Raw genomic sequence first — 72,089 nt, 5'->3', positions numbered from 1 at the left:
CTGCTGCAGAAATCCAGGACGGTTACCTGAGCCTGAAAAAAAGCCTCAAAGGATTGTCTTATCTCCTCATCATCCAGCAGAGCCGAATTCATCCTCCAAATACCCTTTCCTTTAGGTGGCATATCTGAAGCATTGAGAATAACAGACAGCAAAAGATGATCAGAGAACTCCACCATACGACACTCAGGAGCCGAAAAGGCAGAGTCCCCCTTAAAAAAAAACCTATCTATCCTGCTCTCACAACTGCCTCGCTTAAACGTGTACCCCGTGCTGTCTGGGCAACGCTTAATATGCGCATCTTCCAAACCTGCTTCCCTGGCTATCGTATTGAGAAAGACGCTATCATATCTCAGACTGTCAGTGGAGCCTTTCCTGTCTTTGGGCCTAGTAACGGTGTTAAAATCACCTCCAAAGACAACTTGCCGAGATGTAAAAAGGAAAGGCTTAATCTTTGTAAAGAGGCATTTCCTCTCCCATCTAGTTTGTGGTCCATAAATATTTATTAAACACAGATCATGCCCCTTCACAGAGACGTCCAGGACCATACACCTTCCAATCTCTACCTCGATAACCCGCCGACACGTTACCATGCCAGTAAAAAGTACTGCAACTCCGCTGTAAGGCTCAGCCGCAAGAGACCAGAAGGAGGGCCCACGCCTCCACTCCCTCTTTGCCAGGTGGACATCGGCAAGGCTGTTTAGCCGGGTCTCTTGCAAAAATAAAATATCAGCATCCATCTCGCTGAGCAAAAATAAGGCCATATCACGAGCCCTTACAGATTTTATGCTGGCAACATTAATCGTTGCCACCTTTATCGGAGTGGGAACTGCCATCAGGATGATTGAGGTAGGCGTTTCTTAGCCTGAGCTCCCTCCCCCCTTACTGGAGACCTTAATCTCTTTAAGGAACACTCTACCTCATCCTCCTCCATCTGAGACACGGAAGACTCCTCCTCCCCCTCAGATAAGGACCCAAACTTGTTTCCCAGAGGTAGGTCATCTACCTCTAAAGAGGAAACCGAGGAGGCAGAGGTCAGGACTACCTTATTCCTCCTTCTCCCCACCTTAGTCCACTCTCCCTCCTCCCCTGAAACATTACCCTGAAAGACCTCATCTACATCATTAGCAGTGACAACTCCCCCCTTCTTCATCTTAGAACCCCCACTAGAGGTCTTACGCTGCCTTAGGGAAGGCCCAGATGAAGCTGTCACCTCAGATCTGCATTAATCTGCCCCTTTGGCAGCCTCAGCCAATCTGGGTGACTTAGTTACATTTGGAACACTGGGCACCTGAAACACTGGGGAAGAACACACAACAGATGTAGACACCGATACAGTAGGGATCACAGACTGGGGAACAGACACAAGAGGGGTCACACCTTCAGGTTGGAAAACTGACTCCTGGGGGGGGTCCTCAGGACTAGCTGAAACAGTTCCACCAACCTCTTGCTGCTCCCCACGTTCCTCCTCCTCCATCCTCAGCAGTTCTTCCACAACCTCCGGCTGATTATGGAGGGCTTCAGGGCAAAGGCTATAGGGGTGACCTAACTTGTTACAAAGATTACAACGTATACTATTGCAGTCCTTTGCAACATGCCCTAAGCCCTGACAGAGGGAACATTTCTGCACAGAACATGAACTGGAAAAATGCCCCTTTTCCCCACAGCAATGGCACAGCTTTGGTTGGCCTGCATAAAAGGTAATAATCCTGTCACGACCTATAAAGGCAGACGAAGGGATGTGCTTAACAACATTACCCGTGACATGCAGTTTTACCAACACTGTCCATCCTCCTGTCCATATCCCCCTATCATCTACAACTTTCCTCAAGGGGGCTTGGACATCCGCATATCTCCCCAACCACACCACCAGATCCGCAGCAGGAATAGACTCATTACGTACTAGAATGGTGACGTTCTTATATAATGGCTGGCGAGAAATTACTTTGGGTGACAAACCTGCCCATCTTGGGGACTCCTTCCAACTCTGCTCATACCGCTCCCAAAAGATATCTAACCCTTCCGCCTTGACAAAGGAGAGATCATACTCATATGACCCAACCGGGCTGATAAGTGCAAAAATCTCCTCCGCTTTGAACCCCATCCCCAGAATACGGTCCACCACATCTCTCCTATTTGGGGGGGGGCCTTCTCCAGTCCACCTCAATTGGACCACATTGCGGCGTTTAAAGGAGCTACCAGATGGTGTTAGATTAGCTGGACCTTCACTCACATCACCCCTAGCAACTGCAGAATAACTGGCCCTACTTACCCTTGGGACAGGTGCAGCCAGCGCTGCAGCATAGGAAATAATCGCACTCCTTGCAACATCCCCTACATCACTTTTAGTTACAGACCCCATTTTAGATAAAGCAGTAACAACGTTATTGTCAGGAACAGATGGAGTAGAGACTTCTGACAAAGAAATATTCACATTACCCTTGGTAATTCTTACTTCATTACCAATAACTAAAGGGTTACCAACAGTGGAGATGTCCTTATCAGCACTCTTCACAGCAGAGTCTGCACACCCTTCACTGACTGGCTGTACACAGGTGGAAGTCTCAGCCAGGAGATGCGCTTGCTCTCCGCTGCCCTCTACTGCACCATCCATAGGAACTACACCTCCATTATGTTGTACAGGCAAGTCATGAACAAAACCAGATTTTTCTGTCATCTGATGTTTCAAAGGTTTTGGGGGGACATCATTATCCTCTTCTTCATCCTCAGATGATTCAGACATGGCACACTTGCAACCATGCAAAGGCGATTCCATTTCTGAAATTATCTTTAACATACCTATTCCCTTCACAGGCTCAGATGGATCATCTTGCTCCATAGCCTCCTGCTGCGGTGAGAAGGGCACAGAACTTCCTTGGCCTGATGACAGATTACCAGTCAAAACATTTGAATGCTGATCACCTGCAGCTTGTGCACCAGAGCTTTCCCCATTTTCTGCCGGCATATTGATACTTGGCACAGGAAGCAAAGAATTTCCAGCATGCTGGCCAGAAACACAGTCCAAGCCCACAGAAACGTTTTTGCTTTGCACTGACCTTGGTTCTTCACACTCTGGTGATTCCTGCCCTCCACTGGCCTCTATGGCCCCTCTGCGCATTGTACGGAAGCGATCATCATTGCCATACTTCTCCTTGAAAGCACCGCTGGTTTCTTTTAATGTGGCCACCAGCCGACTCCCGTGCAGCCCCAGTGTGAAAACCCGAGTGCTTTCACACTGGGGCGGTGCGCTTGCAGGATGGGAAAAAAAGTCCTGCAAGCAGCATCTTTGGGGTGTTGCGGGAGTGGTGAATACATCGCTCCCAAAGTTCCCTTGCCAATGAAATCAATGGCCAGCCCTGCCAAAGCACCTACAAAACATTTCAGCAGAAAAATCTGTAAGGTGAACTTACACAGGACCCCCTCCCCAGTCCCACTGACCTGGAGCGCAGTGATCTCCCGTTCTAAGCCCTGCTATAGCCGCGTCACGGGTCCAGGGCTTAGAAATCCCCTTGGCTTTCACTCTTCTTCTTCCCCACTGACAGGGCGGGCTATGTGGGTTCTGATTGGTTGGCGCCGCCCATGTGACTTCGCCGACCAATTAGAATGTTCCTAAACATACCTCCTGATGGGGTACGTTTTGGAAATTAAGCTCCAGGGATTTCTAAGCCCTGGACCCGTGACGCGGCTATAGCAGGGCTCAGAATGGAAGATTGCCATGCTTCAGGTTAGCAGGACCAGGGGAGATGAGGAGGGGGTCCTGTGTAAGTTCACATTACAGATATTTTTCTGTAAGGGTGAACTAACCCTTTAATTGGGAAACTCACACTATTTTTAAGTCGGAAGAAAACCCCTGGACGGCGGCGGCGGCGACGACGAAAGCCGGGCTCCTCCGCTAGTAAAAGAGCTAGCAGAAGATAGCAGAGGAGTCCGGCGAGAAAGACCCCTCGAGACAGAATATCACCGGAGCTGTGCAATAAATTATGTTGTGTTTTTTTCTTTACACTTTTTTTCACCAGGTGAATGGGTAGGGGTACATGGTACCCCAATACTCATTAACATAGGGTGGGGGGCCGGAATCTGGGGGCCCCCGTATTAAAGGGGGCTCCCGGATTCCGATAAGCCCCCTGCCTGCAGACCCCGACAACCAACGGCCAGGGTTGTCGGGAAGAGGCCCTTGTCCTCATCAACATGGGGACAAGGTGCTTTGGAGTGGGGGGGCGCAGGGCCCCCCTTCCCCAAAGCACCCCCCCATGTTGAGGGCATGCGACCTGGTACGGCTCAGGAGGGGGGGCGCTCGCTCATCCCCACCCCCTTTCCTGACTGGCTGGGCTGTGTGCTCGGGGGTCTGATATGGACTTTGGGGGGACCCCCACGCCATTTTTTCGGCATAGGGCTTCCCCTTTAAGTCCATACCAGGTAACGGGGCTAGCGAGATGTCAATCTCGCCGCTCTAGTCGAATTTCTCTGGGCACAGAAGCCACCTCGATTGGCGCAATCCATTCTCCGACTCCCCAAACTCAGGGGTGGTATGGCATTTCCGGACATCAGCCTGTATCACATGGCATGCCACCTAACCAGGGTCCTGGACTGGTGTCGTCATAGGACACTAAAGCAGTGTGTGGAGGTGGAACAAGTTCTGGCGGGGACACCGCTTGTCTCCCTCCCCTGGTGTCAGGGGAAAACTGCTCAGCGGATTGTGGACCATCCTACAGTGGAGGAAACAAGTAGAATGGCCCTGAAGGCCTTTCGGGACTTCTCGTTAGCACCAGCACCGTCGCCACTCCTACCCATTGCGGGGAACCCAGCAGTCACGCCCGGTCTGCATGACCCCAGATTTTATGACCTGAGAACAACGGGAAAGACGCAGGCGCGTGACTTCATCTCGGGAGGAAGTTGGCTGACAAGGCAACAAATTATGAACGATACAGGCCTGGCGGGACTATTGTTCTGGCAGAGAGTCCAACTGTCACATTTTCTATGATCCTTACCCCCACCATCGTTGTTTCAGAGACCGCTCACTGATTTTGAGCGGCTGTGTCTGGACAAGTCTACTCTATCCCATGCAGTCTCTTTGACATACCAAATGCTGATAACACCCCCAGATGACAGCAGACCCCCATACATTGCAAGGTGGGAAGAGGAGCTGGGGACGAAGATGACCGAGGAACAGGTGGCCAGAATCTTCCTGTTCACCTACAAAACCTCGATATGCGCCAAACACCAGGATACGGGGTTCAAGGTGCTCACTCGGTGGTATCACACCCCGGTGGAGATCCACAAAATGTTCCCCCAATGCTCAAATCTGTGCTGGAGATGTGGGGAGAAGATCGGCCTTCTCCTCCACGTCTTCTGGTCTTGTTGCCTTATACAACCCTACTGGTCTGAGGTTCATAGAATCATTCAAAAGTTTACCGATAGAGCGATACCGAAGGACCCAGCCTTTTTCCTCCTCCACCATCACAATATTCCCAGTAGGACGTACAGGAAATCCGTCCTCCCTCTTTTGGTTACAGCTGCCAGGGGATGCATCCCACTCTACTGGAAACAGGAACAGCCACCCCCAATTGTCGCGTGGCTCAAAGGGGTGGTGGACATTAGTGCGTTGGAAGATTTGGTAACTACCGATAAAGACCTGCATGAGAAATACACCAAAAAATTGTTCTACTGGCACAAATTCAGATATTCTGAGGAATATAACAGGCTAGTTCACGACACCTCGTAAGAGGGCTTATCTCGGGCAACCACCTGCGCTCACATGCCTTGTGTGACGACTGATTTTTTTCTTTTTCCCGCCTCCCCCCCTTTTTTTGTTCTTGTCCCTTCTTACTCATTCTTCCTTTCACTTTCTTCTCCATTTGCTGTTCCCGCTTTCCTCTCTCTTTTTCTGCCCCTTCTGGGCCTTCCTGGAGCGTAACAACCAAAATAAAAATGCGGCCTATCCACAATAATAAAAACGAAGGGGGGGAAATGTGACGCACGGGGGGAGAGACTCCAAGACCCACTTGTTGGATTTCTCAAAACGCAAGCAAGGTGAACTCTGTTAGGCTGACTAGAGACACTGTTCTGAAATTGTCCTGCTCCCAGTATATGGAACTTTTTATTTGCTTTCTATATTTGTAATACCGTGTGTCTGTTTCCTTCTGCAATATAAAGAATTGGAAAAAATAAAAAATCGTGTAGTAAGGGCTGCTAAGAGTCAGGCCAAACCCATAGGGTCCTAGCAGAAAAAGAAAAGAGGGAAGAACCAAGGAGAGGAAAAAGAAGAGAGGGGGAGAGAAAAAAAAAAGGGGGGGGGGTAAGGTAGGTATCAGGGTTAAGTTCCATCCACCCGAACCTCTTCCAGGCCAGAAGTTCCCGGTGTTCAGAGAGGGTACATTAGATTATTACTAATCTCGCGTAAAGTGAGTATACAAATTCGTGTCAATAAAACCATCGTCTAGAAAATTTCTCACTGAGGCCCTTTTCTGTGGCTACCAAATCTTCCATCTCATGAATGTCAGCGACCTTTTTCAGCCAGACGGCAATCGATGGAGGCTGTGTCTGCTTACAGTACAGCGGAATGCATCCCTTCGCGGCTGTGATCAAGAGGGGCAGAATGGACTTCCTATATGCTTTACTTGGTATATCGTGGTGGTGCAAGAGGAAGAACATGGGATCTTTCGGTAAGGTTCTATCCGTGAATTTTTGGACGATACGATGGACTTCATTCCAATAGGGTTCCAGGAGTCGGCATGACCAAAAGATGTGGAGCAGTGACCCAACCTCCTCCCCACATCTCCAGCATAGGTTTGAGCACTGGGAAAACATTCTATGGATCTTTGCCAGGGTATGATACCACCAGGTCAGTACCTTGAACCCCGTATCCTGTTGTTTGGCACAGATTGAAGTCTTGTATGAGAACAAAAAAAAGTCTATCCACCTGTTTCTCCGTAAACTCTAGCCCAAGTTCTTTCCCAACTGGCGATATAAGGAAGCTTGTGGCCCTCTGAGGGTGTAACCAGCAACTGATATGTCAGAGAAACTGCATTGGAAAGTGGGGACTGGTCTAGGCAAAGCCGTTCGAAAGTGGTGAGTTGTCTCTGGAACGGATCCGGAGGGGGAAGTGATCTGAGGAAATGCGCCAGCTGTACTTTTTGCCAAAATTACAGTCCTGCCAGATTTTCGTCAGCCATCATTTGTTGTCTAGTCATCCATTGGCCATTGACCACAAAGTGTCGGGCCTCTGCACAATCCATTGTTTTCAGGTCTTGGAATTTTGGGTCTCAGAGTCCACGGGTAAAAGCTATGGGAGTGAGCGGCGATGGTAAGGGTGCTAACGAAAAGTCCCGGAATGCTTTATGGCTGATCTTCCTCGTTACTCCTACTGTGGGATGGTCCAGCACCCGCTGGGGAAGATCTGCCCAGCACCAAGGTAGGGATTCAAGTGGCATTCCTGACAAGATCTGCTCCACCTTAACCCACTGTTTGAGCTCACCATGGTGACACCAATCAAGAACCCGTGTCAGGTGGCATGCCGCATTGTAGAGATTTGCATCTGGCAAAGCCCTGCCTCCCCGAGCTTCGTAATCTTTGGGTAGAATGTGCCAGCCGGGGAGGTTTTTGTGACCATAGGAAGGAGACCAGAATTCGGTTCACCATCCTAAGGAAAGAACTCGGGATCCCGATGAGGAGTGCTTGAAAGTGATACAGCAGGCGGGGCATCACGATAATTTTTAAAATGTTGCAGCGGCCGAACCAAGAGAACATACCTCTCTGCCATGAAAGTAGGTATTTTTCAATTGCCGCCAGAAGAGGGGAAAAGTTCAGCGAGAAAGCCGCTTCTATCCGTCTGGGAAGGCGGATACCCAAATATTTAATATGCTCCGAGGCCCACTTGAATGGGAAATCCACCCTCAACAGTCTCGATGTGGAGACAGGCATCGACACATTCAGCACCTCTGACTTCTGATAGTTGACCCGAAAGAAAGACAATGCTTCATAAGTCTTCAGCTCTGAAAGCAAGTTTAGGATCAAAATTAGAGGATTAGACAGAAAGAAGAGGAGGTCATCTGCAAATGCTGCAATCTTTGGAGAGAACATATTATTCAGATGTAGACCAGAAATGGCTGGATTGTTTCGTACGGTTCTCAGAAATGGCTCTAGGGTCAAGATGAAAATCAGGGGGGAAAGAGGGCAGTCCTGACGTGTGCCGTTGGTTATCTCAAATGATTGTGAGAGGTGCCCATTCACCTTCACTCTTGCCGGAGGGGCATGAGTAAATGGCTCGAATCCAGTGCATCATTCTCTGCCCCAGGCCGATCAAGCTTAGGATTTCAATCAAAAAGGTCCAATCCACCCTGTCAAATGCCTTTTCGGCATTGGTTGAGAGAAGCAACAGGGGTATTTTACGCTTCTGTGCGGTATATATCAGATTGAGAGCTTTGGTTGTGTTGTCCCTTGCTTCTCTGGTAGGGACAAACCCAACTTGATCTGAGTGGATCAATTAGGGAATATGACCAATCAAACGCATGGAGAGTATTTTGGTGAATTTCTTCAGATCCACATTTAGTAAAGATATTGGGCGATAATTTTGGCATTGAAGGGGGTCTTTGCCCTCTTTCGGAATCACAGTTATATGCGCTCGGAGGGTGTCCATCAGTGGGATGGCTCCCTCCCCCACTGCATTGTATGCGGAAAGAAAGTGCGGATTAAGCAGGTCCCCAGAGGTCCTATAATATAGGAGAGAGTAGCCATCTGGGCCTGGGGCCTTCCCCGGCTTGATTTGAGCTATGGCCAAGGTCACTTCCTCAGCTGTGAGGGGCTCTCTCAGGTCAGTGAGGTCACCATCTGAGATTCGGGGAACCCCCGATCGCTATAGGTATTCCTGGATATCTCCCTGGTGGATTGGGGAAGGTTGTAAAGCGAGGTATAGTATTGCCGAAAGATGTCTGCTATCTTTTCTGTGGTATGTGCCTTAGCATTGCCTTCGTCCAGTAACTTAGGAACAATGGTGCGCGCCTGTTGGGCTCACAGGGCTCGAGCTAGAAGTTTCCCACATTTGTCACTATGCTCGCGTCTGCACTTAGCTATCGTCGCTTTAGCTTTGTCTAACGCCAGAGTTCGCAGCTGGGATCTGAGGACTGTAAGTTCTGCTAGAGACTTATCTGCTAAGGATTTCTTATGGGAGCATTCCACAGCTCTAATCTGTTCCAGGATTTCTACAATTTGTTTGGCCCTGGCCTTTCTTATCCGTGAGCCGATCTTGATCATGAGACCCCTGATATAGCTTTTATGTACCTCCCATACCATCATGGGGGGGCTGTCCCCGCTGGCATTGGAAGAAAAGAAGGATCTCAGCTCCCTGGTCAGTTCCTCCAAGACCTCCAGGTCCTGGAGCAAGGAGTTTATTCATCTTCCACATCCATTGCCTGGGAGAAGGGGCCAACAGATCAATGTCTACGAAGACCAGAGCATGGTCCGACATTGTGATGGAAACAATGGAAGCAGAAATTACCCTGGACAAAAGAGACTGCGGCAACAAGAAGAAATCAATCCTAGTATAAGAACTATGGGGATGTGAATAAAATGTATAATCTTGTTGATTTGGGTTAAGAATCCGCCACACATCTACAAGGTGGAACGCGTAAAAGTTCCTCCTCAAGCATTTGTGTGATCATATGTTAACCCAGGTAGCTGTCTAATGTACCTTTTGGGAGGAGGAACATTTTATAATCCAAATGATCAACTTTTGTTTTACTATGTGAAAAATTCAAAGTAAAGCTGATGGAGAGATATGATAGACAGTAATATAATAACTTTCTTTTACACAGCAATCTATATAATCTTGGGTCTTACTGTTGTGGCAGTAAAAGTGCATCTTGAAATAAAAGTACACCCTGAAAATATACAGTATGTGCCGATACAATGAACGTTCTACTGTTTCCTATTCTCCAAATGAGTACAAGGTGCTGTACAGATAGAAACGTGTTACTGCTGACACAAACATTTTTATGTAATGTGGACAGGTTTTCTCTTCTTATTTATTCTACATATCATTTCCAGAAGGCTATCTAACCAGTTGCCTTCAGACACACATTGTTCAGCCGCAAGCAGTCAGATAGCCCCGAGTGTCAGCTCACTTTTTATAAAATTGAGCCCCACATGCGATAAGCATGGGGCTATGTGTGCTAATTTTCAAGTATTTTGCAAGTGAGGATGGAGAGTTTTGAATTCCCTGAGCAGCTGTAATTGGATGGAATTGGTGGGCTGCAGAGTATTGTGCAGCTTCTAGCCTATTAAAGGCCATGCCAGAACACCTATGATTGCAGCACCAACAGGAATGACAGAGAGGCACAAGGTTAATTAAAATGTGGTTATTACACTAACAGTTAGCCGGACCCTTTAAAGTCTGAAGATTTTTTTTTATCTTAATGCATTCTATGCATGAAGGTAAAAAAACCTTGTGTGTGCTACTCCCTCCAACAGCCCCACCTGAACCCCATCTCGAGCCAGAGATTTGCACAGGAGTCTCGGCTGTACCGAGTGTCTCTTTTCTCATTGGCTGAGACAGAGCAGCTGGAGTCATTGGCTCCCACTGCTATCAATCACAGCCAGTGAGCCAATGAGGAGAAAGCGGGGGATGGAGCTGAGAATTGGTGGCTCAATGCGTCTTATGACTACTTAGTACAGGGCTCGGAGGAGAGCATGCACCGGTGCCCCCATAGCAAGTGACTTGCTATGGGGGCACTGGTCAAGGGGGAGGAGTCAGAAGAGCCGGAGGAGGACCAGAGAAGAAGAGGATCGGGGCTGCTCTGTGCAAAACCATTGGACAGAACAGGTAAGAATGACATGTTTGTTATTTAAAAAAAATAATAAAACTTATGCCCAGGTTCACACTGTGCACGACTTTGAAGTAAGACCCCAGTGTGACTTCGGCACGACTTGCATGTAACTTCTTTAATAGAAGTCATTGCAAGTCATACCAAAGTCAAACCGAAAGTAGTGCAGGAATCTTTTTCGAAGTCAGGTTGACTCAAGCCGCACCGATTAGAACAGTTCCATTGCACAGAATGGGGTCACATCAGTGTGAACTAGGTCTTAATATCACTTTAAAGGAGTTGTAAAGGCTGAAGGTTTTTTTTATCTTAATGCATTCTATGTGTAGCAGCCCCCCCAGCACCCCCCAATTACTTACCTGAGCACCATCTCTCTCCAGCGATGTCCACGAGTGTCTAAGCCGTCCGGGACACTTCTCCTGATTGGCTGAGACACAGCAGCAGCGCCATTTGCTCCTGCGTCTGTCAATTAAAGTCAGTCAGGCAATAAGGGGAGAGAGGGGACGGGACCAGGTTGGGCTCTGTTGTCTGAATTGATACACGGAGCTGAGGGGGCACTTGATTATATATTTTTAAACAAGTCTTTACAGTCACTATAAGGCTAGGCAGTTTGTCAAATTCTGTTATCTAGGGATTCATGGATTACCCAATAATAAACACTGATGCCGTTTTAGGCCATTACATTTTTTTTTTGTGTGTGTATGTGTACTTCTTTCAGGTTTGCTATTACTATTGTTATTTTGATCTCCCGTGTCTCAGACCATGCAGAGATCATTCAGCAGAAAACTAGTGCATGAATGTTTTCCATTCCCTTTTGTTTTAGAAGGAAAGGGAATGAGAATATGACTTGGAATGTACCACATATACCCACCTTTCTTGTTGGGAAGACTACCATAGTATGTTAAAAAAGTTTGGTGTAGTAAACATAGAGAGAGACAACCCAAGTCGATGTATTTGCACAGTAACTACTATATGTCTACTTTAAAGATTTTTTTTACATTTCCAGTTAATTCTCACATGCTACACATCAGCAGGAATGTTCTGCCCAAAACCTCCACCAATCAGATGCCTTGGATCAGCGGAATGAGAAGTGCTGCTGTTACCACCATTTGAATTTGCTTGACCTATTTTGACTCTATAAGGAACCCATTGCTTTTTAACAAATTTTTGAACTTAGGCTGTGATGTCCAAGGAAAGTCAAAGAACTTTTTCAAGGACTGGTATCCTTAAAGCTAATAGTTATATTAAAAGTGTTGATCAAGGGAATCTGATTAGGGAACTTCTATAATTTAGTGGTTGTCTGGGAAATTTGGGAAGTGGTTTTTGTCTTTTTCTTGAATTTTAAATTAATTTACGTTTATGGGTTGAATATTTCCGTTGGAAGGAAGCCGTTTCACAAAAAACTTTGTGAAGATGTAGTTTGTGACCTGCAGTATTCCAGCAAAATTATGCATGAAACAATAACCAAATCCTCTTATTGCAATTATTTCTTCAATTGAAAAGTTGAAATTGTTGGCATAATTTGCTACAAATACTTACATTTAATAATATCAGTAGTAAAGCTATTATAACTAATTGTCTCTGTAAATACTTAAAATCAGTACACCTGAACTGATCTGGAGCAATACAAATGGGCTAGATCACCCAACAGTCTCATATGTATCTGGATTTCTCATGGGGAATTCTCTGGAATTGCCTTTCCATTTCTTCAAAAAGTTCCTACCCTTTTTTTTAACTCTTTTTATTAAGAATTTCAAAAACAAAATACATCACTCATGCTAAACTACAAGGTCAGCTGGCTTGCTGGACAGACTAGTCACGTGACACTCTCAGACACGACCAATTACTACACCCCCCACTCTCACTGTTTTCAAGGAAAATATAAAAGTTCAGAAACATTTTGAAGACCCCTCGTATATTTGTCTTCTATGGCTTGTACCAAGGGGGCTTACTCTCCTGGTGGATATTTCATTGTTATAATGATGAAAGATGCTGACACCTAAATCTTTCTTAACTTAATGCAGACAATGCATTAAGGTAAAAAATGGTTTAGGCTTTACAACCACTTGAAGAGCAAGACAATGTAGATGCAGGATCTCCAGAAAGATGATCATATCTTCGTATTTCCAGGAATAAAAGTGAATCCATTAGGTGAGTGAACCTACCATCATCTGTCTTCAACAAGTACATTGCAGTATGTACTATTCTTTTAATAGGAAAATCAACACTGATGCAGAACTAAAACCACTGCTTTAACCATTTTCTAGAAAAATTACATTCAAGGCAAGCTTCTGGTAGTTGTCACAGTAGATAGTGAGCTTATGTCATCTCTCAGCTGAACTTTGAAGCCCACAAATGGCTGGTGCCATAGATGATCATATGTGCAACAGGAGATCTAAACAGAGGCTCAGATGGAACTGACCTAAACTCTAAAGGATAAGATGGTTTAGTTCTGCTTTAAAAATATGAACTAGTAGAGCCAAACGAAAGGGTATTATCCAGTGGGCTTAGGGAATGATAGAAGGATAATAGACAAGCATCTTCATCTTGGTCTTCTAAGTCCCCTGTCAAAGCACTTCTTTTGTTTTTATATACTATAGTTGTGAACATAAAAAAAAAACTTTGCTACACATAAAATGTGTCAGTAGATTTTTTTTAAAGAAAAGGCCAATTTGGAATTTAGTCTCTTCCAAAAAAAACCCCCCCAAAAAATGTATTTACAGCTGAACACATGAAATGATACACGCAGACTGTTAAATTACTGTCAATGCAGGTTTGTTAACAAATACAATGGGAAACATAGTTATCAGAAATAAAAAGGCAGGTAAACAATGTACAATAAATAATAAGGAAACACAAAACATACTTTATTTTTTCCATTTGTTTATACAAAATAAGTAAATGTGAAGCTCATAAGCTTCTTAAAATTATAATACAGTAAAAGGGGCGTTTCCTTCTGCCCCCTCCTCTTGTCTCCCAGATAAAAGTTTCAGTACTGGGAATTTGACAAAAAACAGAAATAACCCTGCAATATTTGCGTACATCTTTTATGAGATGCATATCTGATATAGGTAACATCTTGCCATTGCTAAAAATCACTGAGCAAGAGACTAAGCCTATAGTTACCACCAGAGGGCAACCTAACACCATTCTGTGATGTACATCAAAGAGACCACTTTAAACCTCTATAACTAGTCTTCAGATTTTTTTTTCATACTCTCCCTTGCATTTTATCATCCAAATATAAGAACGTAAGGTTCATGTATTTGACACCCATTTCTTATGCAGTCTATGCTAATGCCAGCTAAGAATTTAATCAATGCAAAAGCTTGGAGTGAGAGCAATACCTAAATCCAATCCTTCTCATTAGCATGTGCATTTCAGCTAACATGTCTTATTGCTTCAAATAACTGCCCAGCATCACAGTTGATGTATAAGAAAAAAAAAAAAAAAAAGTACTTTTTTTTTTTTAATCCAACTGACCACAGTAAGATTTTGCGTTTTATCTGGTTTGTAACTTTTTAAAGAAACTTGAGTAAAGAATATGACTTGGGGTTGAGGCTGACTGTTGATAGTTTAAGTACAAACGGTTCCTAATAGGCATATTTTGGGCCTGGCTCAGAAAGACATAAATGCCAAGAGAATGTTAGAAAGGATAATTGGTCCTATTTCAGGTGACAGACTAGAGGTTTTCAATAAACAGAAATAAGGAGGCAGTTTATTCTTTACCAGCAGCCATGAAGGTGAATTTTGGTTTTGGTGTCTTGTTGGTCCCAATCATCTCCCACATCCAGGTAGGTTGTCCAATGCTTTGGATGAGTCAGAAGGAGGCAGGCTGGAAGTCCATCTTTTACTGTCAGGGAGGTGGCTTTTGGTTTTGTTTATACTACTTGCTTTTGGTTTTCATGAGCCAAGATGTCAGAAAAATGTTTATTTTGAGCTCAGCAGGGCAAATCACGTTGTGGAGCTAAGGTGCTCCTGGACATCTTGTCTTCTACCCTTTGTAGGATCGAGTCTTTGTCCTATCAAATTCAAAATATTAAATCAATTTCAAAGGAATGTAGATTGTAGTCCATAAAGACAGTACATGTATTTGCTTTTTATTACCATACTGTGCCCTCGTTAATGTCAGGGTTCTGATGGGGTAAAGGACCACTAAAGCCACTATTGCTAGACATAGAAAATGGAGGACTTGGACCACTGCTGAAGACTTCTCCAGAAATGGGATGCAAAGACCCAGTCATGCCAGGCTCCGGGCTGGGTGTATCTGGGTGAGATATCATGTCCGCATATCTTTGGTTTTCTGAAGGGTGGTGACCAGCTAAGGGTGGTTCAAGAGGGCCAAGAGGAGTAGAACCAGGCCCTGAATTCTGTAGGTAGCTGGAATCTGCTGGAGATTGTGTCTGAGAGGATGGAGGCCCATGAGGGAAAAAGTCATAATTTCCACTTCCATAATAATCCCCTTGGTAATCTGTAAAAATAGTGAAATTGGAAAAAACTAAGAAAATATTTCTTTTTTTTTAGCATTCATACATGTTAAACATTTCTCTTCTGCTTCATACACCTGTATTCCAAATGCTTGTGTTAAATGACCAGTAAGCCAACAACAGATTTGGAGAAAGGTATATTTGGCCATAATTATATATTGCTTAACCCACATTTTGCATTTAAACCTAATTTTCTTCCAGCAAGTTTCCAAGTACATGTGTTAGTACAGCACAGCCTCTAGCTCGAGGAATCCTAAGCTCATCTTGGTGACTGTAGTGCATGAGATAGTGGCAGGGAGCAGCTCTTTTGTGTGTTTCTTTGTGAATATATAATTTATTCTGTCAATGCGCAAAGAGTGCTACAGATAAAACCAGCCATAGGATTACAGAGCAGATGACAAGCATATGAAAACTACATGCAAAAGAAAAGACAAAAAGAATGAAAAGGGGTAGAAGCCACAGCGAAACTAGAACTTGCTTTGCATTAATTAAGACCAAGACAGGAAAGGTGAGAAATTCAGTTTTTTTTTCCTCACAACTTTCCGAAGCAGAAAAACCTGTTTTATTAAAAAAGAAATGCAACAATTTAAGTGAGAAGAGACTTTGCTTGAGGGTAAGACTAGCATCATCCAGTGCTTTCTATTCAAGGATCAGCTAACTTCTAAATACAACTATGTATTATAATATATATAATATTTATTATCTCTTTATTTTTTTTATTTTTTTTTTCCTTCAGAGTTGTATTTAGAATTAATTTGATCTTTCATTAGAAAATACTGGATAACACAAGTCATACCCTTAGGCCTGGTTCACACCTATGCATTTTTTTACTGCGTTTTCCATTTTGCAGAAACACAGTATAGTCCATTTAACATGGTTTCCTATGGGTCACGTTCACATCTGTGCATTTTATGGAAAGGGCCAGGGGTTTGTTTCTGGTTTTTAGTTCCATAGACTATTGAAAAATGCAAAATGCACCTGGAATATACAAACTGGAACCTGCATAGGTGGGAATCAGGCCTCTAGAAAAAAATATTTTCTCACTTAAAATTCTTACATTTCTTTTTGTACATGTGTTTAAAAAAAAACAAAAAAAAAATTATATTTTACACACACACACACACACACACACACACTTTGTGATCACACAAAATAAGCGTTAGACACAGTCACCTTGTAGAAAAAGTTATGTTCTCATCCCCCCATCTCACATAGTTAATGAACAGACATGCTACCTATAGCTATCAATTGAAAGGCCAAGTATCTTTGTGTGATGTTGATGAAGTTCACTAAAATTTCTTATAACACTGGCATTCAGCAGTGCAATGAAAAAGACACCTCCCATAATACAAGCCCGTTTCAGGTCAGTGCCCTCATACCCTAATTAATGGTAAATAATAAAGGCAAACACTTAGCAGAAATAAATCACACAGTGATCAGAATGAAACCCATTTGTAAGTGTGGCAAGGCATTAAGCATGCAGGGTTTTCTGGGCTGCTTGAGGAGGAGCTGGAGAATACAAAGATGCAGGGAGGGAGCAGATGGGAAAATAATTACTTTTGAGGCTACTTATTGCACAATGAAAAAATGTACTATGAATGAATGGAAACATATCATGTAACACATTACTGGCACAAGAACATAAGTGATTTGTAATCTAAAATAGTTATAAATTACGATGATGAAAAATATTCACATAATAAAAAAAATTTAAAAGTATTTTTAGTGAGAAAAAAAAAAAAACTAAACTCTTTATTTTTACAGCAGCAAATGAAATGCAAAGTAGGACAGAGTATGAAAAGAACCACGTCCAGATTTAGTATCCTTTTAATTGAATTTGCGACTAAATCACCTACAGGAGAAGGAATAAAGCCACATATTTGGATTCTTTTGTTTTGCTCTTTGCTTAGAATGAAAGAGCCGATTCTGTAATCTCTTGACATACAAATCTATTGAGGGCACAGAATGCACAGCTCTTGGTAAACAGACATCCCCATTCATACAGCTCAAAGAAACAAGACACATCTAACTTGTAACAGATCACAAAGACATGGGAAGGGGGGGGTGATGTATGGAGGAGAGAAGAAAATAAGAGATTCGGGGGAGGCAGAAGAGTTGTAGAAAAGACTTAAGGAGAAATATATACTAGAAGCAGAAGTGGGAAACACTTAAAAAGGAAATTCAAAATTGAGTGAGGGGGGGGGGGGGGGGGAATCAAAAGGAGGGTTAAAAAAAAAAAAGAGAAAGAAAACATTCTATTATATATAAAAATGATACCGGGGATACATTTATTTTATGTATAAAGTTTACAGCAAATCAGTTAAAACAATGTGCATTGTTCGTTATACCAGACATTGGTCTTAATAAAAATATCTTTCACACCCAGCACACATTTACATACTATATATATATATGTATATTTTCCTAGATTGTAAGCTCTAACGAGGAGGGCTCTCCGATTCCCCCCGTATTGAAATTGTACTGTCTACCCTAATGTTGTAAAGCGCTGTGTAAACTGTCTGCGCTATATAAATCCTGTATAATAATAATAATTATATATATATATATATATATATATATATATATATATAATTTATTTATTATTATACAGGATTTATATAGCGCCGACAGTTTACACAGTGCTTTACATCATTAGGGCAGGCAGTACAATTACAATACAATTCAATACAATACAACGCATTAGAGCTTACAATCTAGGAATATATATATATATATATATATATATATATATATATATATATATATATATATATATATAGTTATAATATGTAAATGTGTGCTGTGTGTGAAAGATATTTTTATTAAGACCAATGTCTGGTATAACCAGCAATGCACATTGTTTTAATTGATTTGCTGTAAATTTTATACATAAAATAAATGATCCCCTGGTAATTATATTAATATGTATATATATATATATATATATATATATATATTAATATATATATATATTAATATATATATATATATATATATATATATATATATATATACACATACACATACACACACACACACACACACACAGGCGGTCCCCTAGGTACAAATGTCCGACTTAACGACTCCTACTTACAAACGGAGGGAGACAACAGAAAGTGAAAGGAAACCTACCCCTATCAAGGGAAATTCACTCCTGTATTAGTTATTATGGGAAAAAGGTACCTCCACTAATGCTTTATCACCAAGGCTGGTTTCCACAACAGCCCAAAATTTTCAAAATCCGATTGCCATTGGGACAGAAAGTGAGGTTAAATCTTCTGAACAGGGACACAGACAGCAAAAAAGCGTTACAAGGGTGTTAACCCTTTCCTATGGTATCCAAAAAGCTTAAAAATAGTTTTTTTTTTTTCTGGCTGGAGCTACACTTAAAAAATGTACCTGTTCCGACTTACATACAGATTCAACTTAAGAACAAACCTACAGAACCCATTTTGTTTGTAACCTGCGGAACAGCCTGTATCTATAAAGCGCAAGGCTGTATAGTAGGATCATAAACTATGAAATATATGCACCACATAGTAGTGTACCACTAGAGAAGGGACAACCGCAAAAAAATTCCAACCCTCCCGAAAAAGCATTTACGCAACAGAGGGCTGGTACTGTTGCCTCTTGCCCATCGTTGTATCCCACAGACTGGTTGGTTATTATCTCAATGTCTTTAAATGGCTAGTTTTAGATGAATTGCATTTAATGTGTGGGGGTGCCATGAATCCTGTTCTCAGTACTGAATGGTGAAAGCAAACCACGGTCACCTTGGTTCTTCTTAAAATACAATACCTGATGTGAGATAGTGATGGACTCAACCTGGACTTAGATAAAATGAAGTATAGTTGGGAGATAAGTAGTGCATGGGTGTTTACAAAATTAGTTGGCTGTAGCAATTTATAGAAAATCTCAGGTCAATAATTATGGATTATTAATTTTTTGTAGAAAGGTAACTAGTTATGTGCTGTATATTTGACTATAAAAAAAATTGGGGGAATGAAAAAGGTGGAAGGGTTTTTTTTTACAAGGTAAAGGACATTATAAGGATAGATCCTTTACTCGGTTTTAAAAGTATAAAGCTTTTAGTAAATATTTTGTAGATTTTGGAAAAATACAGAGAATGTAAAAACAGGTTTTTACCAAACATGGGTAGACCAAGAAAAATATAATGTTGGCAGTAATGGCACAGATCACGCTATCATTACAGAGGATTTAAAGAAGCTGCGTTAATGATAAGTGTCAGGACGTTTTGTCAACTGTCGTGCTCCATCTAGAACCCCTCTAGTGTATATTATAACTTTATTAGCATGACTTGTCCATAATGTCTTGAATAAAAGGATAAAGGCAGAAGACAGGCTGGGAGAGAAGGCCTTTGTTATACCTTTCTGTCTGCTCATAATACAAGTGACAGCAAAAGCGTACAGATGCGACGAGGGAGAGAGGAGAGGCAATGTAAATATGAGCAAGAAGTTAGCAAGGAAAGATGAGAAGGAAAGGCTTGATATCATTCACCTCTGCATTTTACTGCTCTGGGAATATTATTAATGTGAGGGTTTCGGGGCACATGACACAAATAGTAATTGCAGTTGGTAAATTGTGAATCAGAGGAAAGAGAAAACAAACAGAGAAAGGCAGGGTACCCTGCTCTCTCCAATCACCCTCCATATGTTCCAAGAATGTGAAGGTAATTGGAACAACTGTTGTCTGAATAAGGTACAAAGAAAGCAGCTGTGCCATTGTCCCTCTACAACACTACTGAGAGAGAGAGCGAGAGAGAGACAGAAAGAGAGGGAAGTAAAGGAGGGGGTGCTGAAAAGAGGGGAGAACTGGAAGATGAGGAGTAAGCAGTGGGGTGAACCAGGAATGGGCAGGTCTCCTCCATAACAGGCATTACGTTTTACTTGCCATGCTGTGAAAAGTTTAGAGGAACGAGGAAGGAGACCTTTAAAGTGGTGATGTGAAGTAAGAGGAGGCGGTGGTGATGGTGGTGGTTAGAGGATTGAGAGGGAAAAGGAGATTAAAGAGACCTCAGGAAGAAACCTTGTGAAAATCCTTCTCTCGGAGGCTTTGCAATCATTTAATCTTTGAAAATGAGGTTTCTGGCTAGGGCAAAGGTATTTTAGGGATAAAGAAAACTAAAATCCTCTACTATCCCTTAAATAGGCACTGAAAGGGGTCAACTTGAGAAATGTCATGCATCACACAGAAAAATGTACTTGCATTTTTGACCCCTTTAGCGAAGGCGATATTACAAGTTTGCTTAGCTTTAAACTGCATAGATAGCTCATAAACACTCATCCACCAATATAAACCATACAAAACAGGCATCTACCTGAACGTATATTTACCAAAATCTTTTAGGAAGTGATTAATTAAATGTGTGCTTGCCACCGATTTAAAGAGATATATGTAAAAGTGGTCAACTGTAAGTTATAAGAGCAGCCCATCCTTGCAACAAATGTCTAACAGTCATAAGTTTGATTCCCAATTAGAATAATTGTTCCTGATTAAAAGAAATCTTGTTACATCTTTACCTGTGAATTACATAGATTTTCCAGCATGCTGGAAGATTTCTCCAGGGGCTACTCTGAATGCAAAAAAGTGCTATGGCTCATTTACCTTTGCAAATGACGTCCAATAATGAGATGTCCCTGCCTTTCAGAGCTGATCATTCACTAGTGTGAGGTCTGAAATAAATCTAATATGCAAAACTAGCACTCGGAGTGTTTTAAAAACTGGTAGGGGTTGTGATTCCACATTATCTCTGGTAGAGTTTTGGATGATCTCAGAGATTGCATCTATTAGTTTAATGAAAATTGGGAGGATTATAGCAAAGGGCTTATTTTTATAAGCCCTTTCACAGACAGTGAAACTAGGAGCCTTCACCTCTGAAACTCACACAATTTCTTATGGAGTCCCTCAAGGATCACCCTGGTTACCCGTGCTCTTCAACATCTACAGCTGTCCACTCCTCAAAATCATCCACAAATCAGACCTATGCTTCCACTCATACACTAATGACACTCAACTCTACTTTCGCATCAGCGGACAAAAAGACCAATATCAGGGATTAGAAAAATGCCTCACATTTTTAGATGACTGGATGACAACGAGCTCCCTCAAACTTAATGGATCCAAAACAGAGCTTCTTCTCATCCACACAAATCGAAATACAAAAACAAAGACCCCATGGACACCACCCACCATCCTTGGACAGACCATCACCCCAAGCACCAAAGCCAAAAGTCTCGGAGTCATCTTCAATTCAGAGTTGTCGATGGGTGCAAAATTGGATCAGTAGTCGGCGGATCTCGCCATCTTCTCCGCCTGTTACATAGACTCATCCCCTTCATTCCAGAAGAGGAGAAAGCAGTAGTAGTTGGAACAATCATCAATTCCTGACTCGACTCCGCAAACTACCCCCTACATAGGACTACCTAAATGCCACAAGTATGCCTGCAAGTCGTAAAAAAAACGGCGGCAAGACTGGTAATGGGAAAAAAACCCTGGGAATCCATCTCCCCATCCCTGAGGACCCTACATTAGCTAACTGTAAAGGATCGTATCACATTCAAGACCCTCTGCCTCACCCACAAATGCACACAAGGAAACGCTCCTCAATACCTATGCAAGAAAATAAATCACTACGCACCCAATCGCAATCTACGATCAACTAACCAAAACCTCCTCCTCATCCCCAAGTCCCGCTACAAATCAAAGGGAGAACGAAGATTTGCAGTCTAAGGACCATGGCTATGGAATGCTCTACCCACTAACATCCGCATGGAAGAAAACCATCGGGCCTTCAGAAAAAACTCAAGACCCACCTCTTCTAAGAAGAAGGACAACACAGGACAGATCAATCGCCTTGGGGCGATTCAGTTCGAATTTGTAGCGCTATACAAGTTATTCATTCATTCATTTATATATTTGCATTAAGTGATCAATTATTCCATAGGGGGGTTGCGGGTTTGGATAAAACCCCACAAACAGGATTATATAAATCCATTTATTTGCTTTAAAATATAATACAGTAAATGGGTAGCTTAAATGTTATTTCATTACAAAATGCATCTTTAAGGCTTCAGAGATCCAGTGCAAGAAACAGAAGTACTAAAGCAAGCAGCCTTGAACTGCCCAGATACAAAATCGTCATTCTGCATAATACAAAAGCTCTAGTTGTTGTTCCCCTTTGTAAAAAACACTTGAACATTGATTGCAGTACCAATATAGTATCACAGGTGTATGTAACCTTTTCACATAACTCTTGTTGTTGAAGATGGATCTCTACCAGCTGATCACTGGTTCAGAAGAGAAGAGGAGACGTTTGTTATCGAAAATGGTTGTATTTCTCCATGCAGAGTGGAAGACCATACATATTATCTTAGAATTGTCTTAAGGTGAAATAAAAAGCATGCACCCTGATGTTTGCATAAATACAGGATTTTTATGTCCTGGTGTTTGTCTATTAAGTGTAGACAAGCCATAGGTGTACCGATTAGGGTCCCATCATAATACAGGTGAAAGTCTTAGTGTCCTTGGTACTCTCCAGGGAAAGTATAGCATTCTCATCTTGCCTTGCACTTCAGAAGACTTCAACATTATGAACCCCAATCACATAATCTATAAAAACAGATGCAGGTGGAGATAGGGCTTGATACTGGGGAGGGACTTTAGGGGGCAGAAATCTAAGTACAACCTTTGGTGACATTATGTAAAAGTAATGTGCTTAGTTTTGATGTCTGCATTTAAACAAAAGAGGCAGATCTCTTAAAGATGGGAATTTTGTATATTAGAAAGATGTAAGCCTGTGCAAATATCTACAATATATAAGATGCAGGTGCTTTGATGCCTTCCTATTGTAAACAATATTGTGAATATTTGGATTTGTGATTTTTGTGTCCATTATTAATTTTTCTCTTTGAAAAAATAAAAGAGCAGACACTTTTATGCTTAACATTTAGAAAAAAATGACTCATTTCCCTTTTACAACATGCATTACAATTTATTATAAACAAGGGGAGAAGAGCCAAATAAAATTTAGCAAAAATACAAATGAACTACACAGAAAGTGACATAGTCAGACTGTTTTGGTAAAATAAGTCATGGTCCATTGTAAGAACTTGCATCATAAAATTAGATTTTCACCAATAAGGATCAACAACGAAACTGCACTTCATTTCACTGGTGGTATCCCAATCATCTGAGAATCTTCTGTCTAAAGGTATATCACACTCAGACTGTAGGTTACCTCCATAGTAGCTGTAAGGGCCAGATGCAAGAATGTCTGACTCGTCCAGCCTTCCTCCTAATGGGCGCATTCGTCTTGGGCTCCTGAAGAACGCATGCCTTCGTGCACCTAATGCGCTCAGCTGTTTCATTCTTCTCTCCTTGGATCTCCTGTTTTGGAACCAAACCTATAACAAAATATTAGAAAAAGACCTTTAAAGAAATGTCTCTACATTAAGTTGTAATTAATAAGGTGGAGAAACAAATCTATATAATCTTAAACCAAAAACCTTGCACCCAGGGATAGCTGCATTTGCATTACAGAGGGACTAGGCTAGTAATAAGTGAAGCAATCTTTTGGTTTCCACATCTGGCCCAGATCTGGCTGATTCGCAGTCAGCAGATGTCTGTGGCAAATTCTATGCAATATGCAAGAAAATCTGCAGGTTTTCTTCTTGCAAACCTGTTATAAAAATTCAGGGCTAAACTTCATGAAATTCATTAAATGTATTTACACAGCCTGCAAAACTACTTGAGTGACTCTAGATAACATGAACCAATCAAAATCAACTGCATTGCAAAGTATAGTATCCACCAGTCCTAACAGGAGAAAGCAGATAGCTGACCTTGTCAATGTGCCACTGCTAGAAGCCCAGTCACAGTTTAAGGTACAGTAGTTGATATTGGAGCAGACTGTATTGGCAAAATGCTGTACAGCATACATTCAGATCAAAGTGGGTGCAGGAACTGCTAGTGCGGTCTTGAATTGATACTTGTATCTCTGGTTGAATATAATTATAAATCTTTGGCAGGTAAACCATTTGCATATAAGCATTTCAATATATTTCTTTAGCTGTGTGCTTGGAGTTCACCTTTAAACACAAACAACCTCAGTAACTTTCAGTCGCAGGCTAAGTGAATCTTCTAGAGATTATTGAACTTGAACCACAGCACTCTGAGAGTTGCCCTTTTCCCAATTCCCAAAGCACAGCAAATGAAGAATTCTATACTGCAATTGCAATGTTAATTTTTGAAATATATGACCAAGCTTTGTTCACAAACATAAAATTGTAAAATTCTAGAAAACATGGCAGAAGATCTGCAAGTTTTTTTTCTTGCCGAACATCATGGTGTTAGGGTTCATTAGCCTCCTAAATTTCACCAGGACAGGGGATACCAACTTACATATCTCATTTCCCTACCTCCTCCTTCAAAAAACATGCTTGTCCTTAACACCACCAAGCTAAAGGCCTTCATGTTAAATCATCTGCCAGATATAGGTTATTAAAATGTCAAAGGATTACATGTTCACAGGTTTCTTACAGATACGAGCCCACTTGTCTAGTATGCCGGGCTGGTATCTTTAGTGGGAAAACAAGTTAATTATGAAAAACTGTCAGATAGGATTCAGAGGGTCAAGAAAAGAGGCTGCATGAGCTTCTCTCTTTGGCATTGATTATAATAGATCCTCTATAATGGGACAGAAATTAAAATTAGGATACCGAAAACGTCAGAGCGACAGCAAAACAACAACTGACACTGTCACACTGGCAATGTTACAGGAACTGATGGTGTATGTCTGTAATATATGGAATTAATGTCTAGCCTGACATGGTAATTGATCACCTGTAGTAGCAAGAAAGAGGGATGCACCTAGGCAGAGCTTGTAAGTACACAAGCGGTTTAAGGTAGGTGCTTTGTAGTCACAATATACTTGCTGCTCCAGTATGACAACAATGCTTCTGTATATATGCAGTACCGTGAATGGGAATTGTCATTCATGGTCAGCAAAAGTGTTACTGGTAAGATCACCAGGTGAAAATATAGTAAAATAGCCATCTCATCTAAGAATCGTTAAACTGCAATATGTTATTGTTTTGCACTTGGGTTTAGATACACATGCTATTCAATTGATGCTGAACTGCCAACAATTAGCCAAATTTGAACATTATTCAGGGTACAAAATGGGGCCATTTGTTTGTTAATGGTGTAAATATAGTCAGGGAACACACTGGGCACCTTTGCTGCCATTGTGCTATATGCTGGGTGTCCAGTGGGCTCCTGTTGCTTTAAAGGTGATTGGACTACCTCCAGGCCCACCTGTCCCTCATCTATCCATTAGAATGTATGTGCTCCCATTGTGGAGACGCTCATAAATTCAGTAGCGTTAGGACTGCAAGCATACACAGTGTTCCGTGAAGAGGCCATGCAGCTTAAGCATGTGTTTGCAAATGCGTGCTAACTAAACCCCTGTTTTTAACACAGGGTTAATTTGATTGGTTAGCAGACTGATTGGTTAGTTGAGCTATGGAATGTTGTCTGGTTTTGTCTTCTATGGGGAGCACATACCCACTCTGTTATGTCAACTTAGGTCACGAAGCTAAAAACCATGCGCATCCTGCAGCAATTGGTCAATGTAAATTCATATCTAAGAGAACCCTCTAGAACCTTTTTTGTAAAATGCACCACTTGCTGCATTGTTTCTAAGCAGCCCTACTTTAACATTTAAAATACAATTTTAAATAAAGACATTTTTAGCCACTTAGGTGAATGTACGAAAGTAAAATAATGTAATATTCTATATGTAGAAATGAAAAGCTTTAAAGTATTTGCATCTCCCACAGGTCTGCAAAACCTTACTGCATAAATGTACTGCTCTACTGACCAGCAGTAAGGGGGCACTGCTCCACTGACCAGCAGTAAGGGGGCACTGCTCCACTGACCAGCAGTAAGGGGGCACTGCCCCAATTACCAGCAACAAGGGGGGCTCTTCTCCACCGATCAGCAGCAAGTGGACAATTCTCCACTGATTGTCAGAAAGGGGGCACACAGCAATGACTAGAACTAAGAAGACACAAACCACTAAAAAGCAGTAAAGGGGAACTCCTCCACTGACCAGCAGTGAGGCGGCAAACACAACTGACCAGCAGTAGGGGGACACACACACACACAACACTGACCAGCAGTGACAACCAGCAGATGGGTTGCACACAGTGACAACCAGCAGTAAGGGGGCATACGCGGCTGACCAGCAATAAAGAGGGGGAAAAAAAAAACTTTAACAGGCAGTAAGGAGACACACACCATCAACCTACACTATAAAAAGTGGTCAGTAAAATAAAGCCTGGCCTGTAAAAGAAAAACACGGGTAACATGTTTTTTTTTTTTGATTCTCTAAACTGGTGGTTTATGGGTGTCTGGGACACTGTCACTTGTGCGCACAGTAATTAAAGACACTGTGCTAGAAGGACTGTGACATGTGCCTGCAGTGTATACAGTGAATAGGCACAAATTCTGTTTAATCACCCCCCTTTAAGCTACCCCTGCTGTTAGGTTCAACCTGGCCATGCCCACCATTTACCACAACGCACTACTCTCACCACATAGTAATTTTCCCTGTTGTGCCCCTTTGTGCCTGAGTCTTTCACAATTATAGCAACAACTTTGTATACAATATAGCCTCTTTACCATCTGCTTTTACCATGTTTTATTAAATGCTTATTGGCACTGCCAGATTGAAATGACTTAAAACGAGATAATAGAAAATGGGGAATCAAAACAGCGTTGACCTAACAGACCCTTGTTTTTTTTCCCAGGCTAGAAAAGATGAAACATAATTGGTCACTATGAGTAAAAATGTCTTAACTAGTTTTTTCATCGCTTTTTTTTTTTTTTTTTTTTTAAATAAATAGCCACCTTATAAATGTATTATAGTTTTCAACTATAATCAATTTTGTGGTTTGCACAAGGAATGGCCAGGTCTTTTGGATCGTCTACAATTTTCCTGGTCACCAAAGGATGTAAATTCTGCTATACATTCCTCAACAGAGTAATTCAGAAAGCATAATCTATATGAGGCATCTATTTAATGAATAGAGTAATTTCCACAAATGGAGATACATTTCTTTCAAGACAGATTCAACTCAAAAGTGCAGTCTGAAATCTCAGCAGATAACACTGTGGATTGATTTATTAAAATTGGAGTGCACAAAATCTGGTCCAGCTCTGCAAATAAACGAATCAGCTACTAAATTCAGCTAGTTCAATTAAAGTGATTGTAAAGGGGAAAAAAGTCTCTATACTTGCCTGTTCTGTGCAATGGAATTGCACAGAGCGGCCTCAATCCTTTTCTGGGGTCCCGGGATTGCACTCCTGACCCCTCCTCTGTCATGTCCCCCCGGGGGCACATGTGCATGCTCGCACCCAAACCCTGTTGCTGTGTCCATTGACATAGACAGCGGGACTGTGCCCCACTGCTCCATCACTGGCTTTGATAGACAGCAGCAGGAAGCAATAGCTCCCAATGCCCCAGCAAAGCCAGCGAGACACGGAAGTGAGGAGAGAGAACAGCTGCAGACGTGCACAGTGCTGGATCAAATTATGGCTCAGGTAAGTAAAAGGGAGGGGGGGGTGAGGGGCCAAAACCGATGCCCAAATAATTTTTACTGTAATGCATTAACCTCCTTAGCGGTAATCCCGAGTCTGGCTCGGGTTGGGAATTTCATTACAATAGCGGTAACCCCGAGCCAGACTCGGGCTTGCACCGCTCGATGCAGGGGAGGACACAGGTAACGTCACTTACCTTGTCCCCTGGATCCAGCGATGTCCGCCGCGCTGTGTGATCGAGCCGTCCTGCGCTCGATTCACAGTGCCGAATGCCGCCGAGCTCCGTTCCCTGCGACGTTACGGCGCACGGGAGCGGAGAACGGCGGCAAATTCAAAAATGTAAAAAGACACAAAAGACACACAGCACTGTAATCTTACAGATTACAGTGCTGTAGTAAAAAATACACACCCCCTTTGTCCCTAGTGGTCTGTGCAATGCCCTGCATGCACTTTTATATTATAAATACTGTTTTTTACTGCTTGTAATTTGGAGATTGTCCATAGCAACCAAAACATGTCCCTTTTTCATCTTTTTTTGGATTTGATTACATTATTCAATAATTTTTATTATTCTTTATTATATTATAAACTTTATCATACCCGGGATGTCCGCTAGACTCTGGTTTGAAGAGATTTCAGAGCGTTATTCCTAAGAATTACAGGACTACAAAATAAAAGCCAGATTTCCATGCAAAATAATTGTACCGCTTTCAGCACCTTATTCCAGACTGAATCATACCGCCAGGGAGGTTAAAAGGCCAAGTTCACAATTTTTTTTCTAAATCCCAGCTCCCCTCGGTACCAATATAACATTAATGTACTTATTTTGCAAAAATAAAACAGCATTCCATTAATTCTACACAGACTTAGCTCACTCTTCCTGGATTATGGATCATGACACAGGAAGGAGTTGCCCAGCTGAGGGTATACGATGCAGGGTGTATGCTGAGATCTGCTGGTCAACTCCTTCCTGTGTCATGACCTAAAGTCTGTCCAGGAAGTAAGGCAGAAGTAATCAAGCAGTGTGTTTAAACAGCTATGAATAGAGTGAGGTAAGCCTGTGTGGAATTAATGGAAAGCTGTTTTATTTTGCCAAATAAGTACACAAATGCTAGGTTGGTACATAGGGGAGCTGGAATCTAGACAAAATAAATAAAAAAGGTGAGCAAGTTTGAACTTTAAGGTAAACAAATATTTAGGTTTTAGAACCTTTTTAAGCTTTGACAAAAAAAAAAAACAACAACCTGCGGATTGGTTTCTATGCAGAGTTGCACCAGATTTTGGATTGGTTTCTATGCAGAGTTGCACCAGATTTTGGATTGGTTTCTATGCAGAGCTGCACCTGATTTAGCATCCTCCAGTTTTAGTAAATCCACCCCTGTATGTGTAGTACTGACTAAAGCCAATGCTATTGTCTAATACAAATTATTCATTTCAAAGGCTTTACCATTCCTTAAAGTTTATAAAGTATTTTTAACTTCTATAAAGTATAAACTGAATATAGCAACTCCATGTAAAACACATTTTTCAGCTATGAATATGCACCATATTATGTCTGTCTACATCTCCATTAGTGAGGGTTTTCAGTACTGACTTGTCTCCCTGTTCTTACCCACATAAAGAAGGTGTTACTCTGACAGCTAGATTTGCCAGTTATTTGTTTAGTACACAGCTCAGCTAATCCATCCTCACACCATCAGTTGGCTTTGTATTGGTTGCATTGCTTGGGCAGAACTTCAAATTGTGGTAGGAATATCTTGCTAGTGAAAAGATATCAGCATGTAATTTAATTTGCCAGCAGCCACCCAAAATAAAATACAATTTCCCTTAAGGGGTTATATGAATTTTGACTGTAATTTAAGATCAACTAAGTCTAAGATACAGAAAGTGTGGGTCTGGAATGCTTACAGATTACATAGTTTGGACTATGGTGTGGTGGGAGAGGTAATTATAAATCTTGAAATGGTTTCAGACTTATGAAACTGTGATGGCATTTTAAAATGTAAGGTCTGCAGCTCATCTCTTGACTTGGGTTGTGGCATGGCATCCCACCCCTAAGATGAGGGATTACTGAGAACTTTGGAGGAATTCTTACCGGGATAAGCTGCAAGAGCAGGAACATGAAAACCATCAAACATGAAAACCACTTTATCAAAAGCATCATATCCTGTACAAGCCCCTCTAAAGGGCTTATAGGATCCGGATTACAACTCTTTCAGGGGGATGAATGGGGACCCCCGCCTGAGAGACAAGGGAAGGACCTCACTCTTTTGCTGATGAAATGAGGATTAAAAAACACCAATCTTTTTCAAACTGAATAATAGGCAAAGACTTACAGAAAAGAAAAAAAAGAAAAAGGTATTGAGCTTGGAAAAAAAGGCTACAGAAAAAGTGAAAGGACCACAAAAAACAAAACAAAAAAAACATGCAACTATAAAAGAGGGAGATCAAGCCTTGCCACTAAATACAGACGTACACCTGACTTAGAAAACTAGACAAGAGGAAAAAAAGATCACTGTTTATGTTGTGTATGTGAATTTATGCTGTGTTCTATGCATTTAAGCTTCCATTGTTTTAAAAAAGTAAAAAAATAAATAAAATTATAAATATTATATATATATATATATATATATATATATATATATATATATATATATATATATATATGCGTGTGCATGTGTGTGTGTATGAATGTATATTTTAACTGTAAAGATATCTGACACAGGTTTTCAAAACATTGCACAAAAGTGCTCATTTGTAAGTTTACACATAAGTGGCAAAACTTATCTCGAAGTGTGTGCGCCAAGAACCACCTAATTTGATCATCAGGCCAAATAAGGCAATTTGTTAAAATAATGCCACGTTGCTGGACTTGGTGCTGCATGTCTGTACAAGAAATGTGGAACTGTGTTAATTGTATTTGCATATGTGCACACTAATGCAACAAGGCTTAAGGCAAAAAGATTTTGCAATTACAAGCTGCCCCAAAAAACGTGAAATTTAAAGCAGTAAAAGTTTTGGCATACATTAAATTTAACGTAATTCTTGAAATGCACCAATCTTGTATTAAAAGTCAAAGCAGTCATTTTGTGGGCTGAATCAGAAATTATGACCATTGTTACATTCCCCCGATATGCCTCTGTACTAGGTTACTCTGGTTAGATTATGATTACAGCATCTTTAAGCCTAGTACACACGGGCCCAATGCCAAATGGCATCGGCCGTTTCAATAGAAACTGGCTGACATTTGGCCCATGTGTACTGGGGCCGGACTGTAGTGTGTACTAGGCTTTAGAGTCAGGTTAGAATATCTCATATTTAAGTTTCCTTGCAGGACAATCTTGGTGTTAATTCTGTGCATTTTGACAAACTCTTAAACTATGAACTGACAAGAAGGCTCCTTCATTTATTTTTCTTTAATTTAATTAGTTTTACTCTGAATCATACACTCTAAAGAAACTCATAGGTGCAGCCATGTCTACAGAAGTGCACCCCCCAGCTGCAATCTCCTAAAGAAAATATCATGCTTCACATTTATAAAATTAGTGAATAGTGATGGCCGAACGGTTCGCCCGGCGGTCGTTTCGCGGCGAATTTCCGACTTTCGCCGTCCGCGGGTTCGAACGCCTTTTTCCGTCGTTCGCCCCGGCGGACTTACGTGTTTAATGTATACAAGAACTTTAACCTTTCGTGACACGTTTATCATGTGTTACAGGACAACCAATTGAGACATGACAGCTCATGGACACTTGGACATTCCCCCTAACCTATAAATACACCCGATCCGGTGGCCATTTTACATTCTTTCTTCTGTCACTGTAGGGAAAGGATCCTGTGTGGAGTAGGGACAGAGAAAACGCTAGCTATTTGGTACACAAAAGTTCTTTTCAGGACTGGTATAGGTGTTAGGTCAGCAGCCTGAGTTTCTTTTGTCAGTTTAGATAAAGGGACAGAGCGCTGTATGCTGCTATTTTAGGGACAGCTCAGCCAGATTAGTCTTTCTTCATCATCATCATCATCATCATCATTAGCTGTTACTATCAGGTCCACAAAAGAGCTGTTCCAGCTAATCGTTCCAGCCTACTCTTTTTTGCCAATTTGTATAGGGACAGGCAGGAAGCAGTGTGTCAGGCAGTGAGGATAATTTTAAAGACTTGCTGTTACTATTAGTTCCACAAAGGTTCTTTTCAGGACTGGTATCAGTGGTACGGTAATAGGCTTGTACACGTATAATATTCTTTCTTCCAAATATAGAAAGAATATTATACTTGACTGCTGCCCTTCTGCTGCAGTCTGCTAATCATTCACAACTCACTTGTTCCACAAAGCTCTTTATCAGGACTGGTAACTTGGTCTGTCTAGGGTGCTACGGTACATAGGCTTGGGTGCGGTACAGTCTGCTGTTCTGTAAGGACCGCTATCGGTCCACAATAGATAGGGTTGCCGTGCACTACTGCTGACCGCTGCCCTATACTGCAGCAGTCCTTCAGCGGTATAGGGACTGACGCACAGTCTGCTAAACACTAATACACAACCTGCTTGGTCCACAAAAGTTCTTATAAGGACTGGTAACTTGGTATAGGGTGCTACGGTACATAGGCCTGAGTGCGTTACAGTCTGCTGTTCTGTAAGGACCGCTATCGGTCCACAATACATAGGGTTGCCGTGCACTACTGCTGACCGCTGCCCTATACTGCAGCAGTCCTTCATTGGTATAGGGACTGACGTACAGTCTGCTAATCACTAACACACAACCTGCTTGGTCCACAAAAGTTCTTATAAGGACTGGTAACTTGGTATAGGGTGCTACGGTACATAGGCCTGAGTGCAGTACAGTCTGCTGTTCTGTAAGGACCGCTATCGGTCCACAATACATAGGGTTGCCGTGCACTACTGCTGACCGCTGCCCTATACTGCAGCAGTCCTTCAGCGGTATAGGGACTGACGCACAGTCTGCTAAACACTAATACACAACCTGCTTGGTCCACAAAAGTTCTTATAAGGACTGGTAACTTGGTATAGGGTGCTACGGTACATAGGCCTGAGTGCAGTACAGTCTGCTGTTCTGTAAGGACCGCTATCGGTCCACAATACATAGGGTTGCCGTGCACTACTGCTGACCGCTGCCCTATACTGCAGCAGTCCTTCATTGGTATAGGGACTGACGTACAGTCTGCTAATCACTAACACACAACCTGCTTGGTCCACAAAAGTTCTTATAAGGACTGGTAACTTGGTATAGGGTGCTACGGTACATAGGCCTGAGTGCGTTACAGTCTGCTGTTCTGTAAGGACCGCTATCGGTCCACAATACATAGGGTTGCCGTGCACTACTGCTGACCGCTGCCCTATACTGCAGCAGTCCTTCATTGGTATAGGGACTGACGTACAGTCTGCTAATCACTAACACACAACCTGCTTGGTCCACAAAAGTTCTTATAAGGACTGGTAACTTGGTATAGGGTGCTACGGTACATAGGCCTGAGTGCGTTACAGTCTGCTGTTCTGTAAGGACCGCTATCGGTCCACAATACATAGGGTTGACGTGCACTACTGCTGACCGCTGCCCTATACTGCAGCAGTCCTTCAGCGGTATAGGGACTAAGAGTTTTGTCACAGGGTGATTTAAAAAATGACAGGCAGAGGAAGAGGCAGGCCCTTCCGCAGGGGTGGTAGGGGTAGGGCAGGAGCAACAGCCTTGAGCCAAAGTGGGAAGTTGCAGAAGGTGCGTTCAATTACTTTAAAGGACGCACCAGACTTGGTTGAGTGGCTCACTCAGCCTTATTCTTCTGCACCCTCCTCATCCTCTCGATCTGCACCCTCTTCTTCACTCTCTGCTATGTGCACCCCCAAAGACACTACCACCAACAACACCACCACCACCACATACCTTCCGCTTGAGTGCAAATGGGGGCCTTCATGCTCCAGTGTTTTAATAGGGACCCCCGTATAAAAAGCATGAGGGTCAAGGACCAGTACTGGGTGGCAACGTACTTAGATCCCCGGTACAAACACAAAATGGCGGAAATGTTACCGCCGTCGCAGAGGGCTGTCAGAATGCAGCACTTCCAGGCCTTGCTTCGAGAAATGCTGCATTCTGCTTTTGCGTGCGCTGGCAGAGGAGCAATTCCCACTCCCAGAGAAGGATTTGCGGGTACCAATCCAACAGCGCCTGCAAGAAGAGGCCGGTTTGAAGATGTGTTGGTGACTTCGGATATGAGGTCATTCTTTCAGCCGACCCATCGACAGGTGTCATCCGGATCCAGCATCAGGGAACGCCTAGACCGTCAGGTGTCCGACTACATTGGGTTAACGGCCGATGTGGACGCTCTGAGGAGTGATGAACCCCTAGACTACTGGGTGGGCAGGCTTGACCTCTGGCCAGAGCTTGCCCAATTTGCAATCGAACTGTTGGCTTGCCCCTCATCCAGTGTCCTGTCCGAAAGGACGTTCAGCGCAGCAGGGGGGATTGTGACCGATAAGCGTACTCGCCTAGCTCACGACAGTGTTAACTACCTCACATTTCTAAAAATGAATGAGGCATGGATCTCGGAGGAATTCAACACATGTGATCAGTAGACCATGTATATGTCTATAAACAATTTTTGGAATCAAGCACACAGACCTTCTTAATTCATTTGGCTCACTTCCCTGACCCAAAAAAGCACACCGTACTATATGCCCCTACCCTCCTCTTTGAAGAGGTTGAGCGGTGTCATATTTCTACTGGGGCTGCTTATTATGAGGGGTTCCCACCATCCCTGTGCTGTGCTGACTTCCTCCTGGGTGTTCTTATTATGAGGGGCTCCCACCATCCCTGTGCTGTGCTGACTTCCTCCTGGGGGTTCTTATTATGAGGGGCTCCCACCATCCCTGTGCTGTGCTGACTTCCTCCTGGGGGTTCTTATTATGAGGGGATCACACCATCCCTGTGCTGTGCTGACTTCCTCCTGGGGCTGCTTACGGTGCTGCTGTCAGCGCTGTATGTCACGGAGCTGCTGTCAGCGCTGTATGTCACGGAGCTGCTGTCAGCGCTGTATGTCACGGAGCTGCTGTCAGCGCTGTATGTCACGGAGCTGCTGTCAGCGCTGTATGTCACGGAGCTGCTGTCAGCGCTGTATGTCACGGAGCTGCTGTCAGCGCTGTATGTCACGGAGCTGCTGTCAGCGCTGTATGTCACGGAGCTGCTGTCAGCGCTGTATGTCACGGAGCTGCTGTCAGCGCTGTATGTCACGGTGCTGCTGTCAGCGCTGTATGTCACGGAGCTGCTGTCAGCGCTGTATGTCACGGAGCTGCTGTCAGTGCTGTATGTCACGGAGCTGCTGTCAGCGCTGTATGTCACGGAGCTGCTGTCAGCGCTGTATGTCACGGAGCTGCTGTCAGCGCTGTATGTCACGGTGCTGCTGTCAGCGCTGTATGTCACGGAGCTGCTGTCAGCGCTGTATGTCACGGAGCTGCTGTCAGTGCTGTATGTCACGGAGCTGCTGTCAGCGCTGTATGTCACGGAGCTGCTGTCAGCGCTGTATGTCACGGAGCTGCTGTCAGCGCTGTATGTCACGGTGCTGCTGTCAGCGCTGTATGTCACGGAGCTGCTGTCAGCGCTGTATGTCACGGAGCTGCTGTCAGCGCTGTATGTCACGGAGCTGCTGTCAGCGCTGTATGTCACGGAGCTGCTGTCAGCGCTGTATGTCACGGAGCTGCTGTCAGCGCTGTATGTCACGGTGCTGATGTCAGTGCTCTGTATTACGGTGCTGCTGTCAGTGCTCTGTATCTCCTGCACCCTCTTGTTTGCCTACCCTGGTCCCTGACCTTCCCTCTCCTCCATTGCCTTCATTAGCTCCATAGTCCTGAATTGTCAGAACAATTTCCCAAATAAAAAAAAAATGCTTGTAGTTATCGATCCCAAATTCACCTCATACATGTATTATGCTATTGTCCAGGTGGTGGGACTACGTGCTACCCCCTAATAATTACCCCGTGGCCGCAAATTCGACCTAAAGGTTTGCGAAATTCGCCTCCCATTGAAGTCAATGGAGCCCGCGGCGAACGGTCGTTTTCGCGAACGTTTGTGTCCGTTCGCGTTTCGCGTTCGCGAAACGTCCCGTCGGAAGTTCGTCCATCACTATTAGTGAACATTCACTTTACTGCTTTAAACAAATGAACCTAATTCCATATACTTCCTAAAAAACTTATAAGTAAAATCTTGAGCTTTGGCTTCCTCACATTATAAGTGATTACTTGAATGGCAAACGGAACCCTTTCATAACACTATCTGCAATTCAAAATACTGCACTATAAAATATTATGGCTGAACATTACAAGCTTCTCTTGTGAAAAAGGCATCTGGTAACTGAAAGTGGAATGCAAGAGTCTTGACAGTCCATTAGTATTTCAGAGTTGACATATACAAGGGAAAAGCTGCAGATGACATGCCTATAAGTATAAGGCGATTTGGGGAATAAACACCTAATGCTTTTAAAACTAGGAAGATTAGATATTAAAATATTGCTAATCTTGAACGTATACCAACACAAAAACTATAATTCTATTATAATAATGTAAATAGGTAGAAAATAACGTAAAAAAAAGTGGAAATTGTCATAAAGAATAGTCGTGATGTTACCTGAATCACCCTCATATTAAGTCCTGTTTCTTGGGCTAATTGCTCTCGAATGTGCCTTGTGGGTTTGGGTGTAGCTGCAAAAGCTGCCTTTAGGGTCTCTAGTTGCTTTGCTTTTATGGTGGTCCTTGGTCCTCTTCTTTTGGTACCAGAGTTCTGCTCCTCATTTTCATTATTGGTTGTCTCTTTATCTGAAGATGTAGAGTGATCTGTCTCTTTGTTTTCATCTTGTATGGGGTCTTGAAGGTCTGGAGACAAACTTCTGTCTGTACAAGAAGAAACTAAAAGAAACAAACAAAGCAAAATACTTTAAGAATTGCATGTATTGAAAAAAATCTAAATTGCATATAAATAAAGGTATGCATGTGTAGCAAAGTCCACAAACTTCAATATTTGTTATTTTTAGGGCCGGGAAAATTAAAGATTAATTCCTCGATTAATCGGTAATTTTTTTGATCGATCAAAATTCTTTTGATCGGTACTCACCTCTCCACCAGCTTCTGGGTCTTCAGGGAGTTCTATCGGAGATCCGGAGACGTCACGGACATCGACGTCACCGGACTCCTCCCCCTTCCCCAAGTGCCTCCTTCTGGGAAAGAAGGTAAGGGGGTAGGAGTCTGGTGACGACGATGTCTGTGACATCACCGGACAGCCTGGACAGTGATGGTAAATATGGATGTGGTTAACTGGCACCATTCAGTGAGCCAAGTGTAGGCAAATTTGATAACCTCAGTTTTTAACATTGTTGTAAAAAAAACAACGTGATTGGCTAAAGAAGTGATGCCTACTTGCCCACAATAAAGTGACTGACAGTCAATATACTAGATACTTTTTATAATTAAAGTTAAACTAACTTTCTAAATTTTTCTTGCTACAGTTTGAATTCAAAATGTATTTGTGTGAACTGTGAAGTTAAGTCATGGATTGTGGAAACTAACTAGTGTCGGGTGATTGTATATAGTGTATACCACATTTACCACTGGCTAATGCAGATTTGCAATGCAAGGAGATCAGCTAGAAGTAGTTGGATCTGTATGTGCGTTATAATTAATCAAAATTAGTCGATCAATAAAAATTAAAAAAACGATTAATTGAACATGAAAATTTTAATCAGTAACAGCCCTAGTTATTTTTACAATGAAAAAAAAAATGCTTTCCCCAAGTGTGAGATAAGGGCTAAAGTACAATGATCTACAGTAAACCATAGCAATCAGACATCAGTCAAGAAGAATATTCTCATAATTGAATAAGCCATTAAATCTTTCACTGGACAGTGTGTGTGCTGTGTGCCTGCTCCTACCTCTTGACTGGCTATTGTTTCTGTAATTTAAGAGTTGGGGGTAGTTGCATAGGACAGGCACATACCAGTGACATAATAAATGCCTTGTACCACTTCAGAGACTAGATTGCTGTGTTAATATCACCTTCGCTTTCTGATTAACATATGAATTTTACAAAAAGGTCAGACATTCAAATATCCTTAAAATGTTTGGGAGGGGGAAGGGTAACATGAGATACCTGAAAATGAATTATGGCACTTAGAATTAAAAACAAAAAACAGATTTCACGCAAAATAGGTCAGATTAAAAAAAATACATGGGGAATGACAAAAATTTTATGAAACTCATTAGGATCATAAATTAACCAAACTTAATAAATGGATAAATTACTTTATATGTTGGCATGCTTAGATGATTAAATTCATATTCATATTCTAAGAATGTGCACCAATTCTTCACATTTAGATTAATGGATAAAAGATAATTTCCAGGGTTCTAATAAGGCTATGGGCCACATCAGAACCCTTCACAACTGCTATGTATAAGGATTCACAGCAAATTCATTCCAAAATACTCCACATTCACATTCAGTGCACATTCACTGGTATAAACATTCAGCAATGTCTTAGACTGGCCATACATTATACAATTTTCCTTTGAAAATACAAAAACTCAGGGGTCAGTATATATATATATATTTTTTTTGTTAGAAAAGGAGATTATATATATATATATAGTATATATAGTGTATATATATATATATATATATATATATATACACATACATACATATATACACACGCATATATATACACATATATATTATAATATATTATATTATATCTCTATCATACTCCTTTTTAACAAATAAAGTGCAACATTTATTATAAAGTGACAGTTTACAAGGACACCTCCAAAATTCACATGCATTAAACAAATCTAGAACAGATGTAACCAAATAGTTTAACCTGTATGCTATACTAAAAAAAAAAAATAGTTTCCTCGCAGGGGATTTCTAAAACAAGTTGCAATGACTGAGGGCCCCTTCTGCACTATGTCTCTATGCAGGCTCCGATATGTGTGGCCCTTCCTTCCCCAAGGTGTCTGCACACATGTGTTGGTCTGTGCAGAGGAGTGAGGTCGGGAGTGCTGAGTGTACCGGCCCGGGACCCCTCACCTCATGCTGTCTGTATTGATTGGTGGGCCCAGGCCGCTTACTCCTCTGTGCCCATCAAATGTGGCCTTACCAGTGTCTCCATCAGAGAGCCCCCCACCAGAGTGTCCCTACCAAAGTGTCCCTACCAAAGTATCCCCATCACATTGCCCTCATCAGAGAGCAGGTGTTCCCATCAGTGTGCCCCCTATCAGAGAGCAGGTATCCCTATCAGAGTGTCCCCCATCTGCCATCAGAGTGTCCCCATCTGAGTTGTGAGCCATCAAAAAAATAAAAACAGCAACATCATTCCCATGAGTTCCCACAGAACTTGAGCACTGCCAAAACCATATATTATGTAGGAACACCTGAACACTTTAAATGTATATGCAATCAGGCAGGTCTTTGCACTACATAGTTGAAGGTAAAGCTAAAGGAAATTTAATAATTATGTATGGCCAGCTTTAAGTGTATCCTCTTGCTCCCACAATCCACATACTTCTAAAACTTTGCAATGTTTGTAGGGAAATGCTACAAACAGGTTTGAGACCCAGGACGAGGAAATGTTATCTGAACATAAATATATTGTTATAGAAAAATTATCAGACAGTGGGGTTGAGTTACTAAAACTGGAGTGTGCAAACTCTGGTGCAGCTCTGCATGGTAACCAATTAACTTTCAACTTCAGCTTGTTCAATTAATGAGCGCACAATACTGGGATCAGGACAACAGAGTACAGGTTCTGGGATGCTGCCTGGGATACAGCCATCCTGGGATAGCTTTGTAAAAAACTTGACTCTCCTAGCAAATCCGTGGCAGTTGGCAAATATGGTGTAATGCAAGCTTATCATGGGGCCCCCCAATACACTTGGGGCCCTTGGGCAGGGCCCATGCATTAAAATGGCCCTGGTAACTGCTACCATACAAGGGTGCTTTGCAATGTTTACAGGTTATCATTAGCAAGTCAGACACAGTGGGGTTAAGTTACTAAAACTGGAGTGCGTAAAATACCATAATATACATAGAGCCAACAGCTATTAAATGAAGACAAATTAGTTCCCAATTCACACATGGCTTGTTTGTAGAGCATTTCATTGGCTATCACAGACAAACTGCATATTTAAAAAAAAAATGTTGACAACTTTTACATTTTATAAAGTTTGGTCCTCCATATTTTTTTACACTATAAAGATTATTCCCTAGAATGAGTTCTGTATTTTTATCTTATAGGATACCTTATAAATCAAATAAGAAGTGCATTGTTATCAGTGGGTCATCTCACAAGACTCACAATGTTAAAAAGAGCCGTAAAGCATAAATATACTATAGCACAATGAAGCAGTGAGTGTGAAGGTTATTAGTGATAATGACTTCTCCAGTTTACATATAAAATTACAAACTACACATGAAGCAGAAATAGTTAAAACATTAATACACATTGATAATGTTATTTACAAACTTATTTCTTTCACATAAGTAAAACAGGCCATAGACAGCTAGAATTTTGTCTGATTCGGCAAGAATCAGGTTTTATTGTCAAAACTTGATTGAACAAGCTAAAGTTAGAAGCCAATTGGCTACAATGCACTACTACTCCAGTTTTAGTAAATCTCCCTCCATGGGTCCCTACATCTTAACACACTTAAACAACAGTATTTTTACATTCTTGTATGTCCACAAGCCAGGGACCGAGCCGGTTACCCGGTTAGCAGTGGTGAAGCTTGAGGAGTATCTGAAATGCCAAGCTAGGGACCCATCAGAGAAGTGGGGGTGACGCTTGATGGGATACCATGCCAACCTTTGAGGAGCTCAAGGAATTCATAGTCGGTGAATCAGTGGGTCTAGTGAGAGGCCAGGAGCTCAGTATTGAAGAACTACAAGGAGCAGTTGTAGTGGAGCTGAAAGAACTGATATATTGAGTTAGGAACCATAGGAGGAGACAGCAATCCTGCACGTTTAGAAGTGGTGGCTTGCTGGGGCCTTTCCCTGTAGGGCTGTTCTCCTATTGAAGCCTCAGAGTCTGTAGCTGATGACATTTTGGACAAAATGTCATACGCATGTAAATTTAGTTTTTGCCTCAGAACAGTAGGGGTTCTGAGGGTTAATTGTGTAGGTGGGCCGACACCAGTCTGGCCAGGCTGTGTTTGGAAGTTCTGCCTGGTCATGTGAACGGGGAGGTGCACATGACAGGCCAGAACCGGGTCTGGTTGGATGTTTAGGTATTCAGCCTTCTAGGAACCAATCAGTGGGAGTCCCGGGGTCCGCTAAGGAGTCTGGGAAGGGGTACTTAAGAGGTTCGGGGGAAGAGGCGTTTGTGAGACCCGTGTGGTCTGTTCTGGTTCTAGGACCGGGGTTGCCCCGTGAGGGGTCCCGGTCACGAGGTGTTCGACACCTCGCAACTTGTTCCTGTGGAAGGTCCCTGATAGACCCATCTGGTCTGGGGTAGGGATCAATCTGTTCCTGAGCTTCCAACCCGGCTGGTCCGAGGGGCAGTAACTGAGGGAGGATTCAAGGTGTCCGGGTGTGCTCTTGGCTTGGAGAGGCACCACAGCTCATGGAAGTGACCGGGGGAGGACTCTTCGGAAGTGGAACCTGGGAAGTGCCTGATTACTGAGTTGGGAAGGACATTGACAAATTCACGCTTTTCCAGTACCATTGAGGAGACGGGAAATGTTCAAGGTACTGAGGAAAAGGTTCCTTTTCGCCTTTGGTTACAACTTGTCCACGTTCACAGGACTGTTTCAAGTTTTGAGTCAATGTGCTGACTGCCATGATCTCTGGCTAGAGATCTGTTCAGCCTTGAAGTACCCATCTGCGAGTGGCTACTCTCTGGGTGGAATTAGAGACTTTGCTAGACCTGCAGTTCAAGGTGCCTGAGTTCTTCAACCGTGCCCTCTGTTCTCTAAGAGACTGTGTTGTTTGGAAGCTAATATTGCAAAATAAAACCCTTTAAAGAGGACTCCATCTGTGTCAGCGTTCAAGTTGTTGGGTATCAACCCTGGGAACCCCTAGACGTGGAAGAGCAGGCCAAGAGAAGGTAACTGGTAAGCCCAATAAGTCAAGGCCGCACAGCAAAGGTTGTGGCCGCTACACATATATTATTATATATACACACACACACACACACACACACATACACACACACACATATCTACACACACACTCGCTTCTCTCAATATGATCGCTTCTCTTGGCCAATCAGGTCTTAAGATCCGCTTTCTGATTGGTCGGGTGGAGAATCAGGAAGACAATGGGGAATATTAATTCTCTAATGTCACACAACTAGGTGTGCTCTGCGCTCTGAGCCCACCCTTTTATGAAGCCAAATAGAGCCTAAGGCTCTAATCAAGTGCTTAAAATTAGGATTATGGATTAGGGGGGTGGCGCCTCTGTGCCCCTTATGGACGAGCTGCCACTGGTCATGATCCTATAGGTGCATTTTGTTTAGTAAACTAAAGTGGAAAGCCTGTGCTGCAGTCAACTGCATAGAAGGGCCTATTACTCTATACAGTACTATTGGCCAACATCAGGATGCAAGAGTATTTTGTAAAACCTGATGTGGAGTGGCCTTGAAACTGTAGCTATACCATCTTCATTCTCACCAGAATCTGATATCACAGAGAACTCTCCCGTAGCTGTCTGACTGACCCACATGGCTCCCGGAGTAATTCCTGGTTGTTGAAAGCACAGAGGGAGTGATTTACTAAAACTAGATCTAAAATCTGGTGCAGCTGTGCATGTTAGCCAGCTTCTAACTTCAACTTTTCCAATTAAGATTTGACAAAAAACAAATGGAAGCCGATTGGTTTCTGTGCAGAGCTGCACCAGATTTTGCACTCTCTAGTTTTTGTAAATCAACCCCACTGGTCTCTGATTTCATAAATTGGCTGTTCACTTTGCAAGGGAAGTTTCACCAGAACTGAGGGGAAGCTCTACTGACTTCCATTATTCAACCATGTACAAGTAAAACGTTTTTATTTTCCTTGCATGTTATTAGGTATTCATTGTAAACCGAAAACCTCACCACACTCAATAATCTCAGGGGAACATTTCCTTGCAATGTACAACTCCTCTTGCAAAGTAAACAGCCCATTTGCCTTTAGTAAATCAACCCCATTGATTCTCACAAAGGTGTATAGGAAAGTGACCAAATAAATGTTCGCGTAATATCCATTTAACAAAGATATCACCATAATCTTTGACATTCTAGTGCAGAGCCAAACATTTGGAACAGTGTCAAAATAAGTCTTGTATATATGGTAATACGGAGTAAATATTTTGCTATTTTATCTGTAGTAACTGCCAGGGGCCCCTACTAGCCCACCCAAATTTAAACACCTACTCAAGAATTAAAGTATAAATAGCTGATAAATATGTGTTTAATTCTATTAGTACTTTAAATAAAATCTAACTTAAACAATAAGAAAACATACCATAAATCAAAGACTAATCAGTACAGAGGGGGAGGCAGAAGGGCTCAGTATTGGAGGGGTGATGAGGGCACAATACTGGGATCAGGACAGCAGAGTACAGGTTCTGGGACGATGCCTGGGATACAGCTATCCTGGGACAGCTTAGTAAAAACAGTTCCAGCAAACATTTAATGCAATGACTAATGACTGTTAATGACTATTCAGGCAAATACGGTGTAATGCAAGATTATCATGGGGTCCCCCAATGCATTTGGGGCCCTTGGGCAGTGACCATGCATTAAAATGGCCCTGATAACTACTACCATACAAACAGTGGTTTGCAATGTTTACAGGTTATCATTAGCAATACATGGCCAAAAGACAAGCTAAAATGGGAACACAGAAAAAGTTGAAGACCAATATTAAAAGAAAAGCAACATTCTATGTTAAAGGGGATGTAGATGCACATTAACAAATTAATGTGCTTCAACTAAGGAACTACTAATTGAATACATTCACATTTTGTTAACATATTTTAGTACATTAAACATGTTAAGGTTACATAAAAAATATAGCAATTTTGACCTTTATGCATCATCTTATTATTCTGTCTTAAGTAGGATACCTTCTCCTGGCAGCATTTTAAGTTTTGTTTAGAATCTACATAAATAGACATATATACATAAATAGGAGACTTTCTAATTTCCAAAAAATGTAAAGCAATTTGTGACTTTATAAATATGAAGGCCACTTAATTCAATAACTATCTTAAATCCATATAAATTCATTTTCAGCTATGATAATTTTGTCAGTTGACTTTTGCATAACCAATGTCACAAAGCTCAATAATGTAGCTTGCATGCAGTAAATTCAGTGCAAAGCTGTAGTATCTTAAAAAAAATAAGTGATATTCATGTGTTCTACTACAAAAAAAATAAAAAATGATGATTATATATCTCAATGATCACACCCAACAGATATATATATATATATATATATATATATATATATATATATATATATATATATATAAAATGGAATGTAATCTGTTGGCTCTGAGTGTGATCATTGAGAACCATACATAGGAAAGAGTAACAGAAGCTCCCTATACAAACATTTGTCAGTACAATATACCCAGAGGGCATTGTGATATCAGTTTTGTACAATGACTCCCCCCCCCCCACCCCCATTTTCAAGAATAGAATACAAATTTCATCTGCCTCTTCATCTTCAATAAAAATGTTCCGAAACTGATGATATTTTTAATAATTATTTATATTGCTCTTGATAACGGAATTGTTTGTATTTAAATGCAAGGGTACGGGTTAGTAGAGGAGGTGAAGACAGGTAAATCATGGTGGGTTCTCATACCTTGCTACGAATAGATTTAGATCTTGTTTCAGAAAATTGTGCTTTAAGCATCAACAATCTTGGCTTCCAAAGGAGTACATGCAAGCTTAGGAGTTCATTTAGTGTTAGGGTTTATGTTAAGCATTAGGTTAGTGCTAGGCTCAAAGTTGAGAGTGTATGGGTTCAAGATCAGTGTCAAGATTTAATATTGTATTTGTTTAACCTTCCTGGCGGTACGATTATTTCGGATTTTAGGTGCTAAAAGCGGTACCATTATTTTGCATGAAAATTTGGCGTTTTATATTGTAGTCCTGCAATTCTTAGGAATAACTCTCTTAAATCTGTCCAAACCAGAGTCTAGCAGACATCCCGGGTATGATAAAGTTTGAAAAATTAAATCATAAATTATAATATAATAAATAATTATAAATAATTGTACCAAATAATAATATAACAATAATAAAAAATTATTCAATAATGTAATCAAATCAAAAACACTGAAATTTGCTCAGTTGCAGAATTGTCACTGTCATTACTTTTCAGTATTTGATGACGGATCTCCCCACAAATCGCTATCGCTCAATTCTGCGAGTGATTCTAATTTATTATCGCTGTTTTCTAGCTGGTCTAAAACCATTTTTGATGTACAGTGACAGTTTTGGTTGCTATGGGCAATCTCCAGTTTCCAGGCATAAAGAACAGTTTTTATTATATAAAACTGCATGCAGGACACTGGACAGACTACTAGGGACAACGGGGATGTGAAATATTTACATACAGCAATGTAATCTGTAAGATTACATTATACTGTATGTTTACTGTTTGTTTCACTTTTTGAATTTGGCGCCGATCTCCGTGCCCGTGCGTCGCAACGCTCGCAGGGCACGGAGATCGGCGATGTGATGCATCGAGCGAGACACGGCTCGCTCGTACAGCGGGGAGACAACGCTGGATCCGAGGGAGAAGGTAAGTAAACCTCCTCCTGGATCCAGCGATGCAGTCCCGAGTCTGACTCGGGGATACCGCTCTTGGTATAAAAAATCCACCCCGAGTCAGACTCGGGAATACCGCCAGGGGGGTTAAAGCAGGGGTGGCCAACCAGTGGCCTGGGGGCCACATGTGGCCCGCAGAGCCCTCTGATGTGGCCCGCGACCTCCTGCTCTGGAATGGGGGGTTAGCAAGACCAGATCGCAGGTTGCCGAGCCATCATACCACAGCATCAGTGTTGTGAATGAAGCTGGTGGTAGAGGAAGAAAGTGGCTGCAGAGCAGAGCCCCATAATCCGATGCTTCCTGTACAGCACCGGCTTTTGCCACAGGCTGAATTTATGGCAAAGTTCAGTTAACCCACAGGATAGACACAGGTGCACTACGCTGCACCTGCGGTGTCGGTAAACCACAGCACATCATTGTGAACGCAGTTTAGACCCTTTTCACACGATCGGCCCTACCCAATCGGACCCTCGATTCACCTCTACAGAGCAGCTGATGTAAACAGACTTTTGTCCGTTTACTCCTGCCTGCCTCCAATCCGATCCTAAAAATCAGATAAAAAAAAAATAGAAGGGAATTCGTCCCCTTTCATCTGGGTGGATCAGATCAGAGGGCTTATAGGGTAGCCGTGACCTGTCATCCACCCGCTCTGCTCATTGTGGCCCGCGACTGGTTACAAAGTTGCTTAAGTGGCCCTCGCTCTTTGGTTGGGCCCCCCTGGTTTAAAGCTTAGGGAGAAGGATTTATTTAAGTGTTATTTAAGGGTCAGGTTACATATTAAAAAGACAAATAATGACCATGAACTTACACAGGAAGCAAGTCTGTTCCTGTGTGCGAATGGAGCAGTGGGGGCAGGAGAAGGCAAGTATATGGTATAAGTTGGAGCAGTCAGAAAAAAGCAAACCTGCAAATATTGCACTGCAGGCCGCAGACAGGTTCAAATAAAGAACTAGGATAATGTTAAAGATCAGGGACACAAGTGGAAAAAGATCATTCCTAACATATTTGGTACCAAACACGCCATTCTGAGAATTATAACCACCAGCTTCTCAGCACCAATAATACTCATAAACCGGGTAAGTTTAATAAAGAAGAGCAAAGAACAAATAAAGTGTTCTAAGTATATAAACTCCCACAAACCAAATCAGAAAAGGGCAAATTTGAGAATTGACCAGTTAATATGGGTTACCACTTACCATATTATCACAGTTCTTTGCATGGATTTTAAAATTGTCAGTTATTTTAAGTAGTAATAGTGTGTAAAATGCCCCAATTGAATCATAGGATGATTAGATAAAATTAGATGATTAGGTCAAATTTGAACAGTCAGTGGCTGGTAGAATTTTAGTTATTGATCTAGGCTGCCTGTAACTGTCACACATTTATGGTATAAAACATTGGGCAGTGGTTAATATTAAAATATATAATTGGGTACTGAGAGGGAAGGAAGATTTAAAATAGCTAAAATAAATGCATTGTTATACAAGGCTTATTTATTAAAGTAGCACAAAGGGCAGTGCCCCATAGCAATGAAGCAATTTGAACCATTTTGATAGGCGGATACATTTGTTGCACATGGTTACTGCAGTACTACTCTACGCTATTGAATAAGGCAAATAATGTTTTCTATCTGTATTTTTTTCAACAAAAAAGGTATTAACCCAAAAATATGCTGTATATATACACACACTGAACAAAATAATAAACGCAACACTTTTGTGTTTGCCCCTATTTATCATGAGCTGAACTTAAAGATCTATGACTTTTTCTATGTACACAAAAGGCCTATTTCTCTCAAATATTGTTAACAAATCTGTATAAATCTGTGTTAGTGAGCACTTCTCCTTTGCCGAGATAATCCATCCACCTCACAGGTGTGGCATATCCAGATGCTGATTAGACAGCATGATTGTTGCACAGGTGTGCCTTAGGCTGGTCACAATAAAAGGCGACTCTAAAATGTGCAGTTTTACTGTATTGGAGGGGTCAAGAGGGTCTGAAATCAGTCAGTATCTAATGTGACCACCATTTTCAGCACATCTCCTTCACATAGAGTTGGTCAGGTTGTTGACTGTGGCCTGTGGAATGTTGGTCCATTCCTCTTCAATGGCTGTGCAAAGTTGCTGGATACTGGCGGGAACTGGAACACGCTGTCATATACACTGATCTAGAGCATCCCAAACATGCTAAATGGGTGACATATACGGTGAGTATGCTGGTCATGCAAGAACTGGGATGTTTTCAGGTTCCAGGAATTGTGTACAGATCCTTGCAACATGGGACCGTGCATTACCATGGTGCAACATGAGGTGATGGGCGTGGATGAATGGCACAACAACGGGTCTCAGGATCTCGTGACGGTATCTCTGTGCATTCAAAATGTCATCAATAAAATCCTCTCCAAAGTGCCATGTGAGCATTTGCCCACTCAAATCGGTTACGACAATGAACTGCAGTCAGGTCGAGACCCAGATAAGGATGACGAGCATGCAGATGAGCTTCCCTGAGTTTCTGACAGTTTGTGCAGAAATTCTTTGGTTATGCAAACCGATTGTTGCAGTAGCTGTCCGGGTGGCTGGTCTCAGACGACCTTGGGGGTGAAGTTGCTGGATGATGATGGTCCTGGGCTGGTGTAGTTACACATGGTCTGCGGTTGTGAGGCAGGTTGGATGTACTGCCAAATTCTCTAAAAACACCTTTGGAGATGGCTTATGGTAAAGAAATGAACATTCAATTCAAGGACATTCTTGCAGTCAGCATGCCAATTGCATGTTCCCTCAAAACTTGCGACATCTGTGGAATTGTGCTGTGTGATAAAACTGCACATTTTAGAGTGGCCTTTTATTGTGGCCAGCCCAAGGCACACCTGTGCAATAATCATGATCTCTAATAAGTATATGGATATGCCACATCTGTGAGGTGGATGGATTATCTCGGGAAGGGAGAAGTTCTCACTAACACAGATTTAGACAGATTTGTGAATAATATGTGAGAGAAACAGGCCTTTTGTGAATAAGTCATAGATCTTTAAGTTCAGCTCATGATAAATAGGGGCTAGCATAAAAGTGTTTACTATATATATTATATATATATATATATATATATATACACACATACATACACACACGTATATGTAATTATATATATATATATTTTTTTTTTACACACACACGTACATGTAATATATATATATATATATAATTCACGTTTAGGAAAACAATGCCCAATGACAACAGACTTAATCATTGAAAATATGTAACAATAGTTCACAAAAAGTTATTTAGTAGCTGCTTGGAAAACAACCCTTAAAAAATGTGGTTGTATTAAGAATAAAGGCACAGAATAACAAAACAAAAACACACACGCGTGACCTTGGGAGCCTTTATACATCTTTGTTAGAACAGAGATTTCTTGTATGATAGATCAATGCACAATGCATAAAAGCTGCACAGAGACAGACTAACGGAAAGCGTTCTGCAGTGTGCGTTCTAAAAACGATGGGGGTGGGCGATTTACAAAGGGTTCTGTCTATGCAAAATATGTGCAGTTTGTCTAATTATATGGAACTACAAAGGAAAATGATGCATATATGAGAGATAAATGCACAAATGCAATTGTGAATGGCAAACTGTAAATTTCTCACACTGTGATAAAAGCCATTTACAGTGGCTCTCTTAGTGTTGGCAAGTCATTACTAAAGCCAAATTTGGATTTTACAGTTTCCAAATGGCTGACATTATTTACCACAAATCCACAACACAAATGTTTTTTTAATTAAGTTAGAATATTTACATTTTTCATTTTTAGCTTTAGTTCTCGCCTTTCATTTTCTTTCTTGCAGTACATGTTTGCATATTGTAGATAAAATATTGTCCCATGGTATACTTGCTTTTTGATGATTGGTGCCTATGTTATGAAATTGCTTCTGCACATCAAATTACACTAGCAAATGTATGCCATCTTTTAAAGAATACAATCATAAAATAATTAACTATTGAACTAATAAAAATGCTTGTTGCCTGACTGTCATGCCACTCCACTAGATTCACTGCTTAATGAGCCACTAACTCAAAACAAGTAAAACAAGTATGCAGCTGGCAAAGTTGGAACACTTGAATATTACTCCAGGTTAGCGGTTAAGCGCGACAGCCAGCAATTTTCAAATTGACAACAATAGAATTCCTTTTAATTCACAATTTTAGAAACATATGTTTCGTATATAAAGAATAAGTAAAGTCTTTGGCAGCCTTCCCATGTGCAACAATATCGTGCAATGGCCCTTGTGGACATGAGTTGCTAACATAATTGTGTAATCACAAAGCTTGTGAGATGACAAAATAAGATGCCATATAAAAATGACCTGCACAAAGTAAAGCCGGCCCTTGAAAGCCTTTACCTACCACTCTGACCATTGTAAATATAAGTTTGTACTGCATCTGACACCTTCAATGTTGGCTTCAGAACATACATTAGACCCATCTGTCTAAAACAGCCTTACACCTGAGGCACCTTGCTCTTTCAAGTTGGCCAAACACATAAAAAAAATTTTTTTTGGAGTTAAAATGTAATTTGGCCTAAGACATGATGGTGAGTGTGTTTAGAGGCCATACTTTCATTCATCACTGCTTAGTGAATGTGTCTGACACATGCTCTATGCATGTACTGTGGTGTGCGAGTATCCATTTCTGACCTAATCCCAACATAATCCTGCCACTGGCAGCCCTGTTGGTAGACAATAGCTTAAGTGGACAAGGCACTTCTTCCCTCAAACCCTGCACAGTAAAATTATCTGCTGCAGAAGATCTGACTGGCTGCAGACTGTGCTAAAGCACTACAAAATAGGTTATATACTCGAGCCAGGGATTACATTCTACATGTAGCTAAAAATGAAACAATCTAAAAAGATATGTATATATGCATGCTAGATACATTAGATTATATATAATCTATATCTACACACACACACTTACCGAAAGTAATGGGACGCCTGTCTTTTCACACACACACACGAAATTTAATGGCACCCCAGTCTTAGTCCGTAGGGTTCAATATTGAGTTGGCCCACCCTTTGCAGCTATAACAGCTTCAACTCTTCTGGGAAGGATGTCCACAAGTGTTAGGGGTGTGTCTATGGGAATGTTTGACCATTCTTCCAAGAAGTGTATTCGTGAGGTCAGGCACTGATGTGGAGAAGAAGGCCTGGCTCGCAGTCTCCACTCTAATTCACCTCAAAGGTGTTCTATCGGGTTGAGGTCAGGGTGCTGGGTAGGCCAGTTAAGTTCCTCTACCCCAAACTCGCTCATCCATGTCTTCATGGACCTTGCTTTGTGCACTGGTCCAAATCATTTGGTGTAGGGGCGGTGTGGGGTTATTTTTCAGGAGTTGGGCTTGGTCCCTTAGTTCCAGTGAAGGGAACTCTTAAGGCATCAGCATACCAAGACATTTTGGAAAATGTCATGTTTCCAACTTTGTAGGAACAGTTTGGGGATGGCCCTATCTGTTCCAACATGACTGTGCACCAGTGCACAAACAAGGTCCATAAAGACATGGATGACTGAGTTAAGGGTGGAGGAACTTGACTGGATCGAAAGGCATCAGATGGAAATGGACAGGCGGTCTGTCCCTATCCGATTTCCCCATAGAGGAGAGCGGGACTATCTGTGTCCGCACTGCATAGAGGAGCAGACACAGACTTGTCATCCACTTGCTCAGTGAGGATCAGCAGAGAGAGCCTATGCTGAGCAAGCAGAAGCATCCATTTAAAAGGGGCCTTAACCTCCCTGGCGGTATGATTATTTCAGATTCTTGATGCTCAAAGCGGTACAATTATTTTGCATGGAAATTTGGCGTTTTATATTGTAGGCCTGCAATAATTAGGAATAACTCACTTAAATCTGTCCAAACAAGAGTCTAGTAGACATCCCGGATATGATAACGTTTGAAAAACGAAATCAAAAATGATAATATAATAAATAACTATAATTATAATAAATAATAATATAATAATAATAAAAATTATTCAATAATGTAATCAAATCAAAAACACTGAAATTTGCTCAGTTGTGGAATTGTCGCTGTCATTACTTTCAGTGTTTGTTGACAGATTTCCCCACAAATCACTATCGCTAAATTCTGTGAGTGATTCTAATTTATTATTGCTGTTTTCTAGCTGGTCTAAAACCAGGGACAGTTTTGGTTGCTATGGACAATCTCCAGTTTCCAGGCAAAAAAGAACAGTATTAATAATATAAAACTGCATGCAGGGCACTGGACAGACCACTAGGGACAAAAGGGATGTGAAATAAATTGATACGGTAATGTTATCTGTAAGATTACAGTGTACTGTATATGTATTGTGTGTTACTTTTTGAATTTGGTGCCATTCTCTGTCCCCATGCATCGCAATGCTCACAGGGAACGGAGCTCAGCTCCATGATAGATTGAGCGGAGGGCGGCTCGCTCACACAGCAGGGAGACATTGCAGGATCCTGGGGACAAAGAGATGCTATCCTGAGTGTGGCTTGGGGTTACCGCTCCACCCCAAGTCACACCAGGGAATACCGCCAGGGGGGTTAAGCTAAAAATACCTGTAAGCTGATTGGTTTCTATGTAGAGCTGCTTCAGATTTTGCACTCTCCAGTTTTCAGTAAAATCAACAACACTGCTGCGATTGAACTTTGGACAAAGCCCTAACCAGTTGTGAACCATTCAGCTGTGTGAAAAATTTGGCTTGAGCTACTGAGATCTGTAAACAGATTTTTTTTTTAATCTGTAAATGTATAAGGGAAATGTGAAAAGAAGCGGAGGGCAAAATATTTATACTGTACAGAATATTCATATTTATCTGACTAATATCTATTTTTTTAATTGACTATAACCAATAAAGAAAATATGTGCAAACCATACAATCCCTTTAAGAATACTTTTTTTTACATTGTGCGACTTATGTTATACATAGTTTTCAATGTTTTAAAGTCAACTGCAACAATGTCAGAACCAAGAAACTCAATGCAGGTAAACTGATGTATCACACACACACACACACATACACACACACACACACACACACACACACACACACACACACACACACACACACACACACACACACACACACACACACACACACACACACACACAGCAGAATAAGTTGTTTCCAAAGCATTTCAATTCTGTTAAGCTGGTCATACACTGATAGAATGTTGTTAAAAAATGTCTTCATTTTAAGAATGTTTGTTACATTTTCTAGTTGATAGTGGGGTCAAATCGACATTTTTCTTCAACCGCAGTGATGAGAAAGTGTAAAGAAGCAGGATGTAAAATTTTTCTTGCATTTTTCATTTCCAACAGTGTATGGAAATCACATTCATTCCAGAATTGATTGTTAAAAGCAAATTTTAAACTACTTTTGAATGACTTTCATCCAGTCTTTGAATGTACAATTAAGTTTTTGTAGGAATATGTGGAATATTAGAAATATTTGTATATGGACGTTTTTCGAAAATCTACTAACGCATGGCCAGCTTTACTCTATGCCGTTTTCTACAATGAACAAACTGCCAAAAGCATCAGTTGTCCACTGCTAGATTAATCCACAATGATTTTGAAACTCTGTTGCGATCTAAGTTCAGAACCGTCAGGATCATGTCCGTGACTAAAGCATAAGGTTTCTATTGATGACTTCTCATTATGAAACAGCTAGCGTCTCTGCTGTCATGTTGATCCCCTGATTTCAAAACTTTGGTTTACTAACCCATATCAGGTATATGCACAAAACTTTTGACCTTCCTAAATTAGATTCTTTTTTTGGGTCAATTGTGTGACTTAGGAACAAGCATAACAACCATATCAGGTGGCTAGAATTTTTTAGAAAGATCAGCATGGCAGCAGCCATATTCCTCTAATGAAGTGTTTTGCCTGGCAAATTGTGCCCTACACCATAATGCGTGTTGTGCTGTGGTTTGAAAGAATCCCATTCAATAAACTTGAATGGGACCACATGGGGCAACATACCAAAAATACAACATGTAGAAGTTTGTTCTAGTGGGAATGAGCCCGATTAGAAAAAGTTTATATTTTACAGTTCATGTATTTTGTCTTTAGGAAATGATCTATTTATCTATCTAGGCTCACATGAGCAGTATAGCTTTTGCAAATAGCAGATGTGATATAGGGACATACTATAGAACAAAAGAAAGACTGCTGAGCCTGTGCTATTAAGAAGCACGTCCGAGATTGTGAGAGAATCGATAGAAAGGAATCAACTCTTAACCACTTCCCGATGATTATCCCATGGTACTCTTTCAGTGTTTAAAAAGGAACTCTATTCTTTATGAAGTTATCACATACAATAATACATCACTTAATGATTTCTCTTTGTAGCATCAAGGGTTATCGTTTTTTTATTTTATTTCTCCCTTTATTCTAAATAAGATATTATACAAGCTGCATTGTAAGTCTTACTGATTTTGAAATCAGAGAGAAAGAGAAGTACTGTACAGAATGTCTTTTAAAATAGAACATGATATCAGTAAGGACTTTAAGAAAAGGCCTAGTGCAAAGTTCTTAGTGTGGTCAGAAATTGACTGAAAAACCATTCATGAGTAAAAGAAGCTCTATGGGTGTAAATGTACCCATACATAATTGTTCAGCTATACTGCACCTTAACTCACTTCATGCCTGAGCCAATGAGTCCAGTTAATGCATTTGGAGTATGCACCAGTAAAGGTTAATTCCGGGTATGGACATTTCAGCTTGGACCCAAATAACTATGTAGGTACCATACCTGGCCATTGCCCCTGGAAGCTGGAAATCTTTCGTAGACATTGCTACTCCGGTGATCTCCATATACTTCTGGCTGCACTGAGTTATTTACTGAACAAGGTTGGCCTCTCAACACAGGCACCATTTAAGGAATGTATTGAATTTCCTAAATAAATGCAAGTGTTCTCTGACTGGACGAGGTGGAGCGGTGGGGTGATGACATAAAAATCAATAATGACAGCTATGCAACCTACAATGCGGAAAAAGAGGGAGTTTATTTTACAGTAAGCAGGATGCCTATTGAAAAACAGGGATATTACTGGAAAGAGAATTTGCAGCCAGTCTCTAATAGACAATTTTGCAAGTATTGGTGGCCTTCAGCTTGTGGTCTTCAACAGTCTATAGAAGAAATGATTTTTACCAATATTGTGACTGCTTTGAACATCACTGGTGTGTGCTTTTTTATCCTAGACAAAAACAAGGACATCCCCACTGCAAAACGTTTTGAAATTTCAAAATTTTTGAAATTTTAGCTTTAAAAAAGGAGATAGTATGGATGCTCTGCTAATTTTTGACCATCTTTTAAAATGCTAGTAGGCCATCTTGCACATTTTTTGGAATTCCTGCGAAGCAAATCACTGAGCTATAACAGGCATGCACCTAGTTAAATCAGATCTGAGATGCATACTTGTGCCAGCTCAGTGAATGGGTAAGTTGGGAATTGTGGGTGGCAGAACAGCAGGGAAATCACCATTTGCAGTAGAGGTTAAGAATGGCAGAAACCGGTATCCATCTCATGGCAGGTTTCTCAATTTATTGAGAAAATGTAATTATAATCTAACCTAAATGGAAAATAGTGTATTTTATTGAGGACTTATTTTGAGTTATTAATGCAGTGTTTGCCTTACAGTATTTTTTATATGGGTTACACATTTTTACATGCTTAGACTTGCATATTTTTGTTATTGCGACAGATATAGAGGTTTATAAATTAGCACCAGAGGGAGCTCTTTGTCTCAGTGCAATAACTCTGCCCATTCTTAATAACATGGGGTGCATTGTTTTTAATGAGTCAGCCAACAATATTGCACAATTACTGTGTTACACTACAAAGCAGCAGGAAAATCTTCACAAATATGGCTGCCACAATGCACGTTACAAATTTTTACAACAATTTTTTTTTTACAACTAGAAACAGTTTTAAAAAAAAAAAAATCCAAACATTGCTGAGATTTATATTAAAGTGAATGTAAACCCGATTCATTAAATTTGAGCTGGGCACATATCTGAAGTGTTTTCTTATCTCTCTTAAAAGCACTGTGTCCAGCAGCTTTTTCCTGCTCTGTTTTTTTGTTATCAGCCTGATAACTTCTGACAAGTTCTCGGCCAACAGCAGGGACATGTGGTGAGGTCAGTGACTGGTGAGGCACTGCCTAGCATCAGAGCCAGATACACACAGGTTACATATGCCGCAAACGTTAGAGCGAGTGTAATAATTTTTGTACTAGACCTCCTCTGTAACTCTAAATGGCACCATTCCACAAGTGTGCACAATTTTAAAGCATGACATGTTAGGTATCTATTTACTCCACGTAACATCATCTTTCATAGTATACAAAACCAAAAAATAAATTAAAAATCAGGCTAACTATAGGGTTTTTTTTTTTAATTCATGAAACAATTTCTTTCCCAAAAAAAAAAAATGTGTTTGAAAATTACTGAGCAAATACTGTGTAATATAAAAAGTTGCAATGACAACCATTTTATTCCCTAGGTGTCTGATAAAAAAAAAAAAAAAAACAAAAAAAAAAATACATATTATATATTTATATTTAATGTTTGGGGGTTCTGAGTAATTTACTAGCAAAAAAATTTGGATTTTTACATGTAAGAGAGAAGTGTCAGAATTGGCCTGGGTGGCAAGGGGTTAATTACCGTAAGTAATATAAAAATTATAATATATTGATTTTAAAGTAAATTTACTATAATATACTATATAACAGTACCTTTTTAGCAGCAGATTCTCATTCGTCCTCTTAACTGTGTGAGAAAAACATGGGATTGTGGGTAAATATTATACCCATAAACACATGTTTTTCCCTTGTAGCAAGAAAGCTGGGCTGCAAGGGAGCATGTGTCTTTTAGACACATGCCCCCTTCTATGACACTGCTGTGAGAAGCGTGCCTCCACCGCAGCATTTTTATTGGACATTAAGCTCAGTGCTTCTGACAAGAAGTGAGAGGCACTGTGAGCTCATCTTCTCAGTCTGCTGCAAACAGTGTGTGCCAGCTTGTATTTAAATTGGTCACTGTGTATGTAGCTTCTGACAGGCTGCAAATAGCTGCAAAGAGTCCCAAGTCTCTGGAACCATAGGCCGCACCCCTGACTGCAGGTCCCTGGTCAACAGAGATATAAATAGCCTGAGTTTTGTGTTGGGGAGGATGCTATAAATAGATTAGCAGAAAGCTGAACTATTCAAAGATCAGTTCTGAAAGTCTCTACCTATGAGGAGAGGCGCGTGTGCCTTTCCTCCAATCAGCTGTCTTGGCTGTATGCTCAAGCTTCACTGTAGTGCTGAACAGAAAGTGAAAATCTCCTAACACTATGTGAACTTTCTAAAGAATATATAAAGCTAAACATAGCAGATATACATGTAAAACTTATGTAGGGAGATTTGTTTCATCTCTATGTATCATCTGAGGCTGTTCACTTCACTGGGTATATGTGAGGGTTTACATTTACTTTAGCCTGATCTCTTACAGTACATGCATATGTAAAAACTGAAGATACTATGTATTCCCTTTAATGAATAGGTCATATTTGGGATTGAATATTTTATAGTCCTCCTTAATAAATGAATGAGTCAAGTTTTTTTTTTTTTATGGAGCTCCAGAGTATCATGTGTGATGGAGATTGTTACACCATCACAGCAGTAAATTGTCACAGGAAACCATTTCAAAATATTCATTTAAAAAGTAAAAGCACCACTAAATGTATTTCAAGATATTGCCAACTATTCCTGAATTCCTGTTCAGTGGCACTAAAGCCCCATACACACTATCAGATTTTCTGCAGATTTTTGTCTTCAGATTTACCAAAACCATGTAGTGTAAGGGCCTGCCTGATTGCATACAAATTGAAACGCCTAAGGTTTGACCTCATATTATATGGTTTTGGTAAATCTGAAGGAAAAAATCTGCAGAAAATCTTATATAGTGTGTATGGGGCTTAAGACACACTTGGTTCAGGTTTCCAGATAGGGTTTGTACCCTATTCACTGAAGATTTCTTATTTTGTTGGTCTGTTCTTACTCATATAACTATACTCACATTAGAAAACTACACAGATTACTAAACATTTTATATATGTGCAAGGATTAGTAAGAGAAATTTGAATATGCAAGTATGTGTAATTTTCCAGAATAGCTAAATAACAAAAAAAGACAATTTGATGGAAAAGAAAAATTCGCATCTGTCCTTTCCACATTTATAAAATGTAGTGAAATGTTGATACACAAATAACTCAGAAAATGTAAACCAAAGTTTTCATGTAATAAAAGACAACAGTAATAAACAGAAGTGTATAGAAAGGACAGAGTGTGATTTTTGGCTGCCGTTGGCAGCTGCTTAAATGGTCCCTTATTTATTCATTACTCAGAACAGAGAACATCATTTCATACCAGTATTAAACATAGATATTGTCATTTTAATTATCATGACACACTCCAGGTGGATGTAAAACAATGTATAACCCTTTATGGAATTTTGTTTAGGGTTTTTAATCCAGTCCCTACATTTTAATTCCCCTTAAATACCATGGAATAGAGAAAAATGGTGTGTTCCCTACATTGGTTTACAACATACAGCTTAACACAGGATGGCTGAAAAGAGACCAAAATGTGTTTTCCCTTACCAGTGGTATATTAAAAGAAGGGCAATTTGGATGGAAGTCTGGGCCCATAGCCAAAGCTTTCACATTCAAATAGTCCAAATAGTCCAATTATGGCTTTCACAAAACTTGAAAAAGGTAGAAGTAGAGGGGGTTGGTATAGTGTAGCGAACCTTGGGATACACTATACATTTATATATCATTGCATTAGAATACAATAATGAGTAAAATAAAGATTGTGATGACTTGATTGGATAATTGGACACATCTAACGTCCAAGGACCAATGTCTTAAGAACGCGGAGGCACTATCAGACCAGGGGGTATAGTCCAAACTCCCCCCTGCAACTGTACTCAGGGAAACTGCATTTGGGGAAGGGACGAACCTGGCTGTACTAGTGATGGGGGAAGAGCTACACTGGGGGAGCTGTAATGTTGTGGTGGAGAGGCTGTAATGCCTAGGAGAGATTAGTATTGGCAGGCGCTGTATTGATGGAGGAGATGGGGAATCTGTACTTTTGGGAGCTGTACTGGTGGGGGGAGAGGTCTGTACTGGTTGGGGGGGAGTATTGTGTACAGGTGGGGGGGGGGGGAGTGTACTGGAGAAAGTAATCTGTAACTGGGGGATGATCTGTACTAGGGAAAATTTTGTCTTGGGGGAAAGGTCATTCCTTTGTTGTACTCTGCCTACTGACTTGTGTGTTATGCACTCCTGAACCCTGTGTACTCAGTAGTTTGAGTACAAGGACTGTGCCACATGTTAGGCTCATGTTTTAAGCCCCCTCCCACTGTGCAATTTTGCCACACTAACAATTCCCCGCAGCACACAGTGCACCTACTTATTTTCCTCTAGGTGCCCAAGGCTGAACCCCCCCCCCCCCCCCCCCCCGAAAAATATCCCTGGCCTTACATAGCCTGGGATATTCTGTAAAAAGTGATTTTTCACGAATGTGACAGCGTGGTCAGAGTAACATGTTTGCTTTACTCTGTGGCAAACAATTGGGGGTGCCTTCAGCTGGCTCTAACTATCTGCCATTGAGGACAGCTTAATCTGTGTTTAGAAAACAGATTACACACAAGAGGCATGACCTTGGTGTTTTGTGAACATGTACTATGATATGTGCACTTTCACAAATGGCAACATAAATCTTCTCTTAATATGAACAGCTTGCTCATACAGAGCCTAACGATAAGTGTACTTTATAACAAAGTGTGTTTATTCTCCCTCTCCCTTTTCTTTGGCTTAATTCAATCCACCCTCTCCCTCTACAGAAGCATATTTACTTTGATATGTGGGCCACAGTTCTACCCATCTTTAAGGTCTAATCTTAAGATCAAGGCACTTTGTCCACTATCTTGAAAAGTCCCTGAGAGTTAGGAGTTGGGGGTTCTATTAGCACTGTGTTTCTTCAAATATCTTTTTGGAAGAATGACTGCCACCGACACCTTCCAACAGCCATACTTCCTTTCACAAGTTTTTCCACAAGGTAGAGACAGTACATGGATCGAAATTCGGCCGGTTTAGCAAGGATAACCACCCTGTTTGATTTTCTTCACTCAATCAGCACTGCAGGCTATAACTTGCAACACTGATCAGTGTATTCTAATGGCAGAGAAGGCTCCCCGCTGTCCGAATACAACAGCTTAGCGGGAAGGATTCCCTCATTCACACGCTCAATGTATTTCTCTAAGGAAGAAAAAGATAGTATTTTCCTCAAATATAAGTTGTAAATATGTGCCTTACAGCTTTGCTTAACGTTTGATGTTTAATGATGGCTCCAGATATAACGGACCAAATATAAAAAAAATTAGAACAAAAGATGTGACTGCAAGCTAGTGATCAATAAAGTGGTACATTGAGGCTGATTTATTAAAGAAGTTGAGGACTGTTCTCTCGAAGAGTGAAGATTCAATTCAACTATCCAATCATATGAAAGACACTCGTGTTCACTTATTTGTGCATGATTGGAGAATTGGAAGTGATTTTCACTCTGAGGTGTCCGTTTATGAAGCAGTGATCAGTGGAGATCCAGAGGATCGCCGCTGATCACAGCCCATAAACAGTATATAAACCAGAGATAATCGGGGGAGAAGTGTTTGAACTTGTTCTCCCGCCGATTATCTCCACACACTGAAAATCCTCATAGACTGACACAGTAACGGTCACTTTATGAAGCTGGGATCTCAGCGCTTCACTGGTGATCTGTGTCAGAATTCACACGCCCCGATTCACCAACTCAGAGGTGGAGAATCGGGGAGTGAAGAGAGAATGTGGGGGGATCTGAGGAGGAAAGAGGAAGATAATTAACTTCCTTATGCCTCGTTCAGACCCCCCAACACTGTAACCATGTCCCCTTGTCATATGTATGTGTATACATATATATACATATATATATATAATGTGCATATGTATATATATATATAATGTGTGTGTATATACATGTATATATAATGTCTGTGTGTGTATACATGTATATATTATGTAGGGGGACGCTTTATTTCACTAACATTAATCACACTGCGTGTCAGTGTATTGAGCTGTGATAATTTATCACTGCTTAATAAATTGACATCTGTGTGTATCTGTGAATTTCTAGTACTGTAATCTCGTAAAGTCTCACGAGATTCCAGTATTAGGGGCCTTTCTCCAGTGTTAGAAGCGTTTGTAGATCGCTTCACTCCTCCAAGTGTGAAGCGATCTACTCCGCTTCATAAAGTGGCACACAGAGGAGAAAGATCTCCTATGTGAATGCCGGAGAATGAAGCAGTGAATAGATTTCACTGCTTCATAAAAGGACACCATAATGAACATTCCTTTTTTGTTTTTTCTTCACAAAAATGATATTGAAAGTAATTAGCGTGTACAGAATAAACTTACATAAAAGTACAGAGGTCATAACAACCGAACTTCAAAAACAGAGATGTACCGACAGGTGGAACATAAATATCAAAAGATCATTTTGATCTCCTCTGTGAAAGAGAGATCTGGGTTTAAAGTGATGAGGTGAGCAATGCGTGAGGGGGGGGGGTTCTTGGTATAGTATAGTATATTGTGTATGTCAATGTTGTATGTGTTTATAAGCGTGTCAGGACCTTAAGGGGTAAAGGACCACGCAAAAAAAGCCGCAGATGGACTCTGGTGGCAAGAAAGCGCCCTGAAGCGATTCAGTTCGCATAGGTAGCGCTATACAAGTCACTCACTCATAGTTTCTGACTTTCATAGAAAACACTAAGATCTCTGGTAAGAGAATCTAGATCTGAGCGTACCTCTGGGTCTGTGGGCCAGAGGGGTGAACTTAGGACGGTTCTAAGGGAGCCAGTTCCATATGCAAGCCTGTCAAGTCTGGATGCCCAGATATAGTTTGAATAGTGTAGTTGGCAGATGTGGGATTGTCCGTTTGCATGTCAGATAAGAGATGGAAACCTCTTATAGTTAGTGGAGACTGTTGTGTGACGAGGGTGATGGTGAGAGAAGCTGGCTTTTGGAGTGGCGCTGGGCATGTGGTCAGCAATCTCTGAGTGTCAGAAGTGAGGAAGGCAGTGGGAGATAGGAGTAAAAACAAAAACACCCATAGGCAAGGGCCTTTTTAGGCCCTTTATAAGGTGGATGCGGGTGACGGGATATAAATATGTTTGGGGTATTGGGTGCATGAGAGGATGCAACAAAAAGCAAGATCAGGAAAAGACAGTTATTAAAAAATAATAATTAAGGTAGCAGTAAATGCAAATGAAGTAGAAAGGTGCAGAGGGGAGGTAAAGATCACTGACAGTAGACAGCATACAGCTATATAAAAAGGAAAGAGGATTTCTTCATTGCTGTTACAATGCATGATTTCAATTAAAGCAATTGTAAAGGTTCTTAAAAAAACAACAACAAAAAAAACCCCTGAAAAACAAAAACATAACACACGAAAAAAAAAAAACACTTACACTTACCTGCTTTGTGCAATGCTTTTGCACAGAGCAGGCCTGATCCTCCTCTAGGGTCCACCGCTAGCACTCTACTCCTCCACCTCTGTTTGCCACCATAGGAATCCACTGCCTATGGTGGTACACATGCTGGCTCAATCCCGAGCCGCACTGTGTGTGTCTTGACATCCACAGTGTGGCTCGGCACCTCTGCCTCATCACTGGATTTGATTGACAACAGCAGGAGCCAATGACTCCTGCTGCTCTCACTGAGTCCAGTGAGGAGGGACAGAGAGAGAGAGCGAGAGCACAAGTGCAAGAGTGAGAGAGAGCCGTGCCGCTGCACTCAAGCACAGTGCTGGATCAAGATCAGGCTCAAGTAAATATTGAGAGAAGGGCAGGGATGGAGGAGGGAAGAGGGAGGAGGGCGCTGCACATTAAAGGGTTACCTTAATGCAGAGAATGCAAGGTAAATCCAAGGAAAAAAAAAAAACGGAATCCTTTACAATCACTTTAACACATCATGCAGGTAATAATCACGATTTCAGCTTTTAAATGTACATAGGGCAGGGGTCCCCAAAATTATTAAACAAAGGGCAAGTTAACTTTAAGAGTTTAGGGGGGCAGACTGGAAATAGAAAATGCCACAGCATCAGTGGGAATAATCAATGCCACATGCTGGTCAGTAGAAGTAAATTAAGCCCTGAATTTGTTCGTCAGTGGTAGTAGAAAATTACCTAGTGCCATTGGTCAATAAGGGGGAGGGCCATTGTTGGTGTCAGTGGAAGAAATAGTACTCCATCATTAATGTCTGTGGGAGGAATAGTACCATGTCATTGGCGTTCGAGGGAGGAATAGTGCCCCATTATTAGTGTCAGAGGAATTGTACCCCTTCTTTGGTGTCAGAGGAAGGATAAGTGCAATATTGTTAGTGTCAGTGGGAGGAATTGAGCCTCATCATTTGGATAATTTGTAGATATACACCCATCCATGGTGTCAATGGGAACGTTTATGGACCATCATTTGGGTCAATGGGAGGATTTGTCCCTCATCAATGGCATCAGTGTAGGACCAGTTCAATTCAAGAAAAGGGGTGATGTTTTTGGACCACTGATATATGGTGGATAATATAAAATAGGTTTTCCTTATAAAGACTGATTTCTTGCAAAGTTTTTTAGATTATGGGAAATCTTAAACAAATTCTCTCCTAGTTGGATTGGCTGTTAGAGATATAGGATGTATATGTATGTATAATGGTACAAATCATTAAGTGAATATAACAAGTTGTGGGGAAATTGCCCATGATTCCAAAAACCTAGGGCACTCTAATATGCCATTAGTGACCAACTTCCTCAGACACCAGCCCCATAACACCCACCACATACATTGAATTCCCTTAACTTTTAGTAAGTGAGACTACCATTCACTGTGATAACCAATAGTAAGGCCACCAAGGAAGCTGGTCACTAAGTGCATATCATGTGTTTTGGTGATCATGGAGTGCTCCAATGGTTAGAATATGCAGACTGATGTCCAGGCATTTGATTAGCAGTCTGTTTTTACCACTTTTTGGCAACAGGTACAATTCAACCAAGCAAAGACTTGAAAAAAAAAAAAAAACACTATGACATCATTGCATATTCCATTCCAATCAATTAGACTGTGTTTTGGTCCTAACTAATCTTTGGCTGGTTGACATGGATTACTGCATTCTGTGTGTGGCTCATTTTTACAAGCCTGACTGAAATAAAAAAACATTTATTTTCCATTAGCTACCAACGTAATCCTTTCCTTCTCTAACTGTCATTTTCCAGTACATCTTTCTTTATAGACACACAACAAAACTTAACCTGGCTGTTCTGGACAAAGTGCAGCGCTGTCTAAAAACACACAAATACATAAAACACATGCAGAGAGAATGAAACAAGTATTACAATGATCAAACTGGCCGATTTACAATAAAATGTTACAATGGAGACTCTATATTCTGAAGCAGAGTACATATCAGTTTGTAAGGTTCAAGGTTGATCTATTGAAGTTCACTTTAGCACATGCTCACTTCAAACACCACCAAGCCAGTTTCACTGGAAATGTTTATGATTAAATGACCTTGATCTATCTATTTGTAGTCAACAGCAGCCAGAAAATGATTCTGGTACCAGATCAGCTTCATAGTGATTGTTTAGGCACAAAGTAACATTTCACTGAGTAAAGCTGGATACACAATATACAACTTTAGGTTGTTAGATTTCCTTGAGATTTACCTTCAACTATGTAGTGAAAGGACCTGCCTGATGGCATACAAATTAAAAGTGTTTAGGTTTGACCTCATATTATATGGATTTGGAAAATTTAAAAGGAAAAAACCTAAAGAAAAAATTGTATGCAGGCATACCCTACTTTTACGTACACAATGGGGTTTATTTACTAAAGCTGAAAAGTGTAAAATCAGGCTCACTTCTGCATAGAAACCAATGAGCTTCCAGGTTTTATTACCAAAGCTTAATTGAACAAGCTGGGGTTAGAAACTCATTGGTTTCTATGCAGAAGTGAGCCTGATTTTGCACTTTCCAGCTTTAGTAAATAAACCCCATTGTGTACTTAAAAGTGGGGTATGCCTGTAGTGTGTATCCAGCTTAAGGGTGAGCTTCCCTATAGTCATGCACCCCCCATTCCCTTTTATGTATAGTGTGTATCCAGTTTAAGGGTGAGCCTCCCTATAGTCATACACCCCTATTCCCTTTTATGTATAGAGTGTATCCAGCTTAAGGGTGAGCTTCCCTATAGTCATGCACCCCATTCCCTTTTATGTATAGTGTGTATCAAGCTTAAGGGTGAGCTTCCCTATCATCATTTACCCCCCATTCCCTTTTATGTATAGTGTGCATCCAGCTTAAGGGTGAGCTTCCCTATAGTCATACACCCCCCTTCCCTTTTAGGTTATTTGCTGATGGTACTGTGTATGTTGCAGGAGACATCTGGCTGGCACAGGCTAATAAATGGCATGTGGATAGTAGGTAGTAAGGTGTATAGAGCTGATCCTAGCTGCCTAACAAAAGCAGGTGTGTCTGGCACTTGTGGGGATGTTTAGATTGTGTTCCACCCACAAGCTGGCACAATGAAGAGAGGAAGAGGTTTATGTGCATCTCTGGCTGAGATGAGCTCATAAGGACCTCTATTATATAGAAGCTGTACAGTACAAGGTGCATATAGATTTGGGGGGGATGAAATGAACCCCAGTGAATAGATTAGCAGTAGGTAGAGACAACATGATAAATGCTTAAATTAAAACGCAACATTTATCTTAACACATTGATCTTGTACTATAAAAACATTACTAGCAATAGAATGAAACCATATATACATCTTGATACATACCAGGCACTGTTTGATTATCCAATTCACACTTGATGAGGCTTACATTCACATCATCTACTGAGCGATAAAAGGAAAATTCAAATGACGTCACGCCAACGTCAACCAAAAGGAGCAATTGACCAGCAGAAGACAAGCTCACTCACCTGAGTTGAGGCTGCCCTCCTTCAGGCTGCTGGTGCTGACATAATCCTCTTTGCAGACGAATTTGTTCTCGTCTATGATGTAGAGTTCCTCCCCGGTGGAGAGCTGCTTGTTGCAGACCATACAGGTGAAACAATTCAAGTGGAATACTTTGTTCCTGGCTTTCCTCACTAGGTCACTGGGGGAGATTCCTAGGGAGCACCCTGCACACTTTGTACCAAACCTCCTGCAAGGAATACACAACAGCTGGGGATCAGCAATGGCAATCACATGTAACATCAGTTTTATTCATTGTACATGAAAGGGTTCATAGAAAACGAAACGCTCTACAATACAGAACCAGGTGTCTGTCTGATTCCTCTACCTGTCATGTATATATCAGGGCAGAATAGATGGCCTGGAGTATGGGTGCAAAATGCTACTTACCACTCTCAATCACTTGAGATGACTACCCTTTACAATGCTGCCACTCGTAACCCATTCACTGCGGTGCACAATCATATACCCAGTCTTGTGAAAATCACCCTCCTATTCACTAAGGTGTGTATATCAATATAAACCTAGTCTTGTGAGAGAGGTTCCCCATCCACCGAGGTGCAGAACAGCACAACCCAGTTCTGTAGGAGTGCCCCCCTTTTATTTACTAAGGAGCAGAACAGCACAACCCAGTTCTGTAGGAGTGTCCCCCTTTTATTTACTAAGGTGCAGAACAGCACGACCCAGTTCTGAAGGAGTGCCCCCCCCCTTTATTTACTAAGGTGCAGAACAGCATTAACTCAGTGGGGGAGATTTACTAAAACTGGAGAAATCTGGTGCAGCTCTGCATAGCAACCAATCAGCTTCCATTTTATTTTGTGAACGCTTAATTGAACAAGCTGAAGTTAGAAGCTGGTTGGCTACCATGCACAGCTGAGGCGGATTCCAGTTTTAGTAAATCTCCCTCATTATGAAGAGTGGTACCCATTCAGCAAGATGCAGCACAATACAACCCAAATTCTGGAGAATTGTTCCTTATTGACCAAGGTGCAGCATAACATAATACCGTCTTGTGTGATTGGTCCCTCTATGCATTAAGGTGCAGAACATCATAACCCCATCTTGGAAAGTGACCCATATTCCCCAAGATGCAGCACACAAAAAAAGCCTAATCTTGGAGAGTACTTTCCCTATTCACTAAGGTGCAGGACAACCTAACCTTGTCTTGGACAGTGGTGCCTCTAAGGTGCAGACCAACATGACCCTGCCATAGAGAGTGGTCTCACTATTTACTAAGATGCAGCACAACATAAACAAATCTTGTGCAAATGGTCCCCTGTTCACTAAGGTGCAGGTCAACATTACCCTGCCATTGAGAGTGGTCCCCTATTCACTAAGATGCAGCACAACATAACCAAGTCTTATGCGAATGGTCCCCTATTCACTAAGGTGCAGGCCAACATTACCCTGCCATTGAAAGTGGTCCCCTATTCACTAAGATGCAGCACAACATAACCAAGTCTTATGCGAATGGTCCCCTATTCACTAAGGTGCAGAGCAACACTACCCTGACATGGAGAGTGGTCCCACTTTTCACTAAGATGCAGAACAACATAACCAAGTCTTGTGCGAATGGTTCCCTATTCACTAAAGTGCAAGAAAAATGTAATCCAGTCTTGGATATTAGCCCCCTATTAATTAAGGTACACAACATCATAACTCTATCTTGCGAGAGTAGTCTCCTTATGCCCTTATTTACTAAGGTGAAGCACAACATAGCCCGACGTGTGAAGAAATTGATCCCTAGTCCCTAAAGTGAAGAGCCATATAACCCATCTTGGAGAGTGGCCCCCCATTTAATAAAGCGCTGTACAACCCTGTCTCACATCCACTAAGATATGGCACCGCCTAATCGGGAGAGTGGTTCCATATTCACTAAGGTCATGCAACCCACAACCCTATTTTTATGAGAGCCCCCCCCCCCCCCATTTTCTAAATTGCTGCACAGCCTGACCCCCGTTTTGAGTGGTTTACCATTTACTAAGGACAGCACCATAAAACCCTGGTCTTGTGAGAGGGGTTCCCCTATTTAACTCAGAAAAGGCAACCAGAACTGCAATAAAATACCCAGCGATACAATGTAAAATATATATTTTAAACAATGGATTTTCAGCTTCCTGAAAATTCCGAGGCAAACCAAAAATTAAACTCTAATAAATGTTATGTTTCCTCCTTTTTAAATCTCTATTGGATCAAATGATAAAACAAAGGATTTTATGAAATACATGTTTACGATAGGTAAATGGTTTTATGAAAGCACTGATATTTTATAATAATAATAAAAAAATAATAATCCGCCTTTTTGGTAAGAAATTCGTTGATAGGCGAATATATATATATATATATATATATATATATATATATATATATATATATGTATATATATATATGTGTGTGTGTGTGTGTGTGTGTTGTTTTTTTTTGTTTTTTTTTACACAGCGCAGTGTACACATGTAAAATGAAAATATATTTGCCCGCCGGATTTTACCAAAACAGAAAAATAAAGAATAAAAAGTAAAAAATTAAAAATCATGATAGCGTGCCGAAATTGACCAAAATATTAACAAATAATACACAAATAGTAACCGGAAATAGTGAACAAATAATTGAAACCAACGCATCTATCGGTTCTAAAAAAAATAATAGCGCATCTCACAATAATCACTTTTGGTTGGTAAATAAGAAATATATGGTTATTAACTGCATATCTTTGTACCCATTGACCTATGTAACAGAGAGACATAATTGTTTCAAATAAAATGGACTAGTCCAAATATGAAAAAGCCTAAAATTGTATTTTATTTAGAACGCCTAATTTAGTGTTACAACACCATTTTTCAATACATATTTATCACCAAGATATTTTTAAGGTGTATAAATCATAACCTTCACACTAGAAGTATTACAGATTTATAATTATTATTATATAAAATCTATATGTTTTAAATTATATTTATTCTATCTTTATCCTATTGTGGCCGAGGTATAGCCCGAAGTCCTGATCACTTGAGAAGAGCTGTGACTTTGATTTAGTGACTGTAATACAGGTCATAAGTCATGGTTGCCTTATCCAGAAAAATAATTAGCTCACCTACACCTTATCAAAAATCATTAAATGCTCCTAAATAGTTTTCACATTAGTTGGGAGGAGACTTTCAGGAAGCAGCGAATTAAAACTAAGCACCCATTTATTTTAGGAAAAATAAAAAAATAAATCACCTTATTAACCCTTTCCTGATCCAAACCCAAAAGCCTTCTTCTGATCAAAGGGTGTAAGGCGAGCCTAGCCCTCGTCCAAGGTGAAATGTAGCCGTGACATATACCATCTCCCAAGCATCTTTTACATTACATATCATGTACACCTAATGTGCCGAATTTAACACCCCAGTCCCGAAAAGAGATTCGTACACCGTGTGTGAGATGGAGGCCGATTTACTAAGGTGGTTGAGAATATTCACATAAATTGTGGTACTATTTACTTCAAATATGCAATCATAACATTATTTTCTTATTTCATTTGCACATAACAAAATTCTAGTAAAATAGTTACTAAAATGAATTGTGTGAAGCTTCGCAACTCCTTTAGTAAATCAGCCCAGGGGTGTAAGGACACTACTGTCACTGGCCTGGTCCCCCTCTGGCAAGGTAAGCCATTCAGCATCATAAAGGACCTGGACATTCCAGTGATACCAGCCAGGACATTAGAACCACATTATTTGCATCGAATTCATATGCAAAAGGGCAGATCTGGCTAAAGGCCAGTGTGCAAAATGTATTCGGAATAAGTGTAAACAAAAAAGAAAAAAGTAAAGTAAACAAAACCATACATAAATAAAAAGAATAACAACATAACGATAGCGAATTAGGAAAAAAGAAACAGAAGAAACAAAAAATGTAAAAGTATAAATAAATATTATATATATATATATATATATATATATATATATATATATATATATATATATATATATATATATATAGTATTCACACACAGAGCATAATGCTTTTTATGTGATGTTAATATTTGAGAGATATAGATAATATTTGAGATATTGATTGTGAATATATATTTTTCTCTGGTGTGTGTGCAATATATATATATATATATATGTATATATGTATATATATATATATATATATATATATATATATATTGTCAAATAAAAAGCCTAATACTGTCCATGCACACACACACACACACTGGAATAAATAATATAAAGATAATATATATATATATATATATATATATATATATATATATATATATATTTATATATATTCTCTATCTCACAATCAATATATCAAATGTTAACATCAAAATAAAAAAGCATTATTTTGCCCATTATGTGATGATTTCCTGCATAGGTCACATTATTACATCACAGCCTCCCCTGTGATCTAATAATACATGTCATATAATAATAATAATAATAATACACAAAAATATGTATTTTCCCATTCCAGCGCCGTTGCCCCTTTCACCTACTAATCCTTCATTTTGAGACTGGTACATGTGTAAAGAATTGTCAGGTATATAGGAAGCAATAAACAAATAATTGAGCTGTCAGGAATACATGGTAGACCCTGGCACCCATGATCATGTTGGGTTAGCACCATATCCAAAAGGCAGAGCTTGCCAGGCTGAAGTTTGCCCTTTCCCTGGCACCGAGCAATGACAATAGGGCCAATGCGAAGTTCGTACCTGAAGAAGTCAGTCTTGCAGTAGAGTTTGCCTTCCCTGGAGAAGCATTTCTCGGTAAGATTACATTTGCAGTCACAACATTGGACACATTTGACATGCCAGGCCCGGTCCAGCACATTGAGAAGAAAGCGGTCCAGGATGGGCCTTTCGCAGCCAGCGCAATGGACCATCATGATTGAGGCTGCACAGTCAGCACCTTGATGCCCCCCCCAGCAATCCACATATACCCGAAGCCGCAGCAGCTGCAGCACTGCCCAGTGCCCCCTTGAGCAGTCTCACGATCTCCGCAGGGTAGAAGAGCTCATCTGACAAATGGGGGCTTCTCCCCAACAAAATAGCAACCTGGCTGCCCGAAATCAAAGTCAGCGCTTGGTCTTCTCATCCGATGATATTCTTCCAATGGTAAAATCACGCAGAGTCACTAATAATACAAATAATAAAAAAAAGGACGCAGAATAAACTTCCTGTCTGGATGCACAGAAATCTCCTAAATGACACTTTCTCCAACTCCACCTCTATGCCCCATAATCAGCTTTGTGTGCCAGGCTTGGCAATTCGCGCATCCTTATTCAGATTTGGTGACGTCCCAGTGCACGTTTCCACGCTGGCAGCCAATCAGCAATCAGTAGCCATAGCTACCAGTTAATTTATATCTCGACTACATTGGCTAGGAAATGGTCCCTGGCACTGAAAAAGAGGGGGGAGCATAGCCTCTGCTTGGAGATCACACTTGCCATCAAGGAGGAATCTTTTTTTTTTTTTTGTGATTGTCAACGATTCTTATATAGACTTGTGATTCTGCCAGTCCTGCTGCCAGTTCTGGGGGAAGGCACAGGGATTGCTCCTACAACCTGAGCTGGGGGGGGGGAGTCAGCAAAGCTCACATTAAAAAGACAATGAGGACTTGGTTTTTGCATGTATAAGGAGCATTTCAACTCATTTGTTTTGAAATACACCCTGTAAACAGAGTTGAGTTGGAAATGGGGAACATTTTTTTTTTTTTTTTGGGGATAATGGTAAACCGAGAAAGGAGTAGCCCTGAGCCATGTAGAGGGGACAATAGATCTATAGAAAGGGGCCACTAAGCATTGCTACTGCAGGGAGTCACCTCTGTCTAAAGTATCACCTTTGTCATGTAGAATAGGCGAATTACCAACTCATTCTGGTCAACACTGGCCTCCTATGTTCCTGCAATTTACATCCATCTCTCCAAAACATTGACCCTTTTCTACCTGTTTAAATATAGGTGTACATATGTATCTCTATTTATTGCAGTATATATATATATATATATATATATATATATATATATATATATATATATATATATATATACACACACACACACACACACACAGTTTATTAATTGTATTTCTATTATTTTTACTATTAGATTTATATATATATATATATATATATATATATATATATATATATATATATATATATATATATATATAAGTAAATTGTGTGTATTGGATATTTAGAACCTTTAGAGAAAAAAAGTCTGATATTTAATCGGTTTATAATTTCAGTTTAATAATAC

At 41.0% G+C, this 72,089-nt stretch overlaps 1 protein-coding gene across 3 annotated transcripts; it reads right to left on the bottom strand.

Annotated features, from left to right (window-relative positions):
* Positions 1-13,645: 13,645 nt before the first annotated feature.
* LHX5 (LIM homeobox 5) lies at positions 13,646-71,236 on the bottom strand. Of its 3 annotated transcripts, none has more exons than XM_077461271.1 (7): positions 70,544-71,236; positions 65,808-66,031; positions 65,665-65,721; positions 36,543-36,820; positions 23,556-23,721; positions 14,919-15,282; positions 13,646-14,833 (listed from the first exon to the last, which is right to left on the bottom strand). In XM_077461271.1, the coding sequence occupies exons 1-7, from the start codon at positions 70,714-70,716 to the stop codon at positions 14,806-14,808; spliced, it is 1,290 nt and encodes a 429-aa protein (XP_077317397.1). In that variant the 5' UTR covers positions 70,717-71,236; the 3' UTR covers positions 13,646-14,805. The 3 variants fall into 3 exon arrangements, with proteins under 3 accessions (XP_077317397.1, XP_077317398.1, XP_077317399.1); XM_077461272.1 differs by having other exon boundaries at positions 65,665-65,718; XM_077461273.1 differs by lacking the exon at positions 65,665-65,721 and having other exon boundaries at positions 70,544-71,229.
* Between the last annotated feature and the right edge of the window lie 853 nt (positions 71,237-72,089).

This window comes from Lithobates pipiens, unplaced genomic scaffold (genome assembly GCF_037356315.1).
Source record: "Lithobates pipiens isolate NorthernLeopardFrog02 unplaced genomic scaffold, aLitPip1_a1.2 Scaffold_3, whole genome shotgun sequence".
In the NCBI taxonomy this organism is placed as follows: domain Eukaryota; kingdom Metazoa; phylum Chordata; class Amphibia; order Anura; family Ranidae; genus Lithobates; species Lithobates pipiens.
The sequence above is the reverse complement of the archived record's forward strand: the minus strand, read 5'-3'. Positions and strand labels throughout refer to the sequence as shown.

Excerpts from the sequence above, each read along its gene's own strand:
- LHX5 (XM_077461271.1), bottom strand. The coding sequence starts at position 70,716 with ATGATGGTCCATTGCGCTGGCTGCGAAAGGCCCATCCTGGACCGCTTT. Across the intron at positions 65,722-65,807 it reads GGAGGGCAGCCTCAACTCAG|TAGATGATGTGAATGTAAGC; the intron begins GTGAGTGAGCTT and ends TTTATCGCTCAG. Across the intron at positions 15,283-23,555 it reads CCCTTACAGCTACTATGGAG|ATTACCAAGGGGATTATTAT; the intron begins GTAACCTACAGT and ends CTATTTTTACAG.